At 35.5% G+C, this 72089-nt stretch overlaps 5 protein-coding genes across 6 annotated transcripts in view; all 5 read left to right on the top strand.

Annotated features, from left to right (window-relative positions):
- Positions 1-800, top strand: part of LOC115966698 — an 813-nt gene extending 13 nt beyond the window's left edge. Inside the window, exon 1 of the mRNA XM_031085874.1 lies at positions 1-800. This exon is cut by the window's left edge and continues 13 nt beyond it. Within this exon, the coding sequence (XP_030941734.1) occupies positions 1-800 (800 nt within the window).
- A 9861-nt stretch (positions 801-10661) lies between these two features.
- Positions 10662-15942, top strand: LOC115967248 (magnesium transporter MRS2-3-like). The gene is made up of 6 exons (XM_031086308.1): positions 10662-11099; positions 12356-12538; positions 12663-12791; positions 12987-13114; positions 13221-13422; positions 15658-15942. The coding sequence occupies exons 1-6, from the start codon at positions 10671-10673 to the stop codon at positions 15940-15942; spliced, it is 1356 nt and encodes a 451-aa protein (XP_030942168.1). The 5' UTR covers positions 10662-10670.
- An 8076-nt stretch (positions 15943-24018) lies between these two features.
- On the top strand, positions 24019-28906 carry LOC115968892 (magnesium transporter MRS2-3-like). The gene is made up of 6 exons (XM_031088431.1): positions 24019-24605; positions 26373-26606; positions 26977-27105; positions 27287-27447; positions 27555-27702; positions 28428-28906. The coding sequence occupies exons 1-6, from the start codon at positions 24204-24206 to the stop codon at positions 28716-28718; spliced, it is 1365 nt and encodes a 454-aa protein (XP_030944291.1). The 5' UTR covers positions 24019-24203; the 3' UTR covers positions 28719-28906.
- Positions 28907-34661: 5755 nt separating this feature from the next.
- On the top strand, positions 34662-40823 carry LOC115968071 (magnesium transporter MRS2-3-like). Of its 2 annotated transcripts, none has more exons than XM_031087268.1 (6): positions 34662-35157; positions 35437-35676; positions 35797-35925; positions 36147-36310; positions 36416-36662; positions 40283-40823. In XM_031087268.1, the coding sequence occupies exons 1-6, from the start codon at positions 34735-34737 to the stop codon at positions 40568-40570; spliced, it is 1491 nt and encodes a 496-aa protein (XP_030943128.1). In that variant the 5' UTR covers positions 34662-34734; the 3' UTR covers positions 40571-40823. The 2 variants fall into 2 exon arrangements, with proteins under 2 accessions (XP_030943128.1, XP_030943129.1); XM_031087269.1 differs by having other exon boundaries at positions 40288-40382.
- A 15773-nt stretch (positions 40824-56596) lies between these two features.
- Positions 56597-57603, top strand: LOC115968710. Its single transcript, XM_031088192.1, has 3 exons — positions 56597-56940; positions 57068-57114; positions 57212-57603. Exons 1-3 carry the CDS (start codon positions 56724-56726, stop codon positions 57344-57346), a joined length of 399 nt encoding a protein of 132 aa, XP_030944052.1. The 5' UTR covers positions 56597-56723; the 3' UTR covers positions 57347-57603.
- The last annotated feature ends 14486 nt before the right edge of the window (positions 57604-72089 follow it).

Here is a 72089-nt window from a genome sequence, read left to right on the forward strand (position 1 = left end):
ACGCTGTATTCAGAGAACCGGTATATCAGGTTTTGGAGAAAGTCAAGAATGAGTCATTCTTCAAGTGGCCGAATAAGATGGCTGGGGACTCCATGAAGCGCAATCAGAGTCTGTATTGTCAGTACCACCAGGACCACGAACATACTACAAAAGACTACAAGAACCTTTGGAACCACCTAGATCAGCTGGTCCGAGAAGGGAAACTGAGGCACCTTTTGCATCCTTCTAGTGGTCATCAAGGCCAGGCAAACCAGGAACCCCGAAGAGACACATCCTTAAGACCTCCCATGGGCACAATAAATGTCATCCTTACTGCTCCGGGAAGGACCAGCTCTTATCCTTCCAAAGTAATGTCTGTGGCTCGGCTCTCCACCGAGGATAACGATCAGGAGTCCAAAAAGGCCAAGAAGGGAGCCTCACCTGTGTTGAGATTCTCGGACGAAGATAAGATCGGAACCATCCAACCCCACGACGATACTCTGGTAGTTACACTCAGGATTGGGGGGTTTGATGTGAAGAGAGTACTGGTAGATCAGGGCAGTGCTGTGGAAGTAATGTACCCCGACCTATACAAGGGGCTGAATTTAAAACCTGAAAACCTAACGGCGTACGATTCCCCTTTGGTAAGTATCAAGGGGAAAACCGTTACTCCAAGGGGCCAGATCAGACTACCCATACAGACTGGTTCGAACATGGTAGAGGTGGATTTCATTATAGTCGACGCCTATTCACCCTACACAGCTATTGTGGCTAGACCTTGGCTTCATGCCCTAGGGGCTGTCTCTTCTACACTACACTAGAAGGTGAAATACCCGTCAGAGGACCAGGTCAAAGAGATTGTGGGGAATCAGACCATGGCCAGATAGTGCATGGTGGTTGCCATCTCATGCCAACCCAGTGCTGAGTCCTCGACCTCTACTGGAAAGGGCTTATAGTAATCAGCCACCCCGGCATTGCCCGGTAATGAGTCAGCCAAGGAGGTGAAATGTGAAAATCTAGAAAAGGTAGCCGTTGGCGCTGATCTAAAAAAATTCTTTCAAGTCGGCTCGGAACTATCTCCCCAAGAGAAAGAAGAACTGATTAGGTTTCTTAGACAAAACGTGGACGTGTTTGCGTGGGACGCCTACGAGGCCGTAGGGGTTGATCCGAGCTTCATCTGCCACCACCTAAATGTTAACCCATCCGTTACTCCGAAGAAGCAACCACCCTGGCGCCCGTCAAAAGAGCATGCCAATGTTGTTAGGGACGAAGTGATAAAGCAAAAAAAACGCAGGGGCTATCAAGGAAGTTTTCTATCCCAAGTGGTTGGCCAATACTGTAGTGGTAAAGAAGAAGAGTGGGAAGTTGCGAGTTTATGTGGACTTCACAGACTTGAACAAGGCGTGTCCAAAGGACCCGTTCCCAATGCCTCGGATAGACTAGTTAGTGGATGCAACTGTAGGCCATCCTCGGATGAGCTTCTTGGATGCCTTTCAAGGCTATCATCAAATACCACTAGCCTTGGGTGATCAAGAAAAAACAGCATTCGTGACTCCTATTGGAAATTACCACTACAAAGTGACGCCCTTTGGTTTGAAGAATGCGGGGTCTACCTATCAAAGGATGATGACTAAAATGTTTGAGCCACAATTAGGCAAAAGTATTGAAGTCTACATAGACGACATGGTGGTAAAGAGTAAAGTAGTGTCCGAGCATGTGGGAGACCTCGGAGTCATTTTTGACATCTTAAGGAAACACAAACTGCGTCTCAATGCCTCTAAGTGCTCATTTGGTGTCAGGTCTAGCAAATTTTTGGGCTATATGGTAACTCATAGGGGAATTGAGGTGAGCCCAGATTAGATCAAAGCAATTCACAGTGCAACCTCCTCGAAACCCTAAAGAAGTCCAGAAACTCACTGGAATGATCGCAGCCTTGAATCGGTTTATTTCAAATATGCGGATAGATGCCGACCTTTTTACCTCCTGATGAACAAATGGAAAGGATTTAAGTGGTCCGAGGACTGCGCTTTGGCCTTCTGGCAACTTAAGGAATACCTATCATGGCCACCCATCATGTCCAGCCCTGAGGCCAACGAGGTTTTGTTTGCCTACATTGCGGTGGCCCCTCATGCTATAAGCTTGGTGTTGATACGAATTGATGGTGGCGTACAACGGCCAGTCTATTATGTGAGTAAATCATTGCATGAGGGCGAGGAGCGTTATTTACCATTGGAGAAGGCGATTTTGGCAGTAGTGCATGCCACGCGAAAACTCCCTCATTACTTCCAAGCGCACACAGTCGTTGTTCTAACTCAGCTTCCACTTAAGTCTGTACTCTGAAGTGCCGATTACACGGGAAGAATTGCCATGTGGAGCATAGTTCTAGGGACTTTCGATATCAAATACATGCCTCAGACCTCCGTCAAGGGCCAGGTCCTCGCTGATTTAATAGCCGAATTTACCAAACCCCTAATAGAAACAGTAGCAAAGGAGCAAAACATGGATGGAAAATCGGTTGGCACAATCTCCATGCAAGGACCCTCACGCTAGAAAGTGTACGTTGATGGCGCAATAAACCAAAGGGAGTCCGAGGTGGGGCTAGTTCTAATATCTCCTGAGAAGATTACCATAGAGAAATCATTGAGATTAGGGTTCTCGGCCACAAACAATGAAGCCGAATATGAAGGTTTATTGCAAGGAATGGCTATGATACAGAAAATAGGGGGAAAGGCAATGGAAGTGTTCTCGGACTTAAGATTGGTTGTGGGCCAAGTAAAGGGCGAGCTAGAAGCCAAAGATATGAGAATGCAGGAGTACTTGAGTCAAGTCAGGCGCTTGCAATCGGATTTTGAATTCTTCGACTTGTCACACGTCTCTAGGAGTGGAAACACGCATGCAGATTCATTGGCCACTCTTGCCACCTCCTCGACGCAAGGTTTACCTCGAGTCATCCTTGTCGAGGACTTGTACAGGGCAAATGTAGTCAAGAAGGACATGGTTCAAATCCATCAAGTCAGAGTGGGTTCGAGCTGGATGGATCCTATAGTGAGCTTTCTTAAAGATGATACACTACCTGAAGGGAAATCAAAAGCTAAGAAAATATGAAGAAAATCTTATTGATTATGGCTGTCCAAGGATCACAAGTTGTATAAGCGCTCCTATTCTGGGCCTTATTTGCTATGTATACATAGAGTTACTACTCGAGGAGTTGCATGAGGGAATTTGTGGGAGTCACACAGGAGGAAGATCTCTGTCCCACAGAGCCATCACTCAAGGATATTGGTGGCCAGGTATGTAGAAGGAAGCCCAAGAATACGTCAAGAAATGTGATCAATGCCAGAGGTTTGCTCCAAACATCCACCAACTAGGAGGGGTCCTCAATCCTCTCTCCAGTTCTTGGCCGTTTACTCAGTGGGGCTTGGATATTATAGGCCCTTTCCCTCAAGCGGTAGGAAATAAGAGATACCTATTGGTCAGTACAGACTATTTCACCAAATGAGTCGAAGCCGAGCCCTTGGCCAACATCAGGGATGTGGATGCTAAGAAATTTATCTGGAAGAACATCATTACTCGATTTGGGGTCCCTCATACCCTCATCTCGGATAACGGTCTTCAATTTGATAACAAGGCCTTCAAGAGATACTATTGTGACCTAGGAATTACAAACAGGTATTCCACTCCGGCCTACGCCCAAGGAAATGGACAGGCCGAGGTTGTTAATAAGGTCATAGTCAATGGGTTGAAAAAGAGATTGGATTATGCGAAAGGAAGATGGGTAGAAGAATTACCACACGTCTTGTGGACATATCGGACTATGCCACGTCGGTCAACAGGAAAGACTCCCTTTTCTATGACTTATAGGGCCGAGGCTGTCATCCCCCTAGAAACTAGCTTCCCAACGCTGAGAATGAGTACCTTCACTCCGAGCAACAACGACGAATTGCTAGGAAAGAGTTTGGATTTAATTGAAGAAAAAAGAGAAAAGGCAATGATCCAACTAGCCTATTACCACCAGAAACTCAAGTAAGGGTATGATGCCAATGTGAAGCTACAGCCACTAGCATCAGGAGACTTGGTGCTGAGAAAATTTTTAGGTAGTGCCAAGAACTCGTCTTGGGGAAAGCTGGGGCCCAACTGGGAAGATCCATATCGCATCACTTCAATAGCAGGAATAGGTGCATATTATTTAGGAGACTTAGATGAGAAAGCAGTACTCTGCCCATGGAATGTAAATAACCTAAGAATGTATTATTATTAATAAAAGCAGTTTTGTTTGCACTCTAATTTATTGTAATTGTGTGTCATACGATTCACTACTATCTAAGTATTAGACAGAACTAAGGTTTTGCATGGCTCCTCGGACCATAAATCTTGGGGAAACTAATAACTTATGGCAACTATCTAAGTATTAGACAGAACCAAGGTCTTGCATAGCTCCTCGGACCACAAACCTTGGGGAAACTAATAACTTATGGCAACTATCTAAGTAATAGACAGAACCAAGGTCTTGCATGGCTCCCCAGACCACAAACCTTAGGGAAACTAATAACTTATGGCATCTATTCAAGTATTAAATAAAACCTAAGTCCTGCATGGTTCCTCGGACCACAAACTTAGGGAAAATTAATAACTTATGGCATCTATTCAAGTATTAAACAGAACCTAAGTCCTGCATGGTTCCTCAGACCACAAGTTTAGGGGAAATTAATAACTTATGACATTTATTCAAGTATTAAACAGGACCTAAATCCTGCATGGCTCCTCGGACCACAGGCTTAGGGGAAATTAATAACTTATGGCATCTATTCAAGTATTAAACAGGACCTAAGTTCTGCATGGCTCCTCGGACCACAGGCTTAGGGGAAATTAATTACTTCTAGCATTTATTGAAGTATTAAATAGAATCTAAGTCCTGCATGGCTCCTTAGACCATAGGCTTAGAGGAAATTAACCACTTCTATTGATTTCTCAAATAACAAACGGATCTTAAAATGGGTCAGGTTTTTCGAACCGCATATGGAGATGAAACTATGCATTTTATGATCTTAAAATGCATATATGTAAAGGTTTAAACAGGACTTAAAGCCAAAACAGACCCAAGGAAAATTTAAACTTGTATTTATGCGCAATATACAGACTATCTACCCCTTTTTGTTCTCTTCCACGTGATATAAGTCTATGCATGTCAGTCTTCATTACCTAATATTCAATTCACAGCTTTACTCTTGACACTTAGTCAGATTAGCAAACAAAATATTATTGTAAATTGAATGCACAGTTACATCAACTTAGAGCTATGCAATAAAATTCAAATCACATAAGGCAAAAGAACAAAAGATGAAAGGAAGAGCATTCTCATTAAGTAATAAAGATAGTACATTACGCACGGACATGATGTCTTTAAAAAAAAAAAAAAGTACACTTCTACTACAAATGGTATTACAAAAGAAACCCTAGGGGCTAAGCATCAGCAGGAGGATCTTCATTTTGGCTCGGCTGAGAAGAAAGAACATCCTTGGCCTGAGGGTCAGCTCCTTGATTCTTGGCCTCTGCTGCCTTCTCCTTGGTGGCATCCTTTGACTTTGCAGAGAGCTTCTTCCCTTTGCCCTTACCTTTGCCTTTATCCCCCTCGACTCCCTGGCCTTGGTCGCCAGCTTGGCTACATCCTTTCACAGTTTCAGTTAAAGGGATAACATCTAGGATAGCCATAGGTTGCTCAGAAGATTCTGGGGCATTAGCAGGAACTTCCCAAATCTCTGGGGGATAGAAGACGCTTCCAGGCAATCTTCAAACAGATTCTACAGGGATGCCTGCAACGCTGAGGGCCTTGTCCCATGTCACGCTGCAGTAGTCCTTGCATACCTCTGATAGCTCCTTGGTAAGCCTTACTTGCGTTTCCTCCATGCCAAGTTGGTATGCAACTCGCTTCTCAGCCTCGGTTGCTTCCTTGGCCAGCTGGGCTTCCTCTTTGGCCTTCTGCAACGCAACTTTGAGATCTATGACCGTCTGTCTCTCAGTGGCTAGATTGATCTTAGTCACGTGCAGCTTCTGGCACTGATCCTCAGCTTGCTTCTCCACGTTCTTCAAGCCGACCTCGGCACTCAAACGGGCTGATTGCGCCTCCTTCAGCTTCTCAGTTAGCTCGTATTGCTCCTGCTTGATAACCCTTAGTGTCTTCTCAGTCTCGGCGCGAGAGAGGGCTTCAGCATCGGCCCTCTTGCGAGTGTCACAGTACCACTCCTCTGCCATAAAAATTTGCTGAGTAATCTGCCCAAAAATCATAAAACAGCATGAGTTAAAACAAAATACGATTCAGCATTTATGTTTGTAAAGGGATAAGTTGCCTTACCATTGCAAGGTTCCTCTTCAAGGGCAGGAAGAGGTCATTTTGCGAGAAACACCTGTAAGCGTCCATGTCCTTGGGAAGGAGTATGGGCTACTCCAGGACTTCAGCTATGTAGCCTGCTCGGCCCCTCTGATATTTTCAGACAAAGGCATTTTAGGGAATTGGTGCCCTATCCACCTCGAGCCGAGGGCTCTAAGTACACTGTGTCATGCACACTTTAACTCTATCCTGCTCCTTACGGCTGTCCACAGACTGGGACCTCTTGTCCCAAGGCTCCTGGACCACCTTTTGATGTTTTATCCCCTGTCGAGGACCCACCTCACCTTCCTCGAGCGATTCAGCTGGCCTTTTCTTCTTCAAGTCGGGGTTAGGCTTTAGGCCGAGGTCGGTGGGGACTTGTGGAGGGGGAGGAGGAAGATTGGAGGGAGCTTGGGACTTGGGGGGTGCCTTCGAGGTTGACCCCCGCCCCGGGCAGCCATGAGCTCCCTTAGGCTCTTATTACCTTTGTTCAAGGCCATGCTGTCTTCCTCTTCGTCGGAGGAGTTATCCGAGTAAGCAATCACAAGAACAGGAGTACGAATGCCAAAATTCCTATCTGACTCACCTTCGGCATCTGAGAGGTTAATTAGAGGAGCCCTTGAGTTGTTTTCCTTTTCAAAATGGAACTTGTCTATCTCCTCCTCTAATGAAAGACGAGATGAGGCAATCTCCTCTTCAGGAAGTGTCGTTGCTTCAGGGAGGTTTTGTGGAAGCGGTTGTGCAGCTGGTGGAAGGTTTTGTGGAATTGGCAAAACGACCAAGGGAAGATCCCTTTTAGCCAAAAATCCAGGCTTGGAAACGTCGATCCGAGCTAGCCTTGAACTCCCGGCCCTTATTGCTTGGCCAACGTCTTGAAAAATGCGGGATATAGGCTCGTAATCCAAGATCAGGTGAGTAGCTCTCAGTTGTCCGTCCTCGCTAACGAAAATCTCAGACCCCAGAAGGAAGTTGAGAGCCTGCATGTTGGTGAAACTGAGCCTCAAAGAACCGTGATTTTTATCTACAAAACATCCGAGAAGAAAGTCATGGTCAGATCGCCAAAAAAGATATCTTCCGCCAAAAGAAAACAAGTGTCAAGTAGAAAAATAAAGCTAAAAGGCTAAGTCCCCCTCCAAAGGGACTGATCCTAAAGGTATCACACTTGGATCTCTTGCCTGAGTTAGACAATGAAGACCGTCATTCCACTCCCTTAAGACAATCAGGTAGTCATCCTTCATACCCTTATTAGATTTGGGGAGACAGGATATTAGTCTGACGTCCTCAGATCGGGATTTGAGGTAGCAACCCACACCGGCGAGCTTATGACACTTGTACATGTGAATCACGTCATGCCACGTGAGCCTTCAACCCATCTGCTCATTCAGGACGTCTACGCAGCCCAAGACCCGAAATAAGTTGGAGGCGCACTAGTAAGGGGGTCAATCTATGGTTGATCAAGTAATCTCTGATTATTCTACACATGGAAATCGTCATTCCTCCCTCTATGAAAGCAATCATGGGAATGACGACTTGACCCACATCCCTATCAGTCAATACTTGGTCCGGAGGACAGTACTCTAAAAACACCCCTTGTGGGATACAGTACCTAGCCCTAAAACCCTCCATACCAGCCAGTGTGTCTACTAAATGCTTGAACCTACCCATCTAGACAAACTGAGAGGCCGAGGAGAAAGGCTGAGAGGAAAATGGACAATAAAAGAAATGAAGACTTACGGGAACTCGTATGATAATCTCTGAAACTTTCAGAGATTTATCGGGGAAGCTTCCTACGAGAAATGGCTATGGAGACTCAAGAGGTAAGTACGTTTAGTGCGTTTTGTGAAGACTGGGTGTTGGAGTTCTTTGAAGTTCTTGAAGATTCGTAAAAAAAGAAAAGAAAGGAGGTTCCCTCAAGGCTTTATATAGAAGGAGAGGATGGGTAGGAGTACTCCCGCTTGAAATACTAGAAGGAATGTCAGCCATTGGATTTGCGTTTCATCGTTGGATGCAGGAAACATAAAGCTGCCTGGAGTAATTAATCACGTCTCGTAGACCATGAAGCGTCAGTAACAATTATAAGGCATGTAAAGCTGCGTTCTCACACGTGTAAATCAGAAAATCAATTGATCTTATCTCTTAAAATCAAAATTTCACCTTTTCTCCTCAGACGGGAGGGAAAAATCTGAATTTTGAGGGGCTATTATAGGGACTAGGCCCCAAAGTATCGTATTGGGCCTTGGGCCTTGTCCGAGGACAAAAACAAGTCCGACGAGGAACGAATAGCTACTAAGGGGTTCCCAATTGAAATCTCACAAGTGGGGTACGAATAGAAGGATATCCGAGGAGGAAACCTCCTCGGACACGACAGGTGTAGTCCAAGTATGCATTAAATGTGCCCTGTGAACGTATGAGAAGAAAGGAAACTCAAAATATCTAAGAAAAAGCTACTACCACCGCATTAAATGCATTACAGCTACTTTTCTAGCTACATTTATGTGGAGAAGACCTCTGAACAGTGCTGTATTGGCTACCACAACTCACAGGAGGTTAAAAGGGGTGTCTGATGGGATGGGCACTCAAGTGGGGATACAGATGATCAACAAGTGTAGGGTCAAGATGATCAGAAATGAGCTATAAAATGTGGAAGAACCCCCATGAGAAAAGGATTGGAAAACCAAAGAGAAAACACTGTAGCTATCTAAACTATCTTAATATCCAACTGTGATCAATATACAATAATTATGGCCTCTTCGGACTGAAAGTCCACAGACTTCAATATCTCTTATTTGTGCTTGATTGTCTTTTGATCCAATACTAGCCATTTTCCAATTCATTAGGACCTAGTTTTTTGACTCATTCTCTACAAATTCATTGTATTGGGCTCATTGGACCAAGACTCCACACATTTTGGGCTTGGGCCCCAAATTTTTAACCCTATAGAATGGAATTAAGTAATCTTAATTGGATATTTTAAAATAAAGAAATGGAAATGAATGAATTGTAAGTAATCTTGTTTGGAAGTAACATAGAGAGAATGGAATGGAATCATTTTATAACAATATTATTATTAGACCTCTATTTTAAAATAAATGGTTGAATATATAAGGTCCATTTGGATTGAGCTTATTTTTGCTGAAACTGAAAACTGAAACTGAAAACACTGTAGCAAAATAATTTTTAAATGTGTGAATAGTATCGTGAGACTCATTTTTAATGAAAAAGTTGCTGAAAAGTGAAATTTGTGGGTCTATGAACAGTGCACGAATGCACTGTTCACAGTTGAATTGGTCAAATAGTGCGGCTGATAGAGAAAAAAAAAAAAAAAAAAAGCTGGAAAACGCAACAATGCATTCAACCACTTTCAGCGCAATCCAAACGCCCTCATAGAGATATTTTGGGAGTTTTAATAAAAAATTCATTAAATCTAATTTCATTCTCTCTCATTCCTTCCAATTCTAGGGAGAATGAAAATGTAAGGTTTTAAGGGAATAGAAAGTAATGAGTGTTCCTTCCTACCCATTTTATTCCCTCACACTTAAACTCCTAAACAAATAAATGTATTTTTCATTTCCTCCATTAAAACTCTTAAACAAGGAGATGAAATAATATTCTGAAATTATTCTTTTCATTTATTTCTATTTCATTCCATTCTCTCCTCCCAAATGAGAACTAAACAATTATGTAACTTGTGTGAAGAAGCTAATAATAATATATAAAGATAGATCAAGAATATTGTAACTCAATTAGTTGACATTTTTTAGTATTTTTAACCAAGGTGTCAAGTGTTCAATTCATCTCTCTCTAACCTCTTTTTTTTTTTTTTTTTAATCTCTCTCTAACTTTAAATTATAAAATATAATAATAATATAAGACAGAAAGCAAACCACCAAGTCGTTGAATACGATGATATGAACCAAATCCTCGTCAATATTAAGTTGACATCTGCATCAGTGCACATGTAAAATACAATACAATAAAGCAACAAATCACTGATCGATTAATGACAATGGCTGACACAACATTTACATCTATCGAAAAAAAAAAAAAACTTCAAGGTGTTTCTCTACACTAATATAGTCCTAAGAGCTCAAAATCAGATATTACCTATGCCAAGTTGCCAACAAGATTGCCTATACAAAAGCATATTATATATGTGCACCTCAGATAGCAACCAGAATAGGTGCCATCTTGTTCAGTTTCAACCTGGGACTTCATTTCCTCGTATTGCACTATCTATAAAAGTTATTAAAATGGTAGCATTGGTTTGGATATTACTTAGATTATAGCCATTGAAGAGGTACAGAGTGATGCAAAGGAATAGAGAGAGATGATCTCTGGTGGTGATTATCATCCTCTTCCTCATAAATCCAAGTCCCACATCGGCCAAACTAATGATTTCAGACCAAATCAAGTCCGGCCACTACCAACTGGGCCACGTAAAAAGAGTACAGGAATTCAGGCCTGGATGCTGATGAACAAAAAGGGTGAGGCCCAAGTTGTTGAGGCCGGGAAGTATGCGATCATGCGGCGAACGGGCCTTCTGGCCCGAGACCTTCGAGTCCTCGACCCACTTCTCTCATACCCATCAACCATTATGGGCCGTGAAAAAGCCATTGTGATCAATTTGGAGCATATAAAGGCAATAATTACAGGACTCGAGGTTCTCTTATTGAATTCTAGGGACCCAACTGTGATGCCATTCATTGAGGAGCTCCAAAACCGGATTCAACGTTTTCACCATGCTACCATAGCTCAGGTTTCAACTGAGATTTAATTTTTAGTTTTTTTTTTTTAATATTTTATAATATATTTGATGGTAAATGAGAAAGAATGATACATGTCACTTTAAATCCATTCATGATTTTTTAAAAAAAATTAAAAAATTCCATTTATAATGGCCAATTTGTATTCAAGATACTTACCTAAACATCCTAGGCTCAATTCCCACTAGGAGTTCTTTTGGATTACTTAATACAAAATTCTAGCAGGTAGAATCTTGTATCTATGGGTTACTCTCCAAGAGTTGATCCAAGGGATCTTGCCATGGTGAGATCCACGACATCAAAATTTTGTATTCTTGATATTATAAAATGGATAAACTTTAACTACAAAATTGGTTGTAACTTTATGCTACAATCTTATTTAATATCTTCTTATTGGAAGTGAATTTTAACAAATCCCTCATTGGATTACATCTTCTTCTTATATCCTCCATGCTTGTAAAACTTCTAGAAAATTAAAAATTAATAGCTATGTCATCATTAAATTGTTTAAATTGTAAGTTTTTTGTAATTTAAAATTATACATAAAATATAAGCCTCTAGATCATATAGTAAATAATATCCGATTGACACAAATTTTAACATGTGTATTAAGAGTGTAAAAAATATGCAATTTAACAGTTAAATTTTTAAAATATGTAGTAATATTTATTTTATTGAATAAAGTTGTAATCTAAGGTTACAATAAATTTTGTATCTAAACTATGTCCTTATAAAATTATTATGACTATACTATTTAAGGTAAGAGCCTTGAAGGTTAAAATTTGTACACATGAGTTCACATGTATAAATTTTTTTTTTTTTTCTTTCAATTCAACCATATGGTTAGAATGATTCCAATTTTTTTTTTTTTTAATTTTTGGCCTATAATATATATATATATATATATATATATATATATATATTTTTTTTTTTTTCCTTTTCCTTTTCAATTTTTAAGGTTAATCTTGGGACAAGATTATTACCCTTAATTTGATTCTGATTTTAATTTGTAATGTAATGTTAGAGTAGTGGTTGCATTTTTTTTTTCTTGGGCAGTCTTCTTATAAAAGCCTAAGTTCAAATTATTATCCAAATTACTTACCATGCTAATAAATCTTTAAGCAATTGGAATAGAAGACATTAATTTTCTTGCTTTTTTTTTTGTTTATTTCTTATTGTATTTATTTTAAATAAGAGAATTTGGTCCTAAGATGAGAGATTTTTGTTCCTTATTGTGTTACTATTATAGAAGGGCGATGTTGATGGTTTGAATTTCTCCAAAGAATTTTCGAAGTTTGAAGATCAAGACGAGTCTCCTAAGGTGGAGGGAAAAACTGATGTAAAGAATCAAGATGGATCAAAGGTTCTTCCATTTGAGTTTGTTGCATTGGAGGCATGCCTTGAGACTGTTTGTAACTGCTTAGAGAGCGAAGTAAATTTTACTTCTTTTTTCCAGTTTGATATATAGTCTTTTCTTAGTCTTTTATGAACTTGAATTTACATATGTTGTTTTACTAATTTCCTTTATTCTTTATTGTTATATTTTTCCAATTCAGACAATCACTTTGGAGCAAGAGGCTTATCCAACCTTAGATAACTTGACCTCAGTGTTAAGTACTCTCAATTTGGAACGTGTCCGCCAAATTAAAAGCCGCTTGATTGAAATGTCTGGACGTGTTCAAAAGGTTGAGAGGATTAAAGGTTCTGAACCCCAAAAAAAAAACATGTTTTTTCCTTACAATATGGTTTAATTCACTGTGATGATAGGACTTCACCATTGTTGATTTATACATTAGATTACACTAAAGAATCATACTATAATAATGTATTCATTTTTTTTTTTTTTTTATACTTTTAATTGTGGTCATACTCATCTGCAGGTAAAGGATGAGTTAGAACACTTGCTAGATGATGATGAAGATATGGCTCAAATGTATCTTACCGAAAAGTTGGTTTATGGTTTCAATATGAATGAGGGAGATGATATGGAATCAAATTTCGATGATAGGCATGTGATAGCACCACTGCCATATTTATCATATGAATTCCAATTTTTTAGTTGTTTTAAACTACCATATATATGTGACATTTAAAATTTTCATTTATTTTATCAGGATGCCAACTAAAATCTCTTTGGAAACTTGTAGGTTTTCTATTTTATCTGATGATGAAGGCCAAAACCTTGAGAACCCCCATGGGAACCATACTAGCAGTACTCAAAGTTACATGAATAAGAACCTTGATGTAAAGGAGCTTGAAATGCTCTTAGAGCCATATTTTGTGCAAATTGATGGTACACTGAACAAACTATCAACGGTACGTAGTCTTATTTTACCTTACCACTTATTGTAGACATGAACATAATTTTTTTTTTTTTTTTTAAAAAAAATTTCTTATATGAAGAACTTGAAGTACTTATAATAGTCCCCCTAGTTAAAGCCTATGCAGTTTATCAGATTAATTTTAACAACATATTATTAAGGTGAAATTCCTCTCACCAATTACTTGTTATACTAAAGTATAAAGCTTTTTGTATCCATAGCTTTGTAGTTTATTCCCACTTATTTGAGCATGCAAATCTCAACACCTAGTATCATTTTAAAACTTTAATAGAACATGATAAATACCCAATATCTAAAGAAGTCTTTGATGCTTGTGGTTCAATTGTCATAGTTTGATCATTTTCATTCCAACTACTAAGTGTGTGTTTGGCTTCAAATTTTAAAAAAAAAAAAAAAAAAAAAAAAAAAAAAAAATCAACTTATTTTACTATTCAGCTTATTTTTACTACTACTTATAGATTTCATTATACTTTTTGATACTATTCATAAGTCTTACTATATTATTTCAATTAACTTTTGTCTTTATCTACAATACTTCCAGCAAAAAAAATTTAATTTCAATAAAATAAGCAGATGTTAAACAAATTCTTAATAAAACTTCCTCCACAAGCATGCGTTTAAAGTTGAACACTCCTGCACACTAAACATTCTTCTTGAATAGTTTGACTTTGACCAAACAAGACCATTGACTAGTTAGATATTGACCGTTGACCAGCCGTTACTCGTTCAAGTGTTTCATCACGCTGTCTTCCTTTGTCGATATTCCTCAAGTCATTAGTGTACGTACCATACTTCAGCCACAACATTCCCTCCTTTGTCCATGATGTAGCCATTCTTAGGCTCTCGTTTATAGTCGTTTTTCAATATTCCTCCATTGCACGTTCATTGTAACATTATAGGATAATTGTAATAAAACAGTTAAGTATGGTGAGAAGATATAGCTATCAAAGGTGTTTGTTTATGTTTAGAACCCTTAAACCATATTAGTTTAACCTAATAAATTAGTCAAATAATTACTTAGATTAATTATGAGATCTAAATTAAACACATGCAAATATATTACTTAGTGCGGAATATTATAGAAGACTGTAATATGATAACCTAGGAAAACCAATAAGAACTAACCGTTTTAAGGAAAAAAAACTTGAGGAGGATTTAACCTAACTATCTTCAAGGTAAACAAATTCACTATGATAGAATGAAAATTACAATAGATTTAAACCCTAAATCTGAAGTTACCTCTTGTAGAATTTACTACCCCGATCACATGTAGCTCCGACTTCACAAACTCTTCTATCTTGGATTTACTGAACACAAACTCCCACGCTTGTGACTTTGACTTCCCACTCAAAGGTTTCAAATCACCATTAGTAGATCTTTATGCAGTAACTTGTTTTCACTAGTTCTTGATTGTAGATATCTTGTTTTGGTAAGTGCTTGTTGAGTTAGAAGGTACATAAACCTCACAAATCTCACAGGAGTAACTCACAAAACTTCCAAGAGCTTGTAAAATATAGTTAGGATTTTTCTTTTATACCTAGTAATGTTAGACTGAAACCCTTAAACGTTTTCGCAGGCTTGAGCTTGACTTAAAATTCTGCAATGATGTTCGATCAGTCGAGCTTCACAGTAGCTTGCTTCTATTTTCTGCAACTTGAAAGTTCTTAAAACTTGACTTGAACAAACTTGAGCAATGTCTAATACCTAATCTAGACATGTTTTTATTATCAATTTGCCAACATACAAATATTTGGAAACTAAACATTTAATCCTAAATATTTAGAACCTAACAAAAGGCTTTCTTCTAGTGAACGCAAGCCAAAATTGAACCACATAATCCCTTTGTCCACTTTCTCTCTATTCTCTCTTTCTTTGCTTTAGATTCTAACATAAGGAAACGAACTTATATTATTTACGAGCTTTGAAGTTTTATTTATCTTATTTAAGATGGAAATTTTAACTCGGATTGTAATGGTTTTTAACTAAACCTTATTAAAATTGTTCAATATCATGCAAGCATCACAAAAATGCACTCTAATTTATATATATATATATATATATATATATCTCCTTAATAAGCATAAAAATGTGTTGAAAATTTAGCATTGAACTCCATTTAACGTCGCTAATATTCTCTATTATTTCAAGAACACCATTAATTTTTCCATTGTTAATGTATCGTTCTTTTTTGGTGATTGTATTTTGAAAGCTAAGGGAGTACGTACATAACACAGAGGACTTCATCAACATAATGTTGGATGACAAACAGAATAAACTACTGCAAATGGGGGTCATGTTAACAACAGCTACCCTTCTACTAACTGCCTTTATTATTTCAGTTGGGTTCTTAAGCATAAACGTTAGAATTGCTCTATTCAATGATATAATAAATGGAGAGAAAAATTGGTTATGGACTGCTGGGGGTGGCAGTATTGGGTGCATAGTCCTATATCTCTTTGCTTATAGCTGGTATAAATATAAGCGATTGATATAATAATGGAGATCAAGGGGCCATTGATCGTAAAACATTTATTATATATTATGTTGAAAATACTTTGTATAGACACAATTTTGTTTGTTTGCTATTATTCTATACCTCTTATTGCATTTTAATTATTATCATGGACATGGTTTGTTTATGACTTAGTCACAATTTGAGAGACTTCCAATTGCTAATTGATATACCAGTCATGCGATGTTTGTAATTTTTTATTTTAATTTCTTTTAAGTATCTAAATGTTTGAAAAGTTAGGTCACCGTATTTTTATTTCTTTTCAGCAATGTTGTTTAATGTTTACCAACTATTTTCTTATGTGATAGTAAATCTCAATCAAACAATCACCTAAAAAATGGTAAATTACATTGACACTGTCAAGGTATAGCAAAATTAGAGTTGTTATACCTAATTTTTTAAAAATGACACTATTGCCCCAAATTATCAAAATTATGACACTCAGTGCCCCTCCCCCACCCCCCACCCCCCCTCCTTTTTTTTTTCTTTTTTTTTGAATTATTTAGGAAACGGAGTGTTAAATATATTATTCATTTTGGAAGTGGAGCATCATTTCTTGAAAATCAGGTACAGTGAGTTTAATTTCGCTACACCTTAGGAGTTTCAATGATGTTTACCCTTAAAAATTGGGGTTTTAACTTTTTAAAACAGTCTTTTTGGCAGTAGCTACAAAAGCCCCTTTTTAAAACAGTCTTTTTGGCAGTAGCTACAAAAGCCCCTGTGGTTTTATCGTAATACATAGAATCACATTGAGGTTTTAAGTGTAAAGCTCAATCCTATGTGATATTGTCCAATGTGTAAACCGCTAATTATGTGACACTTAAACCCCCTGTGAGTTTTTAAATTGTAACACAAAACCCTCCATGTGGCATTGTTTGTGTGAAAAATGTAACTCTAAATATACATGTTATCACTTGAGTTACTCTTTTTTCTTTTCTTTTTTTGTTAATTTCAAAGATGATTAATAGTTTACACATAAATAATAAGTATTACACTCAAAACTTCAAGAGGGATAATGTGTTTTCAAAGAAACCTCAGAGATGTTGTATACTTTTCCCTTTCTTATGAGAGGAAAAATAGTGAAACAACAGTTAAAAATTTAAATATTAGTGATAATACAATAAAATATATACTATAAATTACAATAAATTTAAATTTAGAATTGAATCACTAGATTAGATTATAGGCACGAAAGTAAAATTAGAATGAAACTAATGAGACTATTAGATATAAATCTCACTCTAATTAAAAAGATTCAAGTCCTTTACCATTGGCAAAAGTCGCAAAACCCATAAATATGTGTAGCATATTTTCTATTTGACTAGCTCCTTGCATCATACATTGCCTAACTGTGTCATCCAATGTCTTAAGGTTATTATGCACTAATAACCCAAAGTTTTACCAAATAGAACAATTTTCTTTACTTGAAAATTGTCAAAAATAGTGAGTTTCAGTTAGGTTAACTAGTAAAAAATTTTATGATTGAATAATAAATTTGGGGTTCAATCTCTACCTACACCAAAAACTGATTGATGTCTTAGTCTGATAATAATGAGTATAATCATCAGAAGCAGGTGTCATAAGTTAAAACTCTATAAATAAATAAAAATATGTCAAATATACATTATTGTATTATAGGTAAATCATATAATGTATCTATATAATTTTATTGTTGTGTTGAGTAATGGTATAGTTGGATGTTGATAATTCAATAGTTATAATGGGAGGAGGAATTTGAACCCTAGACGTTTTGGTTAGAAATGCCAAGAGGTGGTAGTTGAGGGATCAAGATCTTCTAAAGTTTCTAGGGTACCTTTTTTTCTTTTTTTCTTTTTTGAGAAAAAGTTTCTAGGGTACTTAATCGTATAGAGTTTTTTTAATTTTAATATTTCATCTATATATATATATATATAACCGAAACCTCCAAAGCTCCCACAATTTTCCACGTCAGCACAATATTTTTAAAAAAAAAAAAAAAAAAAAAAAAAAAAAAGCAAAACGTAATTGAACTTTGCTAAAACCCAATTCTGCCTTTCACTTTCACAAAAACTCATCTATGAGAATGTGATGTGGTTGGCACCAGCATGTTGCCTATTTGCCAAGATGCAAATCTGTTAGAGATTCATCCGCAAAGCGGTGATGTAATTTATTGAGGATGAAGAAGACTATCCCACCGTAAACTCCAAAATAAGCCAGAGAGGTTTTCCAACGAGGATGGAGCAAAAATTAGAATTTTTTTTCTTCTTTTCTGTCACAGTTTATTATTATTATTTCTTTTGATAGCCACTAATACGATTGTAATCCTATTTATGAATGTAAATACTTTCTTATAATATCAAATTAATAATATTTATAAATGCTTATAAACACCGAACAGTTGTGACTTTTCATTTTTTAATAGGCACCTTTTAGGTCAATAGGTACATTGTTATACAGTAGACATTTTTTTTTTCTAATTAAAAAAAAAAGACACTTTTTTATTCAAAAGATACCTTGTCAGTCAATAAACACCTTTTCATTCAATATACACATTTTCGGCCAATAGAAACTTTGTGTTATTTTTTTCAATATTTTTTTTTTTAATAATTTTATGCATTTTTGCTTACTACTCCAATTTTTTTTCCTAAATCTCATTTCAAACAAATTTAGTAGCTACTCCCGTGCATCGCATGGATTAGTGACTAGTTTTTATAATAAAAGAAGTCAAAATTTTGCCATGTCATTAATCCACTAGCAAATCCCCTAAAATAATGTTAAAAATATAATTACTCATAAATGATAATTATTACCTTATATCTTTTACTTAAACAGGCTTTGAAAAAAGAAGGAAAAGTCATCCCAGTTAGGTTCCCTTTCCCCTCCTTTTCAATTTGTTTGACAAATCCTTTTAGTTATTGGATAATTTTAAAGAATGAGTGAGAACAGAGTTTAGCCACCACCACCTGGGATGGAGCCATTTTATAGGAAGTTTAGTCAGCTGAGGTTGGAGCAACTATTAGAAATGATAATGGCTATAAGCGAGAAATTACACGGTCCTCATGGTGGACCACGTCATTTATCCCTCATTCTAGTAAAAGACTCCTACCTATTTAAAATTACTGAGTCAGTATTTAGTGTTTATTTAAAACTCCACAATTTTAAACAAGTGGAAGTTTTTTATTGGAATAGTGGACCACATCACTTGTCCACCATAAAGACCTTATAATTTCTCGCTATAAGCCTGTAACACTGTAGCCTTAAATGCAAAAGAACCACATGTGAGGAGTGCTGGAGAAATGGAATGTTAACTTTGCTTATTTAGTAAATTGAGTTGAAAGCTCGAAATGTGTGAAAACACAAGAGCTTGTTTAGACCCCCAATTCAAATTATGGCTTGGTTGATTTTACACTAACTTAATACTAAGTGCAGAATAATGTAAATACAAGCATACAAACACGAGAGCTACTCTAATCCATATTTAAAGCAACACAGCAGTAAAATGAAATGAACAAGAGTAGGGAAGAGAAATACAAACACAGATAACACCGAGACGTGTTATCGAAGAGGAAATTGAAGAATTCGGCAAAAAACCTCTCCGCCGCCCTCCAAGCGGAAATCGATCCACTAGTCAATTAGTTGGGATACATGGGCAAGCAAGAGACTCTCCAAGCCTAATCTACCCTCTGTACCTAAGCCCTCCAAGCTCCTACTCCAACAAGGCTTCTCGAAACCGTGTCTTGTCTAGCTCTCTGGATCCGGCAACAAGCTCCATGTTGCATCTGTCATCCTTGGCTTCTTCCAATATTTCCCAGCAGCACCAAAACCTCACTGGACACTCTCAAAAGGTGTGGTAAGTGTTTGGGCTATTGACCTCTCAATGGTATGGAAATAGAGACGTAGGAGATGAGGAAAATCCACAAACAAATGTATAAAGAATTGTTTGGATTAACAATTTCTAACTCTCAAGTGTTTTAGCTAGGGTTTTCTCTCTGAAGCTCTCTCTTACATTTATGGGTAATGTGTGTATAAATAGTGTAGGCACAAAAAGTGTGTATCAGACTGGACAGGCTGGCAAAACAGAATGTCTCGCGGGAAGGCCTTACCCGCAAGATACTCGCGAGACATAGCTGTCTCCATCTGGCCTGACTCTTCGCATTCTAGTCATGTGCAAGGCACATGCTTCCTTTCGCAGGATGCTTAGTCGCGATATACCTGCGAAAACTCTTTAGTCTTCAATAACTTGAGTCTTCACACTCTCTCTCACTATCACACAACCCTTATAATAAATTCCCACAACAAATACAGAGATTGAATAAAATTACAATCAAATTTGGCACAGAATAAAAGCCAACAAAATACATATTTGTAAATCACAACTTTATATGAGTGTCATGCTCATGCACATTGATCGAGAAGGGAACAAAGTTTCCTAGGAGTTGGAAAATTCTTTTATTTAATTGAAAAGAAAAATGAGATGATAGACAATCTATATTGTATAAATTTATTCTTATGACCCTAGTAAATACTTTTTTTTTTAAATATATCTTTTTAGGAAGAAAAAAAAAAACCAAAGTTGAGGTAAAAGGAATAAAGCCAAATCCCTAAATCCCTAACTTAAAATGGAAAAAGAAAAAGAGACCAACACTACAAATATGTGGGGGAGGATTGGGGTATTCTTCTCCCACTATTTTCTCTTCATTTTTGAGGATTGAATTTTGGTGGGATTGGAGAGAAATTTTATAGACTACCATTTTCACCCCACTATCCTCTCCCAACCAAACACACTCATAATATTTGGAGTATGTTTGGATTGGTTGAAAATAGGAAAAATGGAAAAGATAGAGAAGAAAATTGAGGAGAAAATTTCATCTATCCTTAATTGGTTGAGTTGGAAACACAGAGGAAAGAAAATGGTGGGCCCCAGTATTTTCCATCCAATCCCACAAAAATGCATCTTTCCAAATTGGAGAGAAAATCGGAAAGAAAATGAAAAAAGAAGCCCGAATGACTCTTTTGTCCTTGTTCCCTGTTGTCTTTCCCTTGCCAAAGTTATGTTTTTCTTTTGGATGCCGAGAATTTCCTTTCTTAACACAGCTGCAGACATGAAAAGAGAATTTGAGCATCTGGGAAGGTGTTTTGCAGTACTGCTAATGGCGAATCAGTGAGAGTAGTGAATAGTGAAAAGAGAACAAATTGCTCAAATTGGTTAAAGCCAAAATAAATAGGCCAAAAAAAAAAAAAAAAACATGAGTGGCTAAAACAGGGAGGCCATGCAAGACTCCACGTATGAGAAATTCATTACAAAACTAAAAGGCAAGATTAAAGTTGTAGTGTTTTTAATTAGACCAAAAAAAAAAATTTTTGAATTGTTCAAACGTAGACATGCATTAGGAAGAACTTATTATTATAATATATTATTATAACTAGCCTCTGAGCACGCGCTCATGTGCGTGCTCAGAGGTTCTTCTTTTTTTTGGGTAAGGGTTAATTTAAAGTATTCATTATAATTTTGGATCAATACATTTTTCAATTACAAAAATACCTAGGGATGTGATGAAAAATTATTTCACCACATATAATACTCATCACACCCCTAGGTTTTTTTTTGTTATTGGAAAATGTAGTGATCCAAAATTATAATGGATACTCTAAATTAAACCCTTACCAAAAAAAAAAAAAAAAAGCTTCTGAGCACGCACGTAACCAATAAATCATTTATCCAATTTAACTTTTGTTAACTATAAATATCAATTGGAATGATATTACCAATATTCTGTCGTAATGCACATTGAAAAACACAATAGTAAAAGTTTGGGTTGATTTCCAACCAAATACAGTGAGCAAATTAGATATGTAAAACATTATCTTTCAAACACTCAGATTTACTACAAAAATCAAGTGAAAATGTAATGACCTAATGGACCAATCGGAAGCAAGAGCAACTAAATTTAGTTTTGTTTCATTAATGTTTAGACAATTTTTCATACCTTTGTATAATGCCATCAATGAACAGAAGCAACAATTATTTTTATTTTTTTATTTTTTTTTATTTTTTTACAGAAGCAACAATTAAACGCAAAAAGTTGTAACTTTTTAAATTTTCTAAGTTCTAACCACAAAATACAAATATAATCCCAAAGATATTGGGAGTGAGAAATTTATCTTGTACAGGAACGAAAAAGTAAAAGAAAGAGTGTGTGAGAGAGAAAGAAAGAGATGTGATACTGGTTGCAAACTGCTATCTTCGATCACAACCTTTCCACCAAACCAAATGAAATTCATCATTGAAAACCACTGAAAGAGAAGCAAATAAACACCAACTTCATATCAGAGGAGAAAGTGAATAATTAAATTATTATTTTTTTTTTTGAAAGTTATCAACCTAGATTGGAGATGTAAGCCCTATAAGTATATTTGTAAGCGGTTCTTTGTAGAGAAAGAGAAATAGATGTTCATATAAAACCAAAAAGAAATAGATCAATGTGTGTGGGGCTGGTGACCTTTTTATGGGATAAATCTTCAATTTGCAGAAGTTATCATTGAGTAGTTTTGGTTAATTTTAAATTTTAAATTTCAATTTGAGAATGGTGAGACAGGTGATGATAACGAGGTGAAAAGGAAAAAAAAAAAACATATAAGATAAATGGATTAGTGGGAGAGAAGAGAGGAAATGTGTGTTATTTAACTTGTTTTTCTAATTTTGTTTTAAAGAAAAAAAAAGGGCACAGTTGATTAGAATAAATGGGTTAGTGGGAGTGTTCCTATTTTGTAGGAAACATTTTTTCAAATTTATCTAAAATTTAGGAGTTTTTAAATTAGTAATTTTACATGTCTAATCCTATTATTTAAGATTTACAAACAGGTAAATTTGAGAGTATTTTGGGTATCGAAATTGAAGAATCCAAATAAGAGAAACCCCTTAAATAGTAGTATAGATACTTAAACATAGGTGTGTAGGGGCATTTTTGAACTAAAAAAGTGAGGAATCTAAATAGGAGAAGCCCCTTAAATAGTAGTATAGATAAACATTTTTCAAATATATATTATAATAAACCTTTATTTATTTTGAAAGGGTATGAAAGTAAATTTATACAAACTACATTATTTATCTTCTCATTTTCTTTTTCAACCAAACAAAAGACTTTTCTATCCTCCCAATCAAACACAAATGAGTGAAAAATTAAATATTTTCTATTCTCTCAATTATTTAATCCTCCCACTTTTTCATTATCTCAACCAAATGGACTCTTTATATTTATGTTTTCACCCCAACCAAATACACTTAAATGACTTCTTGTGTTTTTTTACAGAGACCTTGTTTAGGTAAAAGAGATATGGTAATAATCATCATTTATGAGTTGTTATTTTTTAAACATCATTTTAGGGAACTTGCTAGTGGATTAATGGTATGACAAAATCTGGACTTTTATTATAAATGAAAGGTTAAAATTCAAAGAAAAGTACCCTAAAAACTTTAGAGAAGATCTTAATCTGATAATTGAGTTAGAAGGATCTTGGCCAAATGGATCTATTTATAGGGTCATAGATAGTTAATGGAAAGTTTGATCCATTTATACACAACTATTATGCCCATTATCTTTATAAAAAAAAAAAAAAAAAAAAAAATTATGCCCATTATACTGAGAGAAAATCACAATTGATTTACTAACCAACTATAAGCCATAGATGAAAATAACAATAAGAATTTCACTACTCATTTATTAATTAGTCTTAAAAGATGCACCGACACTGAATAACTGCTTCTTATTTCCCTTCTCTAATTTTAATTTAGATATCCTAATCTGTCAGAAAAGTTTTTGGCTAAACTCCAACCGGATGCGTTTAAGAACTAGGCTAGTTTTGTTAACTGCACACGTTGGATAGAATGAAGCAACAAATCACCGATGCGCACGCAACGCAAATAAGAAAACCACAATGAATGTAATAATGGTTTTAATGCTAAAGGTCTTCTTCTATACTAATTTTAAAAGATTAAAAATTCCGGTACAATCAAACTTTCCCCAAGTTGACATTTCAAATTTTCAATCATATTAATATTAGGAGTACATATTTTCAAGTAACTACGGTAGCAGCCTGAACCAGACACGGTACCAACCTGTTCAGTTGCAACCTAGGAGTAGGACTCACTCTTGACTCTCCTCCAGGCTCTAACTAATCAATAAATAAACCCATTTACCACTTACCACTACTAGTCTTAGAGCCAGAGGAGGAGCAGAGAAATACTGGTGAAGAAGATTTTGATCATGGGTGGTTCTATTCCTGCTCACAAGTCTGAGTTAGCTCTGACCCAAAGTCCACAGCAGGTCCGAGCCACAGCGAGCGGGCCTAAAAAGAAGGGAACAGTTCGAGCCTGGTTGGTGCTGAACACAACAGGCCAGGCCCAGGTGTTAGAGGCCGGAAAGTCTGAGATCATGAGCCGCACGGGCTTGCCAGGCAGGGACCTTCGGAGCCTGGACCCAGTCCTGTCATACCCATCAAGCATTTTGGGGCGTGAGAGGGCCATAGTGATCAATCTTGAGAATATTAAAGCCATTGTTACGCACAACGAGGTTCTTTTGCTGAACTCAAGGGACCCATCTGTCACACCCTTTATTGAGGAGCTTCAGAAACGGCTTCACTTTCATTACTATTCCTGTCATGCCCAGGTTTGAACTTTACTCGTTAGAAGCAATGTTTGAAACAAAACCCATGCAATATCACATTGGGAAAAGATAGGGTCTTAAGTGTTTGGAAAATTTTCTTATGCTTTGGGCGTAAAGAGCGGCCAGGGGGGGCTCTTCATACGTCTGGTCCACAAGATACCAACTCCTATTGCTCGCTTTAGTGCACTAAACTTGATGCCATCGAGTCCAGTGTGCCGGAGGCATTAGACCCAAGTCAATTTGTATCACATTAACATGTAACTTTTTTTTTTTTTTTAGTTAATTTTGTCACATATCATCTGGTTACTTATGATAATGTTAAGTAAAAGTTTAGCATTACCACTGCACCTATAGGCCACCTTTCCACGCACAAAGTGTTTGGCTTTCGGGGAGAAGGTAGGATAACATATTATTAATTGGTAATAAATAGAATTTCTAACTACCCACAAAAAAAAAAATTAACATTATTTGAAATGTTCTTGTTGTGTTATTTATATGTAAAATATATTGTGATGTTCGGCAGTTGTGCACGTCATGTACGTGAAATTTAGAATAGATGAAGTCAGTGGTCCTTTTCAGATTCCTACTCCGTTGACAAAGCTATCAAAATGATATAAATTTGCAACACATATTATTATTATTATTATTAATTTTTTTTTTTATGGATTGGGTTCATAAAAAAAATATATGCTTACAGATGATTGATATTTTCATGTAATTTATTGTATGTCAATTACTATCTGGAACCTCGGCAAGTATGAAAAAAAAATTATAAAATTTGTTGTCTCATTTGAGTTATTTTTCGTGAAGTTCTAATTTACAAGGTTACTACACAAACAACAAAAGCTGGCTGGATGTGGTAATGTGTAGCCTTTGAAGTCTGTGTGTGTGTGTTTGCAGGCATCCCTGATGATTGTATAAGACAGTGACTATTAAGTTTATATACTAATACAAAAGCCTACAAACTTTGGCAACAACAAAGGGTGTAAAAAAAGGTTTGAGCCTCAATAAAGTTATAATTTGAATAGTAGTAGACCAGTAGTAATTGTTTTCTCTAGTAAATGTATGATGGAGAGTGAAGTTATGATTTTTTTAAAAAAAAATGGTTAATGCTGCAGAATTGAACTCTTCACTCTTAAGGGTGAACTCATTTTGATTCGAAATGTGTTACTGGAGAACTTTCCTTTCAACCATGTGAATGCAGCTGTGTCAAGTATTAACCTCTGTTTGCCTTTCAACCGCAATCATATAAAATATTAATTTAATTATTTTTTATAAAAATTCTCTGCTGGGATTTTTTTCCCCAAAATCCTGAGGTTGGTCTTGGAATTGGGATTTCTACATGTTTCATTCTGCTTATAATTAGTAATGCAATGGCCAGCGTAGTTGTTTCAAGATTAGTGTTCTTTGGTGATGATCCTCTTGCCTTTGGAAGGCCTTCAATTTTCAAATTATTATTCAACTTGATTACTGAGCTAATAAATGTTTAAGAAACTTGAAGAGTAGACCTTAATTTCCTTTTCTTTTGCTGATTTATTATTTCCTTCCTTTTTATGAGTGAGTTTAGTCCTAAGGAAAGGACTCAGTATCTTATGTATCAGCTATATAAAACATCTCTATCACATTATATGAGTACCTAAGTGGGACCAACATAATGTGAGAGAGATGCTGCATATAGCTAATACATAAGATACTTTTTCCAAGAAAGGGGAAGGATTAATTTGTTAATTATTTATGTGTTTTCTGTTTGTTATTTTGTTGCTTTTATAGGAGGCTGATGATGAAGTTTCTAACAAGAATAATGTACATGAATTGGAAGATTTGAAATCAAGGATTGGTAGTTCTCAAAGGTTCTCCAAAAGATTTTCAAAGTTCATGGATCAAGATGAGTCAATTAAGATGGAGGATGAAGTTGAGAGTAAAGATGGATCAGAGGTTCTTCCATTTGAGTTTGTTGCATTGGAAGCATGCCTTGAGGCTACTTGTAGTCGCTTAGATAGTGAAGTAAATGTCCTTTCCTCCAGTTCTATAGTTTTTTTTTTTTTTTTTTTTTAAATTATTACGGGCCTTCTGTTATAAATGTTATTTAATTTATTTTACGAGGGATCACAATTTATATTCTTGTGGTATGCTCTAATTACATTTATCTTCTGACTAATAAATTCCTTTGCCTTACAATAAAATTATTAACATTTATGTCCATGTTGCAGCTACTAGCACACAATAAATCAACAATATGAAGACACTTAACTATTTGATTTGTTTCTCAAAAAAAAAAAAAAAAAAAAAGTTTTAAACTGTTAATCTCACTTTCTTTTTCTTCATAATTTTATTTACTGTTCATTTATCCTTTTGTTATTTGTCTCCAAACCAGGCCAGGACATTGGAGAAAGAGGCTCATCCAGCCTTAGATAAACTGACTTCAAGTATTAGTACGCTCAACTTGGAACGTGTTCGTCAAATCAAAAGCCGCTTGGTTGCAATAACAGGACGTGTTCAAAAGGTTACTTTATTTTCAGATTATGAACCAATACAGATGTTTTATTTTTATATCATGTCATTGATTGTGACCATGATACATTGTGGTTGTCGGTTTAAACTTCAAATCACCTCAAACAATTGAACCACAATGTCGTGTTCTTCATTTGTAAATTTCTATTGATTGTAGTTATGCTCATTATCAGGTAAGGGATGAATTAGAACACTTACTAAATGATGATGGAGATATGGCTGAGATGTATCTAACTGAAAAGTTTCAACAAAGCCTAGAAAATTCTTCTACTTCCTCTATAAATGAGAGAGATGACACGGATGATGAAGAATTTCAATCAGCCATTGATGATAGGCATGTGATAATATTACTCACTTTTATGATATGAACACTGATTTTTAGCTGTTTGGTATTACTAGCTGTCTTCTATGACACTTAGAATTCTCATTGTGTATTACCAGGGTGGCAGCTGAAATCTCATCTGAAGTTAGTGAGTCTGCTAACGATACTCACAGTGCTATGGTCAAGAACTTTGATGTTAAGGAGCTTGAAATGCTCTTGGAGCCGTACTTCGTGCAAATTGATGGTACATTAAACACAGTATCCACGGTATGAACCCCATTTTACAGCTAAATTTTCTTTTTGGCTTTCATTTTCTTTAGGCTCTCTTTTTTTCATACTTAGTAATGCTGATATATTTCCACCATCCCACTCAAAAAAAAAAAAAAAAAAAAAAAGATTCTAATGCTTGTGGTTCAATTTTTATGGTTGACCATTAGCATTCAAACTGCCCAGCAGAAATTTCGGGACTAGAAAGCACTGATAGTGCAGAAATTCACCCATACAGATTCTTGACTTTCATCCTAAAAGTATCAATATGTATATACTGCCTCCTAGACAAGGAAGAGGAGTTACCAAAATCATGTGATCCTTATATTTAGTGGGTCGCTTCCTTTTAATATGTTGTTTTTTGCTCGTCTCACTTGAGCTTTTGCAAAGAATGAACTACTCGTGGTTTATGAGCTTTAAAATTTCTGTTATTTGATAGAAGATGGAACATTTAACTTTGAAAATAATTTGATTTTAACACAACCTTCTATATTCATTAAAAAGTTATTCAATGTAATGTATGCATTGCACAGATTCCACTTAAATTTTCATATATTTATTTTCTTAAATACTTAATAACTTTAACTTATAAATGTGTTGGAACTTTAATTTTCAATCTGTGTTATGGTTTCCTTTTGTTTCAAGCATCCTATTTATTGACTTTTCCATTGTTAGTACTTAGTTATAAGTATATCACTCTTTTCTGATGGTTGGTCTCTTGAAAGCTGAGGGAGTATGTAGACGACACAGAGGACTACCTCAACATAATGCTTGATGACAAACAGAACCATCTCCTGCAAATGGGGGTTCTATTATCAACAGCAACCGTTGTGGTGAATTCCTTTATTGTTGTGGCTGGAATTTTAGGTATGAACATCAGATTCAATCTATTCAATGACGTACCACCTGGGAATACAAGATTTCTATGGACTTGTGGAGGCGGCACGTTCTCTTGCATAGTCTTGTATATCTTTGCTATTGCCTGGTATAAACAAAAGCGATTGCTAGAAAGATGAAGGGAGAGAGACCATTAATTCGAAACATTTGTTGTGTCATAAAGTTGGGAGTTGTATGGACCCATAAAACTTTTATATGTAATGTATACCTCTTATTATGTTTTGGTTATTATCATGGACATGCTTTGTTAATCTGTTACAATTTCAAATACTTTCAGTTTACTGGTTAATAACATTCACGCAGTGTTTGCAGGTATTTGATTTTAAATTTTATTTTCAGGCTAAAGTGAGAATGTTTAGACAATTATGTGATCAAATCAAATGCTTTATTCTCCTGAGCAGTGATTTTCGAAGTTAACAGACTATTTTCTCAGGTTCGTTGCAAATCTCAATCCAATCTAAATCTGTGGCATATTTGATGGATCATATGTTAATGAAATACTAACGTCCTCAGCCTCCCTTATCATGCAAATTTGTGGTTTATCAGTTAATCAAAAGTCATCTCCATTTCCCATAAAAAAATAAAATAAAATCATCTCCATGCTTCCTGGCGGAACTATAACATCATCTATTCATTTTATTATATTTTTGGATACGTCTGGCAAAGGCCACTCATGGGAAATATTAAAAATATATATATATATATATATATATATATATATATATATATATAAAAGCTACACAAGTTAGCAACTAGTATATTATATGAGTGAAGCTGAAGCATACCCTTATGCGGTGCATATATCATGTCTAGAACTTACACCATTTAATTTGCCACGAATTCTTACATCCATTTTAAATTATTTAACCATTTGCATCCATGTGGGAAAACATTAATTTTGTGCACCTGCCAACTTTATTTACTACCTAATTATCTTCTCTCTTCTTCTTCTTCTTCTTCTTCTTCTTCTTCTTCTTTTTTTTTTTTTTTTTTTTTTTTTTTTTTTTTTTGTAGAAACAAAATACATACACAAATAGAGGAGAAGAGATGAGATTTTAACACAAACTCTACTCAAAAGTTCTGGTAGTAATTTTGTTGTATCTATCATTAGATATTACATGTTTGGGTTGAAACTATACCATCAGATATTTCAAATGTACTCCATATTGATGTTTCCTCTTGAAATAAAACTATATATATATAGAGGTTAACAGGACACAGGATAGAAGCATGCTACAAGCCTACAACTACATAATTATAATGCTAAAGACAACATAGTGGATGGTAGTAGTTAGCAAATGATAAATCATGATGTGTGGTTTGGAATGGAGAAGGCACTGGCGACTCTACGCCTCTACCTGTATGTGAGGTGGTCCTCACATACAGGTACTAGGACCACCCTCACTTGTCCAAAATATATATATATATATATATATAAATAATTATTTTATATTAATATATTCTGTGACCACTTTGACTTGGAAAAATTATATATATATACTTTTAAAAAACATATTATTTACTAAATTAACTTATTTTGACTACTCTAATAAAAAATTTGAACACTTTTACTTGAGACTCATAAGAATTAGAGTTTAATAAATATAAGAGTAATGCTACATCCACAACATTTTCACAATAATTTCACAATAAATCTTATGTGGTAAGCTATTACTAATTTTAATTTAGGTTCAATATTGACATGTTTTACCCACCAATAACAGGCTAACAACTTGTTGCATAAGATTTGTTATGAAATTGTTGTGATCACTTTATTATTCTCATATCAGCATTTTCAATTTGAACTTTATCATTTATTAGTTTTCTTTTTCTTCTTATTTTCTTTGTTAGTACAAAAAAATTATAATATTTCATGTATTTGCATTTTTTTTTGTGACATTGATATATTCAAATTGTCTATTTATTAAATTTTGTATAATTTAAGTTTCTTAGTGACCACCCTAAAAAACATTTCCTAGAACCGCCACTAAGAGAAGGTATCTCCTGCGCAAATCTTACGTGGGACTCACATGTGAGTCTCACATGAGGAGGACGCATATGGAAATTTCACTTTGGAATGACCTCAACATAGATCATGCAAATACAATAACACAATATCTCATTAGCCTTCATTTACTAATACAAACAATAATATTATGTCCTTAGTACGTTTTTGGTGGATAGGGATGATGACATATTCATATGTTAATGGTACCACTTGAAAATATTTTTCATTGTGGATATAACATATTAGTATAACTTGAAAATATATGATCATTCATCAAGAGTTTTTTAGTGTTTTTAATAAAGATATTCAGGCCTCATTTAGGAGAAGAGAGTGGAATGGAATGAAAAGAATAATTTTAGAATATTCTTCCCTTCTCTTGTTTGGGAGTTTTAATGGAGGGAATAGAAAGTTCATTCCCTTGTTTGGAAGTTTAAGTGGGAGGGAATTGAATGGGTATGAGGAAACACTTATTCCTCTCTTTATTTCTTTAAGACCTCAAATTTTCATTCTCCCTGAAATTGGGAGATATGGGAGGGAATGGAATTAGATTTAATGAATTTTTTACTAAAACTCCCAAAATACCCCTATATATTCAACCATTTATTTTAAAGTAAGGGTCTAATTGTAATATTGTCATAAAATGATTTCATTTCATTCCCTCCATGTTACTCCCAAACAAAATTACTTACATTCCATTCATTTTCATTCCATTCCATTCATTTATTTTAAAACGTCCAATCAAGGTTACTTAATTCCATTCCATTCCATTCTTTTCCATTTCTTTCCCTTACCTAAATACATTCCATTCCATTTCATTCATTTTCATTCCCTTATGATCGTTTCATTCCATTTCATTCCCTTATGAAGTCCCAAATGATGCCTCAAGCTTAGATCCTCCTCTCCAATTATCAAAAATATATACTCATTCCCATAAATGTGTCAAAAAAAAAAATCTTATAATTTCTAGTATAAATCCTCGTTGTATTATTATTTACAACAACAATTACACTTTTGCGTAAAAAGCAATACTACATATATATATATATATATATAGAGAGAGAGAGAGAGAGAGAATTCTAGCCTTTTGCCCTTAATTTTTAAAAAATTTAGCAATATGCCCCTATTTCGAAACTATATGGGAATATGCCCCTGTTTCGATATTCGATTACCTTAAAATCGAGTTTCAATGAAATACTCGATTAGTAGAAAATCGAGTTATGACTAATAAAACTTAAAAAAATAAAAAAAAAAATGCATGGAACTCGATTTTAGGGAAGTTGAGTTCAAAAACGCTGCTGTAGGGCTTTAAAACGTCACTATAGGGCTTAAAAACACCACTATAGGACTCTCTGAACCTGGTATGGTGACACTTAGAAAAATTTTTTGCGGAAAAACGTCGCTATAGGGCTTTAAAACGTCACTATATGGCTTAAAAACGCCACTATATGGCTTAAAAACGCAACTATAGGGCTCCCTCATTATGGGAGCAATCAAACTCATAAAAAAATTTGCATGAAAACGCCGTTATAGGGTTTTAAAACGTCACTATAGGGATTAAAAACGCCGCTATAGGACTACCTGAATATCACACTTATAAATTTTTTTTTGCATGGAACTCGATTTCCTGAAAGTCGAGTTTCATGCAAATTTTTTTTTTTTTTTTTTTTTTTAAAGTTTGATCGGGCATAACTCGATTTTCTATGAATCGAGTATTTAATTGAACTCGATTTTAGAGTAATCGAGTATCGAAACAGGGGCACGCCCCTATATAGTTTGTAAACAGGGGCATATTGCCAATTTTTTTAAAAATTAAGGGTAAAGTACCAGAATCTCCTATATATATATATATATATATATATATAATAATTTTTACAATAAATGTTGTAGCCGCTAAGTTAACAACTTATTATTGATTTTCATTTGAACTTGTTATTAAGACTAATTTATTAATGTATCATAATTGTAAATGTAAGGTTGAATTTATTCAATCATGTGTTGACTTTATTATGTGCCAAATTTGCTTGTATTTTAGTATTTAGATACCCTATACTTCGTTGGGAATTATATAAGGGTTGTGTGTGAGAAAGTGTGAATAAATTCAAGTGTGTGTACATTGGAGGATTCTCGCAACTAGATGTCGTGAGTGACTCACATCTAGCAACTCGCCAAAATGCCACACGTGTGAAGCATGCAAGAAGCTGAAGGGTCACGACAGCTGGAGTACTATAGGAAAAAGAGTACAGTCTAGCCTGATAGTTAACTTGTGATTCAAACTCGTGACTCGTTCCAATCGCGAGAGTGAGTCGCTAGAATGCCCTGTTTTGTAGAAAAATGACATTTCACATTCCTCACATACATTACTATAAATACCCTTATATCCACGAAATGTAGAGAGTTTCTAGAGAGAATTTTGAGAGAGAAACCCTAGAGAAAATCAAGATTGACTTATCCACAGTCTTAGACATTTAATTCTCCAAATTCGTCTACTCTCACCCTCTTCATTGACATACCCTTGAAAGGTTTATTAGCCAAATCCTTATCTTATCATACCCATATCAGTGAGGAGGTATTTTGGTACTTGGGAAGCAGTTTAGAGATGATCAATTTACTTGGTTGATGCAATGGGCTTATTGTGGGATTTGGAAAGCTAAAGAAGACATGGTTAGGCTTAAACTTGTTGGAGTAAAAAGTTTGGAGGGCTTAGGTGTATTAGGTAGATTAAGCTTGGAGGGCCTGTAACTATTCGTGTATCCCAACTTTATTCTTTAGTGGATCATTTTTACCGTTTAGAGGGCGTCAGAGAGGTTTCTCACTGAATTCTTCGGTTTCCTCTTTGATAACACGTACCAGTGTTATCCTTGTGTTTGTATCTCTCTAACCCTTACCCTCTACCTTTAATTGCTATTGTGTTGTGATTAATTATGGTGTAGAGTTGTTTATTTGTTTGGGTTTTTGCTTGTACCTATTATTCCATACATCTATTGTTTGGGAATAAGCTTGTGTTTAATAAATTTAAAATTAGGGGTCTAAACATTCATTAGTGTTTTACACACTATTTGAACTTTCAGTAAAGTATAAAACAAAACCTTGCGATGTAGTGAAAACTAGTTTTATGTTTTTGGATAATGTTATATGCACAAAATTTGACAAAAAATTTCACACTAATTAAGTTAATAAGCTTTTACCGAATCCAAATCCACTACTAACGTTATTTTTTTGTTGAATTATTTATAGTTTTTTTTTGGTATATATAGATTTTCTCTAAGTTTTTACTTTCCCAAGTCACAGTAGCCTACATATTCAGTGGTGTTTCAGCCCAAGTACTTATCAAAAACAAGGATGGCGATGGGGCGAGGCAAGGCTGAAGGATGGGGTCTTTGTCCCCATCCCATATGGTTTTGTCTTGCCCCATCCCCGTCTCGCCCTGCTCCGCCCCGCCCCTTGGGGCCCCATGAAACCCCGCCCCACCCCGTAAAACTATACTTTTTGTTAATTTGTCCTACAACTAGTACAATTTTTTTAATGAAACCTATTTCATTGATAAATGTATATTTGAAATTACAACTAAATTTATCCTATCAAATCAAATCAATTTTTAGAAAAAATTGAATAATATATCTAAGTTTTAACAAGACAATCATAAAAAAAATCTCATAGTATAACACATAACAAAATAAATGCAGAAAACCACATTAGGTATAATAAAATAAGTTAATATTGATATGTTTGTTTAAATAGTAGAGTTTTAGGTATAAAAAATTTACAATTATAACCCTTATCAACACGAGACGGGGCGGGGCAGGGACGGGGAGGAGCGAGGCAAGTCGGGTCTAAAATGTCTAAATCCATCCCCGTCTCACCCCGTGGTGTGGGACTAAAATCTTGCCTCATCTTCGTCCCATCATTTTTATGGAGCAGGAAAAACCCGCACAGGATGAATCGAGAAAGAGCAGGTTAAGCGGGGCGAAAAAAATTGCCATCCCTGATTAAAAAAAGATACAACTAGTACGGCCGTACGGGTTACCCACTCTAATAAACACTGCCGCTCCCAACTGACCCAAAAAAAAAAAAAAAACGACAAATACAGTTTTGTTCGTGTGTTTGTGTTTCTGTGAAAAACCAAAACTATGAGGGGAGGTGGTCATGTTCCGAATAACCCACCACCCAAACCGGGTCTATCCATAACCGATGAAGATCCAGACACGGCCCGACCCATCTCCGCCCCTCACCGGAAGAAGGCCACGGGGGTGAGAGCTTGGATGGTGGTGGACTCCACGGGCCAAGCGGAGGTGATTGAGGCTGGTAAACATGCTATCATGAGACGAACGGGTCTGCCCGCCCGTGACCTTCGGATCTTGGACCCGCTTCTCTCGTACCCGTCAACCGTGTTGGGTCGAGAGCGAGCAATTGTGATCAATCTGGAGCACATCAAGGCTATCATCACAGCCCAAGAGGTTCTCTTGCTTAATTCTCGTGACCCATCTGTCACCCCTTTTGTTGAAGAGCTTCAGAGAAGGATTTTGCGTCATCACCACGCCACCACTGCTCAGGTCTCATCAATTTTCTCTCTCTTTTTTCAATGTTTTGATTTTTGAGTAATGGGTTTTTTCATTTTGTGTTGTTTTGTTTCAATAATGAACCCCAATTTATTGAATTATAAGAATCTAATTTCCAGTCCAATTAAACTTTTTTGGAATCCAAAGAGTACATTTTTTTTATTATTATTATAATTATTAGTATTATTGGTTGTAGTGACGTTGTTTTCCTTGTATTTATCAATTTGTTTTAAGTATGTATGTTTGTGGTTTGGTGTTTTATGTTGTGTATAGGAGGGCAATGGTGATGATTCAAACTGGTCAAATTTGTATGACTTGGGAGAGCCACAATCAAGAGCCGGTAGTCCTGTAAATTTATCTCAAGGGTTTCCACAGTTTCAGGATCAGGATGAGGAAGGCAAGGCAGAGGGGAAACAAGGCCTTGACAATCAAGATGGAATGAAAGTTCTTCCATTTGAGTTTGTTGCATTGGAAGCATGCCTTGAGGCTGCTTGCAGTTGCTTAGAAAATGAAGTAAACATTATTTCTTTCTAGTTTGATGGTGTTTTATTCTATTTTGTTGTTGTTCTGTTCTGTTCAGTTCTTGTTTGTTTACTATCTTCTCATTTCTTATTGTATCTGTTTCAAAATCAGGCAAAGACATTGGAGCTGGAGGCTCATCCAGCCTTAGACAAGCTGACTTCAAAGATTAGTACGCTTAATTTGGAGCGTGTCCGGCAAATTAAAAGTCGTTTGGTTGCAATAACTGGACGTGTTCAAAAGGTAGTGGCTTTAAGATTGTGATTTCTGAATTATTAGGCATATCTATTATAACTCAGATGGTGTAATAGGCTGGAATGATTTTATGAACCTGTGTTTGCATATCTATAATTGGTATAGCATCATTCAATTGAACCATGCCATTTAGTCGAAATCTTGTTTTATAGGTGAACTAGTTCACTTTACAGACTTTTGATTTATGGTGCATGCATGCTCATTTCCAGGTTAGGGATGAACTAGAACACTTGCTGGATGATGATGAAGATATGGCCGAGCTGTATCTTACGGAGAAGTTGCTCCAACAAAACCTTGAAAATTCATCTGCTTCCACTCTAAGTGAGAATGACAACATGGATGATGAAGTTCTTGGATTAGACATGGATGATAGGCACGTACTAATCTCAGTATCATTTTAATCATAGGTGTCCCTAGTTTTAATTATTTGATTACTATCTAACATGCTGAACATGGCCCATCATCTTCTTGTTATTAGAATACCTGCTGAAATCTCAGCAGAAGCTGGCGGGGGTTCTGCTAGTTACAAAAGTGAACTTCAAAACATCAACAATTCCCTGGAGCAACCATATGGTGTGTCTAAAGCACTTAGTAGGGACAGCCATGGGATCCATACTAGTACTACTCACAGTGTTACAGGCAAGCACCTGGATGTGGAGGAGCTTGAAATGCTGTTGGAGGCATATTTTGTGCAAATTGATGGTACACTAAACAAACTATCCACGGTATGGGACTACATCTACAAACTTTCTCTATTTTCTCACTGAGTCACTGTGCGTCACCTGTACCTTCACCCAGCCATACATAGGTTGACACTTCACATGATGTATGCTTTTCAAATTGTAGACAGACTAGCCCCTAAACCATACCCAAATACCAGCATAGCCAGTGAGTAATAGTTTAAATGGCACTTCATCCTCCCATAGGAGTAGGATGGGGGTGAGGTTGAGTTCAAAATCTACTGGTTGTGTATTTTTATCATACCAATTAAAATACCAACATAGATGGAACATATTTTGGGGAAAAAAAATGTTCTCCTACCCAAAGAGAAATTGTTTTAACTTGTTTCACTCAAGCCTTATGATGTGGGAACTAGAAAGTGATTAAGGTAGTCCTCCTAGTTGATGTATACCTCATGAAATATATCAGTTTCACTTAACAACTCTTTTTTGGTAAGTTGGTTCCACTTTACAACATAATTCAGCAATTAATGACTTTGTCTGATAATAACAATCATCATGATTCTGATCGCCAAAGCAGTTGGTCATTTTCTAATGCAAGAGCTTTTCCATCTAGTTTTAGATCCACCATCAAGGACTTTCTCTACCTATGACCTTTTGTCTCCGCTTGTGAACAGAAGACGTGCTCTTTCTCTAAAAGGCTTGTTGGGTTTGGCTTGTTGAAAGTAGACCTATTTTATTCTCTCTGACAGTGCTGATAAAGTCAAAGTCCTAATGAGGGTTATCATAAATTACACACTCTCTCTCTCTCTGTTGCTCTACAAATACTTTTGTGGAGAAGTTAAAAAAACCTTCTAGTTCTGTTTCTCAATAAATATTCCTTTTGTGGAGATGTTAGAAAACTAACTTGTCTACTAGTAGTTAGATAATCCAGAAAATATTTTCCTTTGGTCCTTGTTGCCTCAAATCCAAGGCATGCAGTTCCTAAATTCCATGGGGTGAATGTTCTTTTGGACACGTTATTGAAGTTGCAGTATATTTTAGATGTCTAAATCAAGTTGTACTCCCTTCAAGATTTTAATTGGTAAAGGCAGATAAGTTTCACATTTTGTTGCTCATCACAGTTCTGTTTTGGTAGGAAATGAACTCGTGTATTATTAGAAATTTGTGTTTTTTCAAGTGGTTGAGTTGCCATTTTTGAGCCAAAATTAAAGTGAGCCCCAACGTTCTTTGAGGCTGGTTTGAGTTGCGGCTTTCTATTCCAAACCATTTAGGAGTAAATGAGACATTGACTCCTAAAGTGCCTTCTTAAACATGGGTGAAAGTAGTGAAAATGCTTGAATCCCACATAGGAAAGGAAAAGGAAAGAGACAATTTGGGTTATATAGAATGGTTTGACTATTGGGTTGGTCCCCAAATGACACCCCACTTTTGTGGAGTGGGGAGGACCTAGTGAAGTGGGCCTCCACCACATGCACGTTGCCTGCTCACCCTCACTGAAACAAGCTAGGAAGCATGGGTGCGAATTCGGGTTTGGGTGCGGGTGTGGTGCGTTGTGGCGACTCAGCAATTTTTGAAAAAGTAGGGTACGAGTGCAGCGGGATATTTATTAATAAATTATTAAATATATTTTTATTTATATTTTCTATATATTGTTAAGCATATTTTTTCATATAAAATGGAAAACATATACCAATTTAAGAGCAATAGTAGATAATAAAGTAAATACTGAATACATAAAGGGAAGCAGTGTTTCTCTTGCTGAGAGATGGAGAGATTGAGACTGAGGTTTAGGATTTTATGAAGAGCTGGGAGAGTGAGCTTGGGTCAGTTAGGCAAAGGAGAGATGGAGGGAGTCTGAGGGAGAGCCGTGGGTTAGAGTGTGTGAGAGTTTGAGATGAGTTTAGGGTTTTTTCTTTAAATTAGGATGTCAAAACGGTGTGTTTTGACAAAATATTTTACATTTTTTTTTAAACACTTATTTCAGCCCATATCGGACTGATTCGGGGCCTGTTTCAGCCCATTTCAGACCGAATTGGACAGAGTCAGACCGTATCGGAAAATGAAAAAAAAAAAAAAAAAAAAAAGGGTCACGGACACGCGTGTAGCTGTGTCCACAGCCACACGACGCATCCGTGTGTATCGGGCTCTGGTGTGCCGACCTAATCGGCCTACCCGTGCTTTCCAGGAAACAAGCTGGGCTAGGTTGGGTTGGGCTTGAGTGTGAGTGGGCTGGGCCTGTCCCGAACAATGTGTCTATTTGACTTGCACTTGTTTTGAACTTGCGTCCAAGAGTCTCAAAGCACCACTATGAGGAATGAAATCTGTCTTATGGAAATAGTGTCAAAAACTAGCCTTCATCATATTCAAAATTTTCTATTTGTATTCTTCAAGTCTCAAAGCACCACTTTATGCGTCAAAATCTTTTTATCTCTATTCTTTTGGTTTGTAAGTTCTATTTGTGCATTTATCTATACACACATTAGAACAGTGGTTTCCATATTTATTGTTTTGTTTACAAAATCATTAATAATAATATGTCATGTATTATACCTTGTACAACTCTCAGTCTTCCTTTGTTTAATTGGTAAAGTCTTTGATAGTTGAATAAAAGATTTAGGGTTAAATCCCTGCCTACACTAAAAACCGATTAGTGTTTTGGTTTGATAATAAAGAGTGCAATCATCAGAATCGGATGTCATAAGTTGAAATTCTATCCTAAAAAATAAAAAAACTATGCCGACTCCACTTAAAATTTTGATGAGTTTGTTAAACCCTATGAAGCATGGACACGAATATAGGCACAGGTGGGACTCGGTAATTTTTTAAAAAATTAGGACATAACTACGGTAGGGATACATATATATTAATTATTAAATATATTTTATTTCTATTTTTTATATATTGTTAAGCATTTATTTTTCATATAATGTTAAACGTGTATCAATTTAAGAGTAATAATGGATAATAAAGTGAGCTAAGCAAGGAAATAACTAACTGCGCAACTTATGAACTCAAGCAAGGAAAATAGAGAGAGATCGAGCAACACTGTGACACAGAGAAAGAGAGAGTGAGCCAAAGAAAGAGAGAGAGAACTTACCTCGGCCGTTGCCCTTGCTGCCATTGCCCTTTGCTTTTGCCGATAATCCCACCGTTTCCCTTTGCTTTCGCCAATAACCCCAAGAGAGTGAGAGTGAGAGAAGGAGAGAGATTGAGTGAGAGAAAATGGTCAGATTAGGGGGCTTGGGGTTGGCTTTTTGGTTTTCAAGTTCTGCTCTCAAAATGCAGCACATCGGGATAAAGTTTTTGAGGTTTATTATTATTATTTTATTTCTCTTAAATTTCTGTATGAGGTGTGTCCCAGCCGTGTCCCTTCATTAAAAAAAAAAAAAAAAACTAACTAACAAACAAAAAACAGCTATGACATACATGCAGCTGTGTCCCATGTGTGTTAGACAGGCATGGCAGTCAAAATGTCGTGTTTGTGCTTTCCAGGTTAAACTCTGTAATGAGATAACTCCCAAAAAAAGAAAAAGAAAAAAGAGATCTAGAATCTTGACATTGAACTCCACTAATGAGAAACAAGATACCTCTTTCATGATATTTTAGCATGCTTTTGATTTTCTAATTTTATGTGATCATTTTTGGTGGTTGTGGCTTTGAAGCTTAGGGAGTATGTTGATGATACAGAGGACTACATCAACATAATGCTGGATGACAAACAGAACCATCTCCTGCAAATGGGAGTCATGTTGACAACAGCAACCATGATTTTGAGTGCATTTGTTGTGGTTGCTGGTATTTTTGGCATGAATATCAATATCGAGATGTTTAATAATACTCAATTAGGGATGTCAAGGTTCCTATGGGTTGTTGGGGGCAGTTGCACTGGCAGTATTTTCATATATGTGATTGCTATCGCCTGGTGTAAGCACAAGCGCTTACTAGAGTAGTGAAGAGCCAGCTGTGGATCTTTGTAAGAGGCCTTTTGATTTCTAGGATCTGTTCTGTATTTATGCTGGATGAATTTTACAGAGACAACTTACTATACATGTTACTGTACTGGGTTAATACCATACATATGCTTGGATGCTGTAAAATAAGTGTTACAATTTCTACATGTTTTTGCCTACATATGCTTTGTCTGCTGTACAATAAAAATGTTACAATTCAAATATAGAGCTTTGCTCGTAAAGTTCAATTGAAGTCTGCCATATTTAATTGATTGTCTACAGAAATGCAGCTGATATATGGAAGGGTTACAGAATTATTATTTTTTTTTTAGGTGTGGTGTGGGTGGGGGGAGCTAAATATTTTGTTGAAGAGTAGTGGATGAAAGGCCTTTTTAGAGACGTACACTGTAAAGGTTTGTAATGAATTTTTGAATGTTGCCCATAGAAGATCATCTTTATGGTGTACTGGAGATCTAAATGGTTTCCCTTGATCACAAAATGGCACAAACAGACCTCAATGCAAGATACCCTTAAATTTAAACTGTACTCCTATGGTTATTAGGTTAAAACTTCACCGAGCAGTAGGTCAATTGAATGAATACTCGCCCAAAGTGGCGTTCCAAGTCTTCCTCGTAAAGCCTCTTGAAGGGCAATCCTTCCTACCTTCCTCAGTCCATATTCTCTAGCTTCTTTTATCTTGCTTTTCTGCCAAATCCTTCTACCACTTTGCAGTCTCAGTTACTGGTGGTCATCTATTGTCTGGTGAACCTGAGGAAATGATGTAGTGCATATTGGTTAAGATGGATTGACTGATTTCTCATCGGAGAAGCTCAAAGTGCATTTATAGTTTTTTAAGTTTGGCGAAAATAAGCTTTTAATCCTACATGTTGGGCCGGTCCCAATTTTGATCTTACTACTATTCCAGCCAAAAAATAGAAAATTAATTCTATTTTGGCTCCTACCAACAGAAAACTCATATGCGGCAAATGAAATGCTCTGTTAACAAGCTTTGCAATTAAAAAATAAATAATTGATCCTACATGTCATTAGCCACACACTATGTCATTTCCAGATCAGTAAAAAAATTCATTTGGCATTTATGGACCATTTGGATAAGAAATTTGAGTAATATTGTTTGTAATTTTTTAAAATACGTATGGTGAAAAAATATGTGAAAAAATATATAATTTTATTTAAAAACTAAAAAAGAATTGTTAAACAACTCTATCAAACGGAGTCTAAATAATGCCCTGTCGGAATTAAATTTTTTTTTAAAAGCCATAAAACAATAATTGGTCTTAAAAAAAATTAGTTTAAATTCTTTTTTATTTAAACTCATCAGATAAGTGAAAATCTCTATACTCTCTCTCTCTCCATGGACGGAATCTTCAATCTAGGTAGCTACTCAACCGCAAATCAATACACTTTTGGTCTCTCTAATCAAGCTGAAAATATACTCTCTCTTCACCGTATTTCCATGGCCGGAGCTCACAAGTCGGCCTTATTCTCCACCATGTGCCGCCGCCCACCATCTCTCTCACAAGCTCACAAGCTTGGCCTCCACCATTTCTAGCCCTAACTCTCTCTAATCTTAAAATCTCATCTCTTCTCAAAACCTTAAACTTGATCTGACCATCATAGCCGCCACTAAGCACCACCGACGATCTCATTTTATTTTCTAAAGTTGAGTTTGTGGGTTTGGCCTCCTTCTCTCTACCTTCAATCTGGCTTTCCGCAGGTGGTGCTGTGTTGGTGATTTGTGTTTGTTTGTTTTTGTTTGATTTGGTGGTGGTGCTGTGTTTTGTTTGTTTGATTTGGGGGTTTAAAGGCTAAGGTGTGATTTGGTGATTCGGTGGTGCTGTGTTGGTGATTTGGGTTTGTTTGTTTTTGTTTGATTCGGTGGTGGTGCTGTGTTTTGTTTGTTTGATTTGGGGGTTTGAAGGCTAAGAAGTTCTTTGTTGGAGATTTGGGTTTGGTGCTTTGCTGGAGTTTTGTTGGAGATTGATTATGAGGAGGAAAAGACAAGAAAGACGGGGATTTTAGCCTTTTTGCCCCCATTTTTTAAAATATTTGGCAATATGTCATCGTTTTGAAGCAATATACGTTTATGCCCTTGTTTTGAAACTTGATTTTATTAAAATCAAGTTTCTCAAAAAACTCGATTGGTAGAAAATCGAGTATAGTGTGATCAAACTAAAAAATAAAAATAAAAATAAAAAATTGCATGGAACTCGAGTTCCATACCTATAGCGGCATTTTCATGCAATTTTTTTGTTTTTATAAGTTTGATCGCCCCATACCAAGTCTAGGGAGTCTTATAGTGGCGTTTTAAAACCCTATAGCGGCGTTTTCATGCAATTTTTTTGTTTTAATAAGTTTGATCACCCCATGCTAGGTTCAAGGAGTCCTATAGTGGCGTTTTAAAACACTATAGCGGTGTTTTCATGTAATTTTTTGTTTCTATAAGTTTTATGCAATTTAAATGGAACTTGAGCTCTATGAACTTGAGTTCCATGCAATTTTTATTTTTTTAAGTTTGATTAGGCATAACTCGATTTTAAAGCAATCGAGTTTTTCATTGAAACTCGATTTTAAGAAAATCGAGTTTTAAAACAGAGGTACGAACCTATATAGTTTCAAAACAATAGCATATTGCCAAATATTTTAGAAAATAGGGGTAAAATGCTAAAATCTCCCAAGAAAGACATTTAATTAATATATTTTGTTTTGATGTATTTGGTTATAAAGAAAGTACAAGAAAATGATAAGAAAATAAAGACTAATTTGCTAAAAATATGAATCAAGTTCTGTGGAAAGATGAATATGAATTAATTTCCTAAAAACACAAAGAACATGAATATGTTCTTTAGGAAAAAAAAAAAAGGGAAGGAATAACAAAATTCAATTAAATTATTTTAATTAAATTTTTAAAAGTTATAAATTTAGATAGCTTCAATCTTTAAAACTAAAAAAAAGTAAATTTTTTTTTTTGTTTTTGATTTTTTTAATTAAAATTAAAATTGAGGAAAAGTAAATCTTTTGTTTTAATTTTTTTTATTAATTTAAATTTGATGTAGCATTTAAAAAATGTCAAATAGATTTTTTAATAATATTTTAAAGACCAAAATTGAATTGATTTTCTATTTTTAGGGACTGGAATAGTGGCAAAATCAAAATTGAAACCAAAATGAAAATCGGCTCAAAATGTAGGGATCAAAAATGTATTTTCACCTTTAAGTTTTTGTTTGAATTAGTTTAAAAATGTGTGTTTTGAAGAAATCAATGCAAAATGATTTCAAAATGTGTTTTGAAAATGTGGATTCTTAAAATAAGGTAGAGCACTTGGTGAAATTTTTTAAAAGTGTTATTATTGTGAGAAACTTTGGTACGAAAAACGGTTTTACTAAAAATTGATTTTTTGGAAAAAAAAAAAAAATCCCTATGAGCTTCAATTTGAAAATGCACTTTGTAGGGACACAATTATTCAGCGACCCAAGAATGACATTGGGCTCGTGTGTAAAAGGTCCGAACAATATAATTCATAGAGAGTGGGCTAGAAAGGCTGGACTTTGGTCGTTGGACGGCGGTTTAGTCGTGATTTCCATGGAAGCTCATACGAAGGTAAGTTTGGTCAGAATAGCTAGGCTTCACATCGGTGTAGCTCGGAGGGTTTGAGTCCTCGGACTTAGTCCGAGGAGCATCACATTCTTCCCACTCTTCTTTTTGTGGGATCTTTTTTCCTCCTCTCTTTTTTCGTCCCCCCCTTCTGAGGGACTCTTACATATTATATAGGCCCTCTTTTATCATCTGGGCCCTACACTTGTTGATCATCGAAACCCCCACTTGAGCACCTGTCCCATCAGATGCCCTTACCAGTTCTTTGTGAGTTGCAGTGGCCAAGGTAACACTGTTCAGAGGTCTTCTCTTTATTAATGCGGCCAAGAGAGTAGTTGTAGTGCATTTAATGTGGTGGTGACAGCCTTTGTTGGGATATTTTGAGTCTCCTTTCTTTTTACGTGTTTGGAATGAGGGCTACAGTAACTGGGATGCATCACTGACCTGGACTTTGGAATGTCCGAGGAGGAATTACTCCTCGGACGTGTTTTCTTCGCCCCAGTTGGCTTGGGCAGGGATTATGGGCTGCGACGTCTCCTCGGACAGAATGGTCCTCGGACGGGCCCAAGGCCCAGCCAACTTGTTATTTTGGGCCGGTCCCCACACACTTTTTGTCTAGTTTTAAAAAGACAATTTTCTTAAAAATGCAAAGCCAAAGACCAACTTTTCTGTATTATCATTTATCGCTCCATTTATTTTGAAGTAAAATATTTTTTGGAAAATGTTTTTCTATTTTCAAGTGTTTTTTTGCAAGTAAAATATAGTCAAATTTATAAAATATTTTCCGTTAACTATTATCGATATAGTTTTTGCGACAATAGCCAAAATGCAAGATTAGCCCAAATATTCCCTTGGGTTTTTTAGAAATGTTTATTTGTAGAGAATCAAGTCCAAAATTCCAAATGTATAATGAACAAAAGGCTAATGATGCTTTAACAAGAGAAAAATGAAAATGCTATAACTGAAATACAAGAAAATGTAGAAAAAGTACACAGGTCCAACACTTTGACTCACAGTTATCAAGAAGAGGAAATTGAGAGAGCTTGTGATGAAAAGAGGGAAGGTTCCTCTATACCCATATTTCCACCATTAAGCTTTAGAGTTGTGAGAATGTTAGCTGGTTAAATGAGCTTTCGGTCTCAAGTTTCAGCTTTGTGAGGGAAAAACGTAGTTGGTTCATTTTTAAACTGAAGAAAGAGTTTCATATAGAGTTTAGAGTGTTGCTAATGACTGGATTTTTGGTAGTAGAAGAGGCTTTTATCCCCCATGACACTAATTTGGTGTTTTGGCTTGGGTTGCTTTTATTTAGGGAAGAGTTTGGAGATTTGGGAAATGCTTGACTAAACCCTCATTGGCTCCCCCTTTTTTCAATTGTTTTAGACCATTGGGAGGCTCACCTGAATGAGAGCTAGCAACTAAAGTTGGCCAATGAGAGCCAACCATTTTTAAAGGAAAAAAGGGTTCAGGCAAAAATTTTGGGCCACAATCAGCCAAAATGTAAAAGCTTTTTTGAAGTGGAAATTTCGGGTACAAGACCTCCTCCATGAGCCTGAGGTGCTACCAATGTCCCTTACCCACTTGGTAACACGCATGTGTTGGGCTCATGCAAAATGTCCGAAAAGAACCGATCCATACCCTCCAAACCATACTTCCTCAATTTCCCCCATAAGTCGCATGGGCTTGGGTCATGCTTAAAAGAATAAAATAAAATATAATATATGAATTGAGCCCACAAGGAAGTCGAGCTTGGTTGAATTGGGCTTGTATGAAATGTGTCGTGAAAATGAGTATTAACATTAGCCCCCTGAGCACGCGTGGCACTTGCTACATCGTGTGAGTAGTTGATGTTTCCCATTACTTGTAGATGTTGCAAGTTTAAGAACTAGTTTACCCAAATGTTTTATTTTTTGTTGAGAAGATATGGGTCGATGAAGTCTGTTTGTATAAATATCATAGGTCATGGAGCCCACTTATCACTGGTTGAAGAAATCCGCTTGTAAAAATTTTATGTTTGCCTAACACGTCACAGTGTAGCAACATTGTTGTTATGCCTGTTTGCTTGAGTCCATACTTAGTTGTATGAATTTTGGTGTTGGGCCCTATAGGCTAATTGTAAAACAAAATTGAGTACCTGGTCTGATGCATGCCTGGAGTCCTTCAATATTTTCCAAAGGAGTAAAGTTGGCTATTGTTAGTAAGCATTAACTTAGGTCAACACCATGGGCCTTCGGTTGTATAAGATGCTCCATTAGAATGGCTTTTTAATTTCACTCCACTTGCTCCAGTAGAACATACGTGACCTTTGAATTTTCAAATTTGCTTAGCCTTCCTGTAGCTCAAGGTTGTGAAACCCGGACCGAACAGTACGGTTCAACCGAATTAATCGAAAACCGTTCATCAATACTAGTTTTTAACTCTCAAGAACCAGCCTATACAAAAAAAGCAGTGAACTGTGCAAACCACGGTCAAACCTCCCGGGTTTGAAAACTGTTGATGGTTCTTGCGGTTTAGGTTTGAATTTTATTTTTGGAACTTACCACCATTGTTGATGCTTCAAACCCATGTGATGCTGTTAGACCTTTAGATCGCATCGCCTCTCTTCTTCTTTTTTGTCTCACTCGCGCTTTCACTCTAATTTTTCTGCGTTTTTTATGCCTTTTTGCCATTTCAATTTCTGTGTCTGGACTAAGAACTCTGGAGTTGCTTTGCAGACGATGGAGATGGTGAAGTAATAATGCTTGGCTGTCATCTACTTACTGGCTAACCACTTTATTCTTGGGCTTTGTTTTGTATTAAGGCTATTATTTAATGAGTGGCTATTATTTAATGAGTAGACTTCTAGCTTCTTCTTTTTAAGTCCTTTATCTTTTTTGTTTTCTACTTTTAAATTTCATTGGAAAGTTGACCATTCAAATGGGCTTGGTTTAATTTGTGCCTAAGGCATGGGCTTAATTTAGACGTAGGTTTCATAAAAATATATATAATTTATTTTTATAAAATTACGTTTTTGATACCTAAATATTTTCTTATTTTAGTCAAATTTTCTATTATTTCTAATTTAAAATATTTATTTATTTACTAAATAATTATTAAATTAATTATGACGTCATCACGATTCGATTCCGGTTCGACCTCGATTCGATCTCAAAAATCTTGAACCTCTCTCTTTTACTGTTTAATAACCGGTCTGAGTCTGAAAACCTTGCTGTAGCTTTCTTGTGATATAATAGTCTTTGAAATTTGCAACTTGCTTCCTCTACTCACCTACAAGTAGCATTAGATTTCCTCCACTCAAATTGTACATGGCTTTAAATACACCACGTCACTTTTGCCTTGTACTATATAAAGTCTTTCTCGGCAAAAATTGCTGAACAGACTATTTCCAGCAAAATATTAGGCGTATGGAATGCGTTCAAATTTATTTAGTTAGTTAGACTCTTTTTGAAAGTTGAGTTTGACAAACTCAACTTTGGGCTGGAAAGCAAACACTATAGTGGCGTTTTTATTAATGGTGTTTTATATAAATGCTGCAATAGGCACTAAAAAAACGCCACTATAGTGTTTGCTTTCCAGCCCAAAGTCGAGTTTGCCAAACTTGACTTTCAAAAAGAGTCCAACTTGCTAAATAAGTTTGAACGCATTCCATGTGCCTAATATTTTGCTAGAAACAGTCTATTCAGCAATTTTTTCCATCTTTCTCCCTTGTTCGCTTCCTTCGTGCTTCAGTTGGCTTTTGTTTCTTCATCAGTGATCAGATATGTCGTTTTTTTTTTCTTTTTTCTTTTTTAAGATTTACCAATGTCTCACGCCACTTTTTTTTTTTTTTTGCTTCCTTTGGTGGCCTTTTCTTCTTCTCCACTGGCATGTCACCTTTCACATAATATCATCTCTTTCCTTTCTGAACTCTTTAGGAAGAGAAGAGAGATTTGAGATTGGGGGCTTTATGGCTAGAGAGGACCCGTAAGGTTCTTTCTCTAGAGAGGAACATCTATCCTCCACTGCTATTGTTGAATGCGAGCAGTGAGATGGTGGCGGTGAGATGGAGGAGATCTTTGTTGGTGAAGAGTGAAAAGCTCCGTCAGTGATGTCAACAAAGATTTGTTGTAGCTTGCTATCCATAGCCATTGGCTTGTTGGTACTGATGTTGGTGAAGCAGTGCAGTCAGCAAAGAGAAAAGAACCTTTGTCACTAAGGGGTAAGGTTTTGTTGTAGGAGAATGACATTGAATGCAACGACAAGGTTTTTGCACAAGTTTGATAAATTGGATGTGACGCAAATCTTGGTGAGCTAATTTGTTCTAATTGAAGCCGAAAGCTAATGTTGAAGCTAATTCCCATTGATTCTGATAGTCGCAAGGCATAGAAATTAGTTTGCAATGTGACTATACTTGACTTTGAGTTGGTCATCGTGTTGGAAGCAGAATAAGTAGATAATTGACTGTAATTTTGACTTGGGTCTATAAGAGAAAATGATGATGAATGAGAGGCTATCTTGAACCTCTATACAAATTGGATCACATTAGGGATGCTTCAATAATTGAGTTGCTTGATTGCTAGTCAATTTGGTGAGATTGTGTTTGCCAAGATTTGCGTCGATGAAGCTGTAACCATGAGCGATTAGTGATATTGCTGGTCGAATTAGGATAGCGCATTTGAGATGGAATATAGTGAAGATATCACTTGGTGACGTAGTATAAGGGTGTGACATAGCTGCTGTATGTGCTGGAAGCCCCTAATATTGTGCTCTTATGGCAAATGCGACTAAAAATGCAGAGCCACAAGTTGTTGTTGCTTCATACTTGTTGTAATGATGAGGAAAGTGTTGGCGAAGCCAAGATTAGTGATTCCATATAGTGTGCATATTTTTTATCATGGTATTCCCATCCATAATAGCTCTTTTGTCTTGGGCCTTGATAGGGCAAAATAGACCATGATAGCTTGAGAAGACGCTATCATTGCCTTGTCAATATATGGATCAAGTGAGGCCTTAAAGTTCAAATTGCATTTTTTGACAATCAGCTTATTTGGTTAGATATTAAAAAAAAAAAAAAAAAAAAAAAACCTTGGAGCTTGAATTCCGAGAGAGATCAATTGCAAATGAGTATTTCAAATGCAATAGTTTTGGATATTTTTGAAAGACTTGATCTTCTTCGAGTCCCCCTTTTTTTTATTTTTCTTTTGTTTCTTAAATTTTATGAAATCTTGGGAACTCGAGTTGGTTGTAATGTGTAATAAAGGCTGCTACCTTGGAAACATATTCTCTTATATTTCGCTTTTGTGGACAGCCCACTTATTTGTGTAGAGCAATTTCTATGTACTGGTATTTGTTGAAAATTTGAGCTTGTGCTGTCATGGTTAGTAGATACAATTTGTATTTTGTACAAAGAAACACATATGTGATGTCTCATCAAGTAATTTTGAATTTTGGAATGAAAAGAATGATTTGTACCTCAAGGATGTGAATAGTTTGCATTTTGTACCTTGAAAATGAGTTTGTACCTTTCTTCAATAGTCTATGAGCATGTTTTTGTTGCGAAAACAACTCTTGTATGACCGTGACCATTTGAGTATGTTGAGAAAAAGCTTGCTTAGAAAGGTCATGCACACCTTATGGTTGAGTAGCATAGCTTTGATATATTGTACACATGCACTTAGTCTCTTGAGAATGACTCATGCTTGATTGGATATGTTGTGAATATGACTTCGCCTTTGCTAAGGCAAGTTAGTGGTCTTGTTGCTTGGTTGTCATGCCTTTGTGAACAAGGTTTGGTTAAGCGCATGTCTTGCTGTCTGTGAATGATTTTTCAATGCTCTATTGTTGGACAGATTTGGTTTCATAAATAGCAGCTTGTGTATAATGAAACTTGGCTTGCCGCTTGGTAGTCGACTTATTCTCAATAAGTATTAGGTTGCTATTTCGTTAGTTTTAAGAAGCCCCCACATATGGTCTGTGTTTTTGCGCATTGCGGCTCATGGTGCATTTGTTTGTCATTGTTTCACAGGGTGATCCTGTTCTCACATACAATGCATAGGCTTGCTAATTTCTTGAGGAAGGGTTTTATCCTTGTGTATAGCAAATTACCATGTGGCATTGAAATAGTTATCTGTTGTGTCAATTTTCCCATAATTTTTTAGGGATGATTATGCCCACCATGTAATGAATCACCATGCTTGAATTATAAGATGTTGTGTTGGCTTCCATACCGCTTTGTAAGGCCTACCTTGAAGAAAACGTTGACCTTCCCTACCTTGTTGAAAACATTGCACCATCGCAAGTAAGGGTCTTACCACGTATGAATAATATGACATCTCACTAGCTTCCTAATCATTCGGTAGGACTTAACTTTGAGAATGTATTGACTTTCCTACCTTGTAGAGGGCTAGTTATGCCATCGCAAGTTAGGGTATCGCCATAATGAAATGTCTCATTGGCTTCCCAACCATTGATAAGGCTTACCATTGAGAAAGTATGTGATTGGCTTTCCCTACCTTATTGAGAGTATTTTCACCCTCGCATGTAAAGACTTTGCCATAAGAGTGATTTGTTGGCTTTCTTGCCACTTCACAAGGTTTTTTATTAGGAGAAAGTATTGGCTTTCCCTACCTTATTGAAAACATTGCACCTTCTCATGTAGGGGTCTCACCATGCTTAGATAATATGATAGTTCGTCGGCTTCCTAATGTTTCGTAGGAATTGCCTTCGAAAATTGCTATGAGTGAGATATATTGTTGTCGCTTATGATCTTGTGCAAGATGCCAAAGCGATGAATAATATGCTCCTTGATGGAGTTGGCTATAGCCACTCTCATTGCTTTCTTGAGTGGAATTATTTCCACCCACTTAGTGAATTACTTAGTGGTGACAAAGACCCAAATGTACCCATTCAAGGGTGAACGAATAGGCCCGATGTGATCCAGCCCCCAAGTATAAAAGGTTATGGGGTGCTCACGTCTTGAAGGCTTATATGGTGTGTATGTATAAGCTTGGAGTGCACTTGGAAGTGTGGCAACTTTAGCAAATTTGGTTATGTCAAACCAATGGTATCCCATCGCCAAGAGTTGTCAGTGGGGTTTATTCCTCCCTTAGTACTCTCCATATTCCTCCAAGATGAGTTCCAAAAAGGTCCTCCAATCTGCTGTATGGAAGGCAGAATATGATTCCCCTTTGACTAAAATATGTTGTACCGTATATAGCGGCTCCATATTTCACTAACTTTGCTTCTAATTTTGGGACAATGATAGGCTAAGCATCAAAGATGTCAGTATAGGGTTATTTCATTCCTAGCACAACAATTTTTTTTTTCCATGCTTTGGTTAGCCTCTTTGTTGAAGATACATGATACCATAAACAGGGGCTCCATAATTTGCTTGCTTGGCTTCTAATTTTTGGAAAATTATGGGCTAAGCATTAGAGACATTGGTATAGGGTTGTCGCATCCCTAGCACAACAATTTCTCTCATTATCCTTTATGCTGCTTATTTCGAGTTTCCACATTGATATTAAGATTAAACTTGAAAATCTTTGGGATGGATTTCCAGCAACTAGCTTGTGATTTTTGAGTTGTTTGACATCAATATTTAGAGCAAGCTCTAGCAAAGCATTCTTCAAAGGTGCGTGCCAAGAGCAATTTTCTTGAGGATGGTGACATTGACGCATTTCTCTTCGAGTATAATCTTGAATTCAAGATTGGTCAAGAAGTCACCATGGCTTGAAATGCATGAACATGTAATGGCTTGATGTGCACAAATATGTCATGACTTTGGATGCGTTAGCTTGTCATGGTTTGGAGTGCATGAGCGTGTCACGACTTGGGTGAGAGAGGATTAAGTTTGGATTTTCTTCATTGTTGGATGTTCCAAGAAGGTTTTTGTATTGCACCCTAGTGCAAATGCAATTCACATTAGTAAATGATAGTCATGGCTAAACATTAGCACAAATGACTTGTAGAAAATATTTTGGCAACAAGTCCAGAGTATTGAAATGGTTTAAACGATATGGTAAAAAAAAAAAAAAAGAATTAGCAAAGATAATGCTTGAGAGTCTTAGCTTAAGTGTGCTTTGACGATTGTTTATCGCTCGTATGACTTCAAGACTTGGCATATGGAACGTCGCTACCTCATGGCTTGGTATATGGAATACCTAGCGACTTGCGGTGGCCATTTAGCTATGGCCTTCAGCTATTTGGTGAAGACTTCATTTAGCAGTGACACCAAAAATATTCAATTGCGAAGGGCCGCACATAGCGACAATTATTGTTGTGCCAAAATGAGTCAATCACCCACGGTAACCCCTATATGCTTGGCATAAACTTAGCAACAATACAACTTAACAATAAAGGAGACCTGTGTTGAGAAGATGTTGAGAATGAGCATATAGCCATTGTCGTTGGGGTTCTTGGTTTGAAATTGATGTTTAGAGCTTTACTTTGTTGATTATTGGTCGAAGCCATCATTTCCTTTGTGGTTGGACTTGTGGCTCACCATTTTTGTATTTTCAAGCTACAACAAAAATTTTCACAAATTTCATGTAAAGCAAGAGATATAGGATGATTCATCTATAAGTATAATAGCTAAAAGAGTGTATAAATGAGTAGCAGAAAAATTTTCCCATGAATAAGATTGTTAGTTCCTCCTTCATCCTCAAAGTCTTTTTCTTCTTGGATGGTTTCTGAAAGGTTGGAGAGGATTTTTTGCATATCTTAGAGTGTCCTTAGCATGTTGACAAGCTGAAAATGGACTACTTCTTACTCTACATCATGATGCTCCTTTTGTGGTAACAAGACATCATTTGATGCCTTTTGGAATGACAAGTTGGCGTTGATAGCATCATCTTTTGTTGATTTCGCATCTTTAGAGACATAATTCCTCTTATTTCAACTGCTTGACTTCCCAGCGGAGTGGCCAAAATGTTGGTATAGTTTTTACGACAAGGGCCAAAATGCAAGATTAACCCAAATCTTTCCTTGGGTTCTTTAGAAATGTTTATTTGTGGAGAATCAAGCCTAAAATTACAAATGTATAATGAACAAAAGGTTAATGGTGTTTTAACAAGAGGGAAATGAAAATGCTATAACTGAAATATAAGAAAATGCAAAAAAAGTACACAAGTCCGAAACTTCGACTCACAGTTAGCAAGAGAAAATTGAGAGAGCTTGTGAGGAAGAGAGGGAAGGTTCCCATGTACCCATATTTCCACCCCTAAAATTTAGATTTATGAGAATGTTAGTTGGCTGAATGGGCTTTTGGTTTCAACTTTCAACTTTGTGGGGGAAAAATGTAATTGGTTCATTTTTGAGCTGAAGAGAGAGTTCTATATATAGTTTGGGATGTTGTTAATGACTGGGTATTGTAGTAGAAGAGGCTTTTATCTCCCATGACACTAATTTGGTGTCTTCGCTTGGGTTGCTTTTATTTAGGAAAGAGTTTGACATGCTTTTAACATGATTTGGGAAATACTTGACTAAACCTAGACATGGAAAAATGGGCAAGTCGAGTCGGGTCAATCAGGTTGCGGGTTAACACGGGTCATTTTAAGTGGGTTGAAAATGTGTTCGGATCAATTGGGTTGCGGGTCAGGTCGGGTCGACCCATATTTTTCACAAGAATTATTTATTCATTTATTTTAAAGAAAACATGTATTTGCCATTTGGAAAGTCATGCAACAAATTACTTGATGTAAAATGCATTACTTTGAATTCACCACTTATATCAAGAATGAACTCAGTTAAACTTATTAATACTTATTCAATAATTTTAAAATTATATAAATCCTAACATTGCTATCTAAAACAAAATAACATAAAGATAAGTAAAGCAAATACACAAGTTTTATTTCTACACAATATCAACATCCCAAAGTATAAAACAAAATTACAAATGATTTATTGGATAACTCATTTGACAAAAAATAAAAATATATAAGAAATTTACAATCTTGAAAATTAATTTTATAATCTATTATCAATTGTGGTTGACACTCTATTTCAATTTGAGATATACATTAAAATTTTATTGTATACTTATTTATACATGGTCTCTTTTATAAATATCATATCATTGTTAAGCAACACATACTCTAGGAAATATCATAATTTATTTTGAAAATCCATTTATTTTGGACATAAGTTGTTAAAAAAATAGGTCTAAGCATTCATAATTTATACTAATTTGATACTTTGGCTTTACTATTTTCACACTTGTGAATGTTTCTCACACATGTCTACAATTTTAAATCTATATTTTTAACTCTACTGTAACTAGATTATCTTGGCATGTACTTTGCTATTTGATCTCTAAAAATCTTTACTTATTATAGAATGCTCAACTATTCATCTTTCAATTAATTTGCATGCAATTATGTAAATTTCTCAGTTGTTTCCTTAAAGCTCATAACAACAATTAAACCAATATTGTCTTTTTTTTTTTTTTTTTTTTTTTTTTTTTTTTTTTTTTTTGAAAAAAAAAGTTTTAAAATGGTTCGAGTTCGAGTTGGGTTGACTCACAAAAAAATATGGGTCAGGTCACAGGTCAACCTGTTTTGTTTCGGGTCAAAAAAATCGAGTTCGGGTCGGGTTGGTACGGGTCAAGAAATTCTGACTCGTTTTGCTATGTCAAACTAAACTCTCATTGGCTCCCTATTTTTTCAGTTGTTTCAGACCATTGGGAGACTCACTTAAATGAGTGCTAGAAGCTGAAGTTGGCCAATGAGAGCCAATTATTTTTAAAGGAAAAAAGAGTTTAGCCAAAAACTTTGGTCCACAGTCAACCTGAGCATAAAGCTGTTTTGGGGTGGAAATTTTGGATACAGGATCTCCTCTATGAGCCTGAGGTGCTACCAATGTCCCTTACCCACTTGGTAGCATGCACGTGGGATTCATGCAAAAGGTTCGAAAGGAATCAACCCATACCGTCCAAATCATACTTCCTCAATTTCCCCCATAAGTCACATGGGCTTAGGCCATGCTTAAAAGAATAAAATATAATATAATACATGAATTGAGCCCACAAGGAAGTTGAGCTTGGTTGAATCGGGCTTGTACGAAATGTGTCGCGAAAATTAGTATCAACAATTGTAAAAATTTTTATAAAAATTTGTAAAATGTTTTACATTTAAAAACTTAGTAAAACATTTTCCAAAAACACATAGTGACTTCCCCTCCTCCATCTGGTTGCTAGGTCATTGGTCCGGCGATCTATGATGGCGGCCTGGTGGTAGGAGACGCCTCCTTGGCGATTGGTGTCGGTAATTCAATGGTTGGAGTCACCGCACTAGTGACTGATGTTAGCAGTCCGATGGCTAGATGCCAAACCAAACGCCTAAAAATATTTTACTTCAGAACAAACAAAGTATTAAAAACAACTATCGTTGGGTTAAATAAAAAGATGGTAGTTACCAATGTCTTATTAAGGACATTGTTTCTAAGGCATGAAAAGATTTAAAGTAAAGTGTGGTAGATAATAATGTATTTGTTTTTAGTTTAAATTATAAATTACACCCCATTTTTTTTTCTCAAAGTTTTCTTTTTCAAACCTTTAACTTTCATTTATGTTCAATATAGTCCTTTCATCTAGTTGTGTTAAGTCTCATAGATTTCAGATTTTTTTGGTTTCTAAATTTTTTTTTAAAAATGTTGAAAAATTATTTCTTTGACATGGCACAAGATGAGAGAAGGGATGAGTTGATGAGATGGAGGAGCAGAGGGTCTAATTACAATTTTGTTTAAGCTAGCACTTTTGAAATCAATTTCTTATTCATTCCTTAACGGTTTGTTGAAAACACTCATATTTATTTATTCTCCTCACATAGGAGAACATAACCTAATTTGGACCCACCTTAAAAGATCGTGATTCCGTATTTATTATGGCTAAATAATAGCCAAAAAGCCATTGAAATCGTTTTTTTCCAATACTACAAAATTTTTAGACTTTAAAAAGCAATAAATAAGCAAATAAACTTTTTTTTAAAAAAAATCTTAAAAGAGAAAAGTTAACCTAAACTCAGCTTTAATAATAAAATATAACATGCTAGATCATGAAAAATAAGTAATTAATTAATAAGAAAATCTATATTGAACTTAAAAAAAAAATGTTCTACGTTAGTAATAAATTGGGTATTGAAAATATTTATATTTATACCTCAAATTGATAAGTAATGCCATTAATATTTTGATCTACGATATAAAAATTTTAATATTACTTCAGTATAAAAAGTTAGAAACATGAAAATGCGTTAATAAAAAAAATAAAAAAAGTATAAATTTTAATTATATAATAGACGGATCGAGTTAATTCAATCCGGCCCGGTTCGGTTGAAATTGGATTCAAGATAGTTTGGGCTGCTATATATTCCTGTCACTCATACCTTTTTATTTCGTGTAGGCCTGGACGGGTTTGCAGGGTCTATTTAGAAAATTATAAATTTAATAATTTGAATCATGCGAGTTAAGCAAATTTAGACGGACCAAGGAAGCCTTATCTTCATCCCTATCTAAAGGACAGGAAGAGAGTGAGAGAGAGAGTTGTAATGGTTGCTCTCTAATAATGAGTTCAATAGGCCAAAGTATTCTGATGGCACTGACTGTCACAGTGAACAAGTATGCTTCATCAAACGTGCAGGCAGTTCATAGAAGTGAAAGAAAAAGACCAACCTCAACCAACACCAACTCTACCTCTACAGACATAGCAAGGAGAGGCCTCCTTTTGTCCACAGTGCTTGCTGCTACTCAAATTACTGACTCCAGAACTGAGCTTCTTCAAAGTATCCCATATTCTCTCTCTTTAGCTTCCATTGTGCTTTATTTTTTGGTTATTTTCTTGGTTCCATGCGCGCACTTTCTTTTTTCAGTCTATAGTTTACATTACTTAGCAGTTGATAATCTTATCAGAGTATTTGAAGAAGTCAGACGAAAACAAGACCAAAAATGACAAGGAGGTAAATGTTTTCCTGTTCAGATTTCCTAGACTTATTTGTAAATGTAATGACTAGTTTATAGCAAAACAAGTGTACTAATTTCATTTCTAAAATGCAGAGATTGGATAGTTATTACAAGCGTAATTACAAGGACTACTTTGAGTTTGTGGAAGGATCTTTGAAAGGGAAAGAAGGGCAGCAGCTTACAGAATCAGAGAAGGGTATTCTCGATTGGCTTAAAAGTAACAAATGAAATGACATTTCAAATTATTTCTTGAAGATATATAATAAGCTGCTTAAAAATGTTCTTGGTAACAACAAATTTTTCTTGTCTAGCACCCATGTACTGTGATTTCAGACCAATATCAGTAGGTAGGATTTCTATATCTCGGGTTTTTAGTATAACAATGTCAAGTAGATGATACTTTTTGGTTAACATTGGAATTGACATATATGAGAAGACTTGCAACAGTTGAAATTGGAAATTTGTGCAAATGCTGCTTTGTTGAATTGAAACAAGTTTTTTTTTTTTTTTACACAATTATTATCATGAGCAAATTACTTTTATTGCAAGAGGAAAGGCAACTCTAGAGTCAGAGGCCAGAACCTCCAGAAAGAGAGGAAATTACAGTAGATATACTGTAATTGAAACAAGCATAAAAGTTTATATTTCTCATTTTTGTCATGGAAATTCAAATGAGATGATTTGCTTATGTAGTAACACCGTAACAGTTCAATGAGTAATGATTTGCTTATCAACGAAGGGCCTTCTACGGTTTAATTCTGCGCAACTTCTTGTAAAATACTTTATTTACCCAAAGCGATTTATAAATCCTTCTCTGTTCAGTTGTTCACTGTTCAATAGTCGAGGCAATAATTCAGGTGAAATAGCTTTAGGTGATTGCTATTAGGCGTTCTATTCCCAGATTAGGTTTGGCTATCAAAAACAATGTCAGGCTCCGTCAAGTTCCAACTTAATTTTGAGACCAAAAGCAATCATGTCTACAGCTGGGAAAGTTTCTATAGATAGAGGGAATATGAAAAAGGAGGAAGGGATTGGATTTCCTTGAGTAACTAGGGCATTAAACGAAACCAAATCAAGTATTAAATGATTAGGATTATTAATTTTATTTTATTCCAAGTACAAGCCGAGCTTGATTTTATCAATGATTTAGATTACATGTTCAAACTTAGTTTATTTTATTATCAAACAAGTTCAAGCTTGTTCACGAGCTAATTGATTAACTTATTTTTTACCCACATTGTTAATGACAATAGATTAAGTGTTGACAACCATGACAAAAATGTCAAGTCTTTAATGTATATTTGTGAGTCCAGGACAAAAGACCCAAGATTAGCTAGAAGAAAGAGCAGTTTTTGGAATCTCAATACATGTTTGACATCCTTAATCGACTGAGATTTAATCTAGACTCCTTCTCAATCAATTGAGAATCGTACCATAGATTTTGACTTGATGCGTTTTTTAAAAAGCCAACAATACAAATGGGGTTGTGAAACCTTAATTAGTATGTCTATATGAAGGCCCATTAAGCATGACTTTTATTGTAATATATATATATATATATATATATATATATATATATATATATAAAAGATGATTTATCTTTTTGAAATGGACTTTTATGTGGTTCAAAAATACCCTTATTAAATTAATAAAGGGTATCTTCTCTTAGAAATAGGGTCATAAATGTCAAATAACAAATTTCATTTTGAATTCAAAAAGAGAACTCCTAAAATTTAGGATTTTTTTTTTCCTTCATGTTCATTTTTTTATTCCCTAAAATTTATCCTTTTTATTTTTTTGAAAAATAAATATATATATATATATATATTTCTAAATTATAATAGATGCAAATTATTAACTTTTACCAAAAAAATAAAATAAAATAAAAGAACATCTGAGCACACACAATGCGTGTGCTTAGAGTGTGTGTGTGTGTGTATATATATATATATATATATATATATATCAACCCTAATGCACATGCATGAGCTCTTTTACAAAAAAATTATTATGTTTGAGTTTGGTTCATTTACAAGATAAACATACATAAACAAGTTTTTTCCCAAATCGAACCTAAACTATTCATAAATGACTTGGTCTATTTATACTTTATAGCCCTAAAAGTAATTGGACCATAATAGAAAAGCAAACTCTTTACTCAATATATGGTGAGTCAATTTGATTGATGTAGGCTTACTCCATTTAGAGCACTAGCATTGGGGGTGTAAAAACCCCTTAGTTGATATTTTAGCAACTAACAAGCTAAAACTCAGCTACATCCGGGTGTGGGAATGGATTTATTTTTTCCATTTGTGAATAGTTGGTTTTCATATATTTAACCAACTATTCACTCGGATGTAAACAAAAATAATATATTATATTCAATCTCTCTCTCTTTTCTTTTCTGCACTTCTCCCTTTCTCTCTTCTCGCTCAATGCCTTTCACTCTTCGAATTTGTCTTTTCTCTGCACTTGTGGTTGTCATTTGGGTCGGGTGTTTGGGTTGCGTTTGGATGGTGATTGGGTCGGATCATGGGCATCTTCGGAGATCGACGAAACAACAGCTATTTGTAATTGTTCCGATTTGGGTATTGGCGAATCTCTCTTCTCTGGCCCGATGCTCTTCATAGTTTTTCTGGTATAGGTATGTGATTGTTTTGATTTGTTCCAATTTTGGTGGTATAGGTGCAGTTGTTCTGATGGTGTTCGTTGTTTGGGTTTGCAATTTTAGATTTGGGTTGGGCAAAAGTTTCGATGGATTTGGGCCTGCAATTTTGAAATGGATTTGGGTCCGATGGTTGTGATTTGTTTCGATGGGTCTGTGGTGGGTTGTTCAAGGTTGGTCAATGGCTCTAGGCTATAGGTTTGCAATAGGTCACAATGGTAGTGTAGACTAGTGGTGGTAGTTTGACCAATTTAGGTTTAGGTTGGGTTGATTTGGATTGGGGGCTAATATGGTTTCTTGTGGTGTTAAGGATTCTGTTGATGGTGGTTGGGGGTTACGAATTAGGGTTGGATTTAAGTGGCAATTGTTCAAAGTTTGGGTTAGATTTGGATGTGATTGTTTAGAGTTTGGGTTGGATTTGGTGGGCCTGTGGGTGTATTGGTGGTGGTAAGGATTGGTGGTGGTTGGTGGTGGCATTTTTTTTTTTTTTTGGGGTAATTTTGGTGGTGACGAAATTGGTGTTTTTGGCTCAGTGTGGTTGAGTCTTGGTGTGTTAGGACATATGTAGGACTTGTTAGAACATATGTCATATAAAATTGGCTAATCATTTGACAAAACGCACTTTACTTGTATTTGGGTAGATCTAGGATGTATTTAATACTTCAAAGAACAAGAGTTTAAGTCTAGTATTGAAGCCACACAAGTTTGTCTAAGAATCAAGTGAAGAAGTGTTGTTCATTAAAACTCAATAGATAGCTCGACAAATGTATCTATCGAGATTTAATATGTGATTCTCGACAGCTCTTGATAGAAGTTGTATCTATCAAGAATTACAAAATTCAAATTTCCAAATCTGTTTTTCATGCATATCCAAATTATTTGTTTAGGGTTTCTTTTCTCACAATCCTAAACATATATAAGGATTATTTTAAGGACCGTCAAAGGTGATGCAACTTGATTCAAAGTGATTATTCACTCAAATTGTGATTGGAGACAATTTGCCCTAATTCATCTTTCTCTTGAAGAAGTTGCTGCGTTTGTGCGCTAAGGGTTTTGTAACCAAGGAGCTTATGGATCTTCATCGTGTGGATGAATTGAAGAATTTTGCAGTCAACATCTTTCTCAAGTTGGTGTGTTAGTCACGTACTTGGATCCTTGGATCAATTGATTAGTCACATACTAGGAGTCGTGCATTGAAAGGAGAGATTGTCACTACATTACAAGTCCAATTAGGTATTGGAGTAAGGGTTCAACTGTAGGTTGGTATAAGGTACTGAGATTCCTTTACTTGTAAACGCTTGTTTTGATAATAGTGGATTCTCGGGAGTGGTGAACTTAAATTCACCTGGTAGGGTTTTGTCTTGATAGTTTTCCCCATTCGTAAACAAATCACTTGTATCAAATTTATTTTCTAGTACATTTAGCTTAGTTGGTGATTTGTTTGTACTACCATGCTTATTGCATGTAATTGAATCTAATTAATTTCACTTGACTAAATTAATTTGATTACCAAAGGGGTCAATACATTCTTGGCCTATCATGGTGGAAGGTGTTGTGTGAGTTTGCTGGAGAGAGTGACAAAAAGATAGAGAGAAAAGGGTGATGGAAGAGAAAAGAGAGAAACCAAAATTTTAATATTATTTGTTAATATATTTTATATTATTTTAATGAGTTGTTTGTAAAAATAAAAACTGAGATGTTGGAAAAGTTGTAAAATGAGATGGTAAAATAGATAAAGTAGATTTTGAGGGTGTAAAATAAATGTTGCATAACAAACCCGGATGCTAATGCTTAGTAGCCTTCTCTAAGTAGGTCCTCTTGCAAAGCAAATAAGAAAACAAAGAAACCCCTTAAAAATAAATATTGGATAATACATAAATTTTTAAGTTTAACAACTAGTTAATAGTTTCACAAAGAAAGTAGAGAAAAATGGATGACATAATCCAAAAATCTTAAAGCTCGTAGTCCAATTATTGAGACTCATGTGTACGGTGTACCTATTATTTATAAAACTAGTCGTAGATCCACGCAATGTGTGGAAATATATAATTGTTTTGTAATGAGGTATAATATATAATTTATTTTTTAAAATTTATTATACAATGTATAACAGGTATAATGTGTAGTTTGTCAAGTTTAGATAGTTCTCCTTTACGCCTAAAACAAGAACCTTTTTTCTTCTTTGGCACCAACTTTTTTTTTTTTTTTTTTTAAATATTTTGAAGTGGATGACCATTAGTAAGGTTCCTTAGTCTAGGGGCCTTGGCCAATTTTTTCGATTGGTTGACTCTTCCGCTCTGTTTGTTTCGCTAGAAAACCTTTTATAAAGATAATTTTCTACATTTTCCAGTGTTTGGTAACATAAACAAACAAAAAAAAAAAAGTCAACAGAAAACTATCTTTAGTCAACAGAAAATTCTTATAAAAATAAGGCTTATTTTCTATAAGTTGCTTTCCAAAAAAAAAAAAATTTGGAAAACAATCTCTCTCTCATGCGGTGCATAACTCCTATAAATATTATATTCTTTTGATTTAGGAAACAATATTTTCTTTTACTCATTCAGCCTTTATCACAATAAACTCTCCCACTTCTTCTCTTCTCTTTATTTTTTTTCTCTTCTCTTTTTTCTCCCTATTTCTTCTCCCCTCTATAACACCATTCTTTAATAAGATTTTTTTTTTTCTCCTCATAGATCGATCAATTGTTCTATAACAATTTTTAGTATTTATCAAACTATTTGTACTGGATTAGTTTGCCGGTTAAACTATCTGGCCTATGTGGCATTTTGAACTATTTAAAATGGAACTTATGGGTATGATGATTATTTTGAATTATGAGAAGTATGGTTAATATATATATATATATATATTTATATATTATGTACGTTACTGTTCCTATATATTTTGATTGTATCCGTTGTCAAAATTTTGGTTTGAAAATCAAATTCATTATTGATTATTTATTTATATTGATTACCTTAGGTAGGTTTACACAATACACATATTATACATGTTTTAAATTATACAAGAAATGTTATAAAAATTGTGGATACCAAACACCATAAAAGGTTCTCAAGTTCATTTCCAAGGTTGTTATCAAATACTGAAAAATGAAATAATTTTCCAGAAAATACTATCTAGAAAATGAACAATTTTCTAGAAAATATTAATACTGAAACAAGTACATTAGACTCAAAAAGAAGTTTAAACAATGAGAATGGGCTGTCTTATGTAATAGCCCAAAATATAATTTCTTTTCGGTTTACAATCAAGCAGCCTTCTTTCTAGATTAACGGAAAAAGTAAATGCCCTTTGGACAAGCCCACGAAACCACCTAGCGAAAGAAAAAGGAGCCCATCAAAAATGTATACATTTTCTCTTTTGCAAATCTCATTGGGATTTTGAGGTATTTATTTCTCTCTAGTCTGCATATCAAGTTTTTGCCACTTCCCATGTGGTATTTCACAGTATTTTCTCCCTTTATGTTCCTTTCTCTCTATTTTTTTTCTTAATGAAAATTTTCTTGCAATGGAATAAATTAAGAGTTTTTTATATTCAAGTACCAAATAATGGTATATGTGTGTGTTGATAAATTTTAGAAGCTCTTACTAAATACCAAAGCAGGAATGTGATACCGTTGGAAAATAGTATAAAACATCTCTATAATATCTAAAAGTTGAAATGTAATATTTATTATTTCTATGCTCATATTGAGCCAAATCATCGTAGCATTTCAGTTCATTTGGTCCACTTCAGTCCATTTCAGTCAATTTCGGTAAATTTTGGTTCATTTTGGTACAATTCAGTTTACTTCAGTCTATTTGGGTCCACTTTAGTCCATTTCCATTCACTTCAGCCCTTTCAGTCTGTTTTGGTCAAGTACGATCCACTTTGGTCCATTTGGTCCAATTAATTATTGAAAATGAATTAATCTGTTGACACTTAACGAAATCTTTTGATTAGTATATAGTTTCTCATTACTACCATGACATATGGAAGCACGTACCTTGCTCAAATGGTTCTTAAGCTTGGTTTTAATCGGTCCTTTAGTCTTTAGAAATTCGGGAACAGAACCTCTAAATGCATTCCTACCCAACCAAGAAAACTAGAAGATTAGTAAGACTACAAGGACAGAAAGAAAAACCTGCTTCTGAGAGAAAATACTCCTTCGGAGTTTCATAGTATATAGAGAAAAGTCAGGCTTTTGATTTTTAAAAAGAATATAACATTTTTCAATGGCTCTGGGGAGTTTCTTTAGGTAGGAGGGTTTGGGGCTCAAAAACCCCAAAACTTTACCATAAAACATGTGTAGGCAGTGTTTAAATTGCGTTCAAAATGTGTTTGGGGTGACATAATTTGATTTTCAAAACATATTTTAAGGTTTTGGCCACAATTTGTGTATGCATGAAAAGACCATGTGTAAGTAACGTATCACCAATCCTATATATGTACACACCAACGACCATGCGTTCACATGCACACATGCATGAAACCTAATCGTTCTGCACCTTCTAATTTCACAAAAGTTTGTGATATCATGGCTTAGGTGTCTTTTGTTGTCATGTTACAAACTAAAATGCCAACACATTCTTCCTAATTCCTATATAATTTTTCTGTCTAAAATTTCATTGCCGACAAGACATTTAACATCGTTCTGAGAAATCCAAGTAAACAGATATAATTGCACAACCAAAATAGATATAATTGCTATTGGAAAAATCAATTCTTGAACATAGATTCCAAAAACAAAACTAGAATAGCCCTTCAATGGAAAAGAAAACAACAAAATTCATGGCTCTGATTCAGGTTTGTTGACATAGCAAAAGTTTTGATACCAAACTTGTTTAGTCAATAATAATAGATTTATGCAAAAGAGAAATAGAAAGATATATAGAAGAAATAATTACCCAAGAACATAATTAATCAAAACCAAAGCCCAAATACATCCAAAAAGTCCATCTCACCAAGTCACCATAGTTAGCATACCTTAAGAATTCTTAATTCTCTAAACCTGATATATAAAAAACTACTATCGTGTGTGTCCAATAACAAAGCATGACAAGGTGGGCTTAACCGCTTAAGCTTCTTTACAAAATCCTAAAATGAATAGAGTACTTCTATTCCAAGCCAACCGATGTAAGTTAGCATCAAGCAAAAAAAAAAAAAAAAAAAAAAAAAAAAAAAAAAAAAAAGAAAGAGGCAGTTAATGTATGATCATCTATTTTTGGAAATATTTTATAGAGAATTGAAAAAACTGTCAAAAAAGTTTGTAACTTTTCATTTTTCCATAAAAAAGTTTTCTAAAATAGTTTACTAATAAGAGCATATGTTAGTAAAAAAAAAAAAAAAAAATTCTTAGTTAGCATCAACCAACTAGGCCGTCTATCGGTAACCCATACCCAAAAAAAATTGACTGATCTTATGAATGCGGTGGTCGACGTCATTTTCCTCCTTCAAAATCTAGTGAGCCCGCTCCTAACAACAAGCCCCTTCTACCTTCGCCTATCCCAGTCATTCTTTATTTTGTGCTACTAATCTTTATCAATTGATTGAGATTCCTGTAAGATCTCGACCGAATTTGGAGAGATCCATCTAGTCTCCGCTGAACATGGTAGTGATTGATGACATTTTGACAAGATCTGGCAATTTGTGACCTATGTAGCCTCGGGTCAATAATGGGTGGCGTAATTCAATACCTGAAATTGTCGAGTCAAGTGACAGGTACACCCCAACCCTAATCCGACTCGGCCTATGGAAACCCCTATAATCAACATAATAAGAATTAATTCAAGCAATATAAGACAAGCACAAAATACACATACCCAAAAATAAATAAATAAATAATATGTATTCATTCTTCAGAAAGTACCATGATGTTGAATCACGAACCGTGACAAATTCCCAACTCACAAGAAAATTATTAGAATAAATGAAAATTCAAAGATTATAAGCTAAGTAGCACATTTTAATTCCACATAAACACTACATTACAAAATCCTAGGTTTTCCATATGCATTGCCTAGGTAAAAAGATCAAAACTCCGTAGTCTTATTAAACTTATACTCCTAGATTGGTGTCATGTCACATATGCAGCTTTCGAGGTTCTCACTTTTCACATGACCTAATGAATTATTGTTTGCAGATCATCCTCCTGTCCACACCATCAAATCTAAAAATAAATATAAAAGAGACCTCATGCATGAGTCCATGAGGTCCTAATAAATTAGAGTAACTTAGAGGGTGTTTGGATTGGCCTATTTTCAGTTACATAACTAAAAAACCCTAACTCAAAACTCAAAATCCGTGGGACCCACTAGCTGAAATATTGTTTGGTTCTGTTTCTAGTTTGTGTTTTCATAAATCATAGCTCAAAATTTTGAGTTTTGAAAATGATAAATGAGAACTCCTCAAAGGCTGTTTTCACTTTCTGAGAAATGAGTTTTGTGGCATTTTGAGTAAATAATTGTGAATGTGTGGGGCCCTCTTCAGTGTATTGTCACATCACCCTCAGAGCTGTTGGAAGCTTTTGCTATGCCAAATGCTCCAGCTTCAGTTATGGTCTTTGTTTTCCTCTATTTTCTTTACTCCTCTGACTTCTCCATTTACACCTTCTCCACTTACTCCTACTCCTCCATTTACTACTTCCCCATTAACGCCTCTTACCCACCTCTACCAACATACCATTATTTCAAAACTTTTGCCTTTTCTTTTATTGCTCAGACCTTTCACTTGTTCCATATTTTCACAGGCTACTCTTAACCTAGCACAAATCGAGAGGAAGAAGAAACCATCCTAGCCAGAAACAAGCACACCCCAACACATCCATTAGATACCAGCACCGACACCGATTTGAGAATTCGATCCTTGTACTGCTCATGTAAAAACGTTTTCCCCCTCTCCCTCTATAAACCCACTATGCTTTGTTTCATTTAATATAAATTTTGTGGAAAAATTTCATCAACTTGGTTGATTGTGTCTCTCCTATGTACTTTGTTAAATATCTATGGGTTTTGTGAAAATTTTATACTTCGGCAACAGCTAATGTGGAAAACCTGAAATTATTTATTTCATACATGTTATGGTATATTGTTAAAACTCTAATTTGCTTGATGTGGGTCTTGTGCTAATAGTTTGAACCAATAACCAGTGGAGGTGTTGTGGGTTGTTTGCTATAAATAATTTTTGAAGAAAAAATTTTTTGGGTCTTTCAAAATGCTAAAAGGACCCACATATCCACATTATTACAACCTATGTTCTATAAATTAACTTGTTTATGTGCTAGGATATTTGTATTAAATGGCTCATGAATCACAGGATGCTGATGACAAAATGTGGCCTCCCCACATTGAGCAAATTTTTATTGAGATTATATTGGATGAACAAGTTAAAGGGAATATGGAAAATGGTGTGTTCAAGATGCCTGTTTGGGAATCTATTACCAGGTAGCTCAATACCCAAACTGGGAAGAATTTGCTCACTAAGAAGGTGATTCAAAAGCATAATAGGCTAAGGCAAAAACAACGAAAATGGGGACAGCTTTTGAATCACACGGGCTTAGGGTGGGATGAGATAACACAAACTGTGACCAGTTTTGAAGAGGTGTGGGCAAATGTTGTTATCGTAGATTCTTTACCCCATTTGTGTTTGCATATCTATAATTTTTTTTCCCAGTTCTATTTCGTGTGGCCTGTTGTTTGATGGAAATTTTACTTCTTTTTAGGGAGATCCAAAGGCACCGTTACTATGGAAGAAGGGCTGCCCCCACTATGACAAACTGAGGCAACTATTTGCCCCCAATACTGCAACTAGGGCCCTTCAGATCTCTTCTAACACCTCAGCCCCAAATAGTGATGAAGAGTGTGCCTTAGAGGAGGAACTTACCAATGATGTTTGTCGTACCAAGCTTGGTCATGATGACCGCTACAGCGCGAGCCTTGAGGGAATACCTAGGAATGACAGCCCTTGTCCTGACCAAATGCAATGTTCTGACAAACGCCCACTTCAAGATTCCAATGCCAAGGGGAAGAAGGTTGCCAAGTGATAGGCCAAGAATGTATTGACCCCTTGTGATGAATTAACCAATTAATTAGCCAATTTAATTAATTAATTCAATTAGCATGTAATAAGCGTGGTAACACAAACAAATCACCAACTAAGTTAAAATGCAACGGAAAATAAATTGATATGATGATTTTTTTATGAATGGGAAAAACCTACACAGCAAATATCTCATCGGGGGATTTTAAAGTCACCACTCCTGATAATTCACTATTATTACAACAAACGGTTACAGGTAAATGAATCTCAATACCTTATACCCACCTACAGTTGAACTCTTACCCCAATACCCAATTAGACTTGTTCTGTAGTGATAATCTCTCCTTTCAATGCACGGCTCCTAGTACGTGACTAACCAATTTGATGCTTGGATCCTAGTATGCGGCTTACTCACCAACTTGAGAAAGATGTTGGCTGCAAAATTCTTCAGTTCATCAACACGATGAAGATCACGAAGCTCCTTGGTTACAAAACCATATGGTGTACAAACACAGCATCTTCTTGAAGAGAAAGATGAACTAGGGCATATGTCTCTGGTTCACAATATGCTTGTGAAAAACTTTTGCATTGAGTTGCATCAGCTGTAACGACCCTTAAAACACAGCATGCGGCTTACTCACCAACTTGAGAAAGATGTTGGCTGTAAAATTCTTCAATTCATCAACACGATGAAGATCACGAAGCTCCTTGGTTACAAAACCCTATGGTGTACAAACACAGCATCTTCTTGAAGAGAAAGATGAACTAGGACATATGTCTCCGGTTCACAATATGCTTGTGAAAAACTTTTGCATTGAGTTGCATCAACTGTAACGACCCTTAAAACAATCCTTATATATGTTTAGGGTTGTGAGAAAAGAAAATCCAAACATCTATTTACGGATTGAAGTGAAATCAGATCTAAAAAACTAATTTTCATAAACCTTGATAGATACCCTATCTATCGAGAAGCTATCGAGCATCAGGCTTAAACAGTCTTTTAAACCTCGATAGATATTAGCTGTCAAGTTTTAAAATCTAACACTTCTTCACTTGATTCTTGAATAGACTTGCATGATTTTAACACTTGAACTTGAAACATTGTTCCTTGAAGCATTAAACACATCCTAAATCTACCAAATTACAAGTAAAGTGTGTTTTGTCAAAAGATTAGCCAATCTTATAATGACATATGTTCCTAACATGATTCACATATATTCTAACAATCTCCCCATTTGGCAATCTGTGACAAAACCACAACAAACAAATGAACATATGAGAGAAGTCATAAATCACTCAACTCATACTTGTTGAATACAATAAAATCTATCCTAACACAAACTCTTGAAAAACTTTGCAAGAAGAGAGTTCATGGCAAGAAGACTTTGATAACCTGTATTTCTGAAACACTTTAAACAAAACTCATCACGACATCTTAGTGTGAAATAGAAATAAAAAATTGCATACAATAAATAAGAAGCATGTGCATAAAGAGAGAAAAGAAACAACACATGTAGAGATAGGTGAATAACATACATCAATATATATATATATATATCTATATATATATATATATATCCAAAGATAAGTACAATGTATGTTAGATGGTCACAAGACTGGTATACATGAGGTAAATGTAAAAGAAAGAAAAGAAAAAGACATAAGTACTCACTACATCCCTCAAAAATATAAACACTCCCCCTATCACAAAAATCTCCTATGCTAACTCTCTCCCTATGTAGATGACTACTATCATATCCAAAACTACTTCCCCTTTTTCTCACGAATAACAAAGGGTAAGTAAATCAAGCAGTCATCTCAACATCACTGGAAGAGCTAGCATCCTCATCCTCATCATCATCATTGTCGTTAGAGTCACCATCGTCGTCCTCGTCCGTAGATGCCTCTAGAGAAGGAGAGAGAGACTCTACAAAGCCACCAAGGCGAACTTGTCGTCATGCAATACGGCCGACATGGGTGTTCAACTAACACAACTCATCATTGAGTGTGTCAAGGCGAGCATCCATGCGTTGCAGCTACGCCATGACCGTCTCGAGGATCACACCACCTGCCAATGAAGAAGGTGTGGATGTGGAAGGAGCGGAAGAACCTGGAAGAGTCGCTGTCTCTGTTCGTGGCCACTTTGGTCAAAATTGGGCCTCACTGCATCTAACGGTAGTTGCGTCTATGGCACATATAACAAAAAAGTGTGTAGACTCGGGATAGGAGATAGAAAAACGATGAAGAAGTCTCATGATAGCAGAAGGAAAAATGAGCTTATCACGAGTCATCGTATCCCTAAAGACATCTATGAGGGATAGGATGAAGTGAGAGAGAAAATCAATAGAGAGTCCCTCAAGAAGGGATAACAAAAATCAAGCATGAGGCTCTATGATGGAGTTATAGTGAGACAATGGATGGAGAATAAATGTCATCACCATGTTAAGGAATCTTGATATGCCAAGAATGTATTCACCTCTTGTGATGAATTAACCAATTAATTAGTCAAGTTAATTAATTAATTCAATTAGCATGTAATAAGCATGGTAGCATAAACAAATCACCAACTAAGTTAAAATGAAGCAAAAAATAAATTGACATGGTAATTTGTTTACGAATGGAGAAAACCTACACGGCAAATACTCCACCGGGTGATTTTAAAGTCACCACTCTTGAGAATTCACTATTACTACAACAAACGGTTACAAGTAAAGGAATCTCAGTACTTTATACCAACCTACAGTTGAACTCTTACCCCAATACCCAATTGGACTTGTTCTGTAGTAACAATCTCTCCTTTTAATGCACGGCTCCTAATACGTGACTAACCAATTCGATACTCGGATCCTAGTATGCGGCTTACTCACCAACTTGAGAAAGATGTTGGCTGCAAAATTCTTCAGTTCATCAACATGATGAAGATCACGAAACTCCTTGGTTACAAAACCCTACGGTGTACAAACACAGCATCTTCTTTAAAAGAAAGATGAATTAAGGCATATGTCTCTGGTTCACAATATGCTTGTGAAAAACTTTTGCATTGAGTTACATCAGCTGTGACGGCCCTTAAAACAATCCTTATATATGTTTAGGGTGGTAAAAAAAGAAAGCCCAAACATCTATTCACGAATCAGAGTGAAATCAGATCTGAAAAATTGATTTTCATAAATCTCGACAGATACCCTATTTATTGAGGAGTTGTCAAGCATCAGGCTTAAATAGCCTTTTAAACCTCGATAGATACTAGCTGTCAAGTTTTAAAATCTAGCACTTCTTTACTTGATTCTTGGATAGACATGCATGGTTTTAACACTTGAGCTTGAAATCCTGTTTCTTGAAACATTAAACACATCCTAAATTTACCTAATTACAAGTAAAGTACGTTTTGTCAAAGGATTAGCCAATTCTATAATGACATATGTTCCTAACATGATTCACATATGTCCTAACACCAAGAAAGCGGATAGGGCGAGTGAGATAACTGTGGCTTTACAAGAGTATACTACAATGACAAGAGAGAGGTAATCTCAAAGAAGGGGGCGGGCAACTGGTAGCTCTGAACGTTTTGGCCAATCAGCTGCTATTGGTGATCCATGCTCACGGGGAAAGACTATTGAAGTTCTAAGTCAGCATGAGGACCTTGATGATGATGCCCATTTGGCTGTTTCCATGGCTCTACGCCTCAAAGAGAATAGGGTGATGTTCATGGGGATGCCAAAGCATAGGAGGAAGAATTGGATGGAAATAATTGCTAAGCGGAATCGCAACTGATCTTTAGTGTTATTATTTCATTTATGTAATGTGGGTCTGGTTGTATGGTGGTTTCATGGAGGTGGTTGTACTTATTAAAACATGTTTAAGACGTGTTGTTGGTTGAGCCATCTTTTGGTTTGTTTCTAGATGTTATTCTAGACGTTTGAAAACTTTATTCTGTTTTTGTTGATCTGTAATGTTTGTTGTAGACTTGGCTTGGTTTGTTGTCATGTTTATTAAACTCTATTTATATCGTGTTATGTTATCTTAAATACTTGAGCATTCATAATTATTGTTTTATACGCTTTGTCTATTTCATACAACTATATATCTTTGCCTCATTTGTACTAATTCTCTTACATTGCAGCTTATATGTCATAATGCCCAACCCCAATGATGCTAACTCATTTTGGACTTGTGACTTTGTCAATGCCTACTTCAACAATGATGATGAGATGCATTATGGAGACAATGAATTTGATAAGAAGTACTCAGACCTAGATGAGGAGCAGTTCA

This window comes from Quercus lobata, chromosome 11 (genome assembly GCF_001633185.2).
Source record: "Quercus lobata isolate SW786 chromosome 11, ValleyOak3.0 Primary Assembly, whole genome shotgun sequence".
Classification (NCBI taxonomy): Eukaryota; Viridiplantae; Streptophyta; class Magnoliopsida; order Fagales; family Fagaceae; genus Quercus; species Quercus lobata.

Excerpts from the sequence above, each read along its gene's own strand:
- LOC115968892 (XM_031088431.1), top strand. The coding sequence starts at position 24,204 with ATGGGTGGTTCTATTCCTGCTCACAAGTCTGAGTTAGCTCTGACCCAA. Across the intron at positions 26,607-26,976 it reads GTAGTCGCTTAGATAGTGAA|GCCAGGACATTGGAGAAAGA; the intron begins GTAAATGTCCTT and ends TCTCCAAACCAG. Across the intron at positions 27,448-27,554 it reads CAATCAGCCATTGATGATAG|GGTGGCAGCTGAAATCTCAT; the intron begins GCATGTGATAAT and ends GTGTATTACCAG.
- LOC115968710 (XM_031088192.1), top strand. The coding sequence starts at position 56,724 with ATGAGTTCAATAGGCCAAAGTATTCTGATGGCACTGACTGTCACAGTG. Across the intron at positions 56,941-57,067 it reads CAGAACTGAGCTTCTTCAAA|AGTATTTGAAGAAGTCAGAC; the intron begins GTATCCCATATT and ends TAATCTTATCAG. Across the intron at positions 57,115-57,211 it reads AGACCAAAAATGACAAGGAG|AGATTGGATAGTTATTACAA; the intron begins GTAAATGTTTTC and ends TCTAAAATGCAG.
- LOC115967248 (XM_031086308.1), top strand. The coding sequence starts at position 10,671 with ATGATCTCTGGTGGTGATTATCATCCTCTTCCTCATAAATCCAAGTCC. Across the intron at positions 11,100-12,355 it reads ACCATGCTACCATAGCTCAG|AAGGGCGATGTTGATGGTTT; the intron begins GTTTCAACTGAG and ends TTACTATTATAG. Across the intron at positions 13,423-15,657 it reads CACTGAACAAACTATCAACG|CTAAGGGAGTACGTACATAA; the intron begins GTACGTAGTCTT and ends GTATTTTGAAAG.
- LOC115968071 (XM_031087268.1), top strand. The coding sequence starts at position 34,735 with ATGAGGGGAGGTGGTCATGTTCCGAATAACCCACCACCCAAACCGGGT. Across the intron at positions 35,926-36,146 it reads TAACTGGACGTGTTCAAAAG|GTTAGGGATGAACTAGAACA; the intron begins GTAGTGGCTTTA and ends GCTCATTTCCAG. Across the intron at positions 36,663-40,282 it reads CACTAAACAAACTATCCACG|CTTAGGGAGTATGTTGATGA; the intron begins GTATGGGACTAC and ends GTGGCTTTGAAG.